Below are 72,089 nucleotides of genomic sequence, written 5' to 3' on the forward strand. Positions count from 1 at the left end.
ATGATCCACCCTCCAAAATTGAAGGATTTTTTTTTTTGCTTTAAATTTTTCCTTCCATTACTCTATTCCAGCTTTTAATCTCATCTTTCCTCTCTCCCTGTCCCCTTTATTGTCTGGGCAGAGCCTATTGGCCTTCGTGGTCCTCTAATGGCCTCAGGTCAGAATGCTCTGGACCTCTGCCTCCATCTCCTCCCACCTCCTTGTGTCCCAATCAAATGCTGCTGGTTCCCACATCTACAGTTAGGTGAGAGCAATAAAAGCATTTTGGGTTTCTTATTCCCCAGTAGTTTTCCCAGACGTGCCCTCTGGGCTTCCACCCTCCCCATTCAGAAAAAAAAAAGTGCTACACTTTTTAGGTGTCCCTGGAGAGTTTCTGATCAGAACACTGGCAGGTTATGACTTGTTTTCCTAAACTTTTTTCTAGTTTCCTTTGCAGAGGGATCTCACTGGTTTCTAGCTGTCTTTTTGCAGGACCTTTGGTTAGATGAAGGAGGGTACTGTTGTTTTTCTTTGCATTTCTGCATCATTTTGTGATCTGGTACTTCTTTTAGCTCTTTACTGGAGCCACATGAAAACTTGGCTCCTGACCTTTTGATTTTTCCTGTGTGAATAGCCAAACTTTTGAGTGATTAAAGGTCTCATTTTGGAAACTCTACAGTGTTACAGGCCAAATTTATAGATAGATAATAGATAGATAGATAGATAGATAGATAGATAGATAGATAGATAGATAGATAGATAGAGATTGAAATATATGGTAGATAGGTGGATAGATCTAGAGATAGAGATATAGGTATCTGCAGATATAGATGCCATCTGAAAACAAGGAAATCTATAAAATGCCTTTATCTGTATGGATTCCATCTTTGACTTGGATTCTGCTCTATACTCCTCCAAGATCAGATTTTTACTTGAGACTCCTCCAATAATTCAACTCCACATAAGTATAAGTAACATTGAATTTTGTTTCCAGAACCCAGGTCCATAGAAACTGGAAAACTACTTTTAACTACAGAGTAATAGAAATAGAGATGAGACTTTACTGGTCATGTGGTTGAGTCCTCTGCTTTCAAGTAAATATCAAAGTCAAAAAAACAATAATATCTCGCATTTCTATAGCGCTTTAGCATGTAATCTCATTTGATCCTCACAACAACCCTGGGAGATAGGTGCTATTATTATCCTCATTTTGAAGATGAAGAAACTGAGGATGAGGGCAGTTGAATGACTTGCCCAGATTCACAAACTAGTAAGTATCTGCGGCTGGATTTCAACTGAGGTCTTCCTGACCCCAAGTCCAATATTCTTAACCACTAGTCTACCTAAGTGCCTCAGAAGAGAATGTCTGTCTATTGGGGTTTAGATCTCTAGGGATAAACATTTTGTATCCTATCTTAGTATCTTATTTTAGGATTTTTTTACCCTAATTATCATTCATTCATGTATCTATTCCTTTAAAAATATTTATCAAACATATACTGTATATATAGTATTTTATTTAGTGCTGGGGGGAGACAAAGTATAAAGCATAATCCCTTACCTGAAGGAGCTTATACTCTAGCTGGGTCAGCTCGGTGCACCAAGGAAAAGTACAAATAGTAATCTAAGTTAGTATATAATCGTATATTAGGTTCAAATCTTGCCTCTAACACATTAGATGACCTTGGGAAAATTACTTAACCTATTTGGTACTCAGTTTCCTCATCTGTAAAATAAGGAGGGTGAACATTGAGGTCCCTTCCATTTCTAGCTCTAGGATACTATCATCCCAAATTAACTGGGGAGAAAGTAAACAGATAGTTATAATAGAAGGTGGAATAAGATAAACACAAAGGTTGTCCAGCCCTTGTGCTTTGAGATATTTGAAGGGAGAGTGTGGGTGTGGGATGCATCAGGGAAGGCTTTCAGGTAGAAATATTCTGTGCTGGAAAGAGCACAGGACTTTGAACTTGATTCAATTCTTCTGCTACTTACTGCCTATGTGACTTTGAACAAGTAACTCAATCTCTTTAACTGCAGTTTTCTCATCTGTAAAATGGGGTAGTTGGACTAGGTTATTTCTGTGGGCCCTTCCACTTTGACAGCTTATAAGGAGGCATCTGAATTGGGCTTTAAAGGAGAGACTTCAGCAAATGGAGATGGAAGGAGAAGGAGAAATTCATTTTATTCCACGTGTAAATAAAGATTGGAGGTGGCAGGGCAGGATGAGTGCAGTGTGGAGGATAATCCAATTTATCTGGAATATACAGTCTTTTTACATATTGCCTCTCTCCACACTGTCTTGAGGGCTGACTTACAGCTCTGCTTATTGCACATGCTACACTCCATTTCTCATCTCCATGCTTTGGTACTGACTGTTCCCCATGCCTGGAATGCATTCCCTCCTCACCTCTGCCTCTTAGAATACCTGATTTTCTTCAAGACTTACTTCAAATGCCACCTTCTATATGAAGCCTTTCCCTATTGTCCTCATGCCCTCCCTCTATCTGCCAGTGTACTTCTCCAAACTACTGTGTATTAATTTTGTCTACATTATATATGTACTCATATATGTCCATGTTGATATCCCCATTAAAATGTAAGCTCCTTAAGGGAGAGGACTATTGCATTTTTGTCTTCATAAGACTAGAGCTTAGCATAATGCCCAGCACATAGTACTTAAAAATGCTTTTTGGTTGACAGATTTATCCACTACCAACAGTCATGATTTGGACCCACTCCTTTAATCAAGGAAAATGTCACACTGACAGATAATGAAAGAAATCCCACTTTCTGTAATTTCCTAGCAAGTAGATATTGCAACAGGGTTTTATAAGACTTATAGGTAACTGTTGTTGCATATGTGGTCACTGGCATTTGATACTCATAATTCTTGTCTTTGCCTCTCACCTCAAAATCTGAGTTACACATTCCTTTTTCAACAGTCCCTGGAAATTTTCAGCAGGCAAATTTACTTACTCCCTTCTGTAATGAGGCAAGCAAGGCAGTGGGATGGAGATGACTTATTGTATTACATAAAATTTAAATGTTGCTTTTTGGGATTTGAAAAGAAAATGTTCATTGTAGAGATGATGGGCTATAAGCCAAACTTTTATAAAACTTTGATAATGCTTGTAACCATTAAAATGAGCTATTTCAAAACAAAAGAGCCGCACTTAGCAGGGTAGAAATGGCTAGAGTAACTGAATGAAACACAATTTTTTTTAATCTGCTAGAAGAAAGGAAGCTGTAAAACTGGGGAAATATTATTTCATTTGAGTCAGTACAATGCTTAAGAGAAGCGGGAGTTACTAGGAAACAATGAGAACTATTTTAAGAACAATGTATCCAATGGTAGAGAGCTCACCAAATGATCTGTTGGCTTCAAAAATGACGGGAAAGAAAGTGAAGGCATTGCAACCAAGTGTGATAAGAAAAGGGAGATGAGTCTAGTTTCATTATTTTATGTGAAAAGCGTGGGTTCTAAAATGACTTTTAGCCTGGTGATTGATAGTATCAGGGGAGGTGGAATTCTCTCTTGGACATTTACAGGATGACGGAAACTCAAGGGCCAGAAGGAAGGACTCTAGAAAACATGTAGGCTCTTCTGTACCTGAAAAAGAAACTCCTTAACAACAATTATCCCTGGCAAATGGTCATCCTGACTTTTCTGAAGACCTCTAATGAGGCAGGTATAGATAGATAAAGAGATTGATGGTAGGCAGATACAGATATATACATAGAGCTCTTGTTAAGGGTTTACTAAGTGCCAGACACTGTGCTAAGGACTGGGAATAAAAATACAAGCAAAATGGAAGAGAATCCTTGCTCTCAAGAAGTTTACATTCTACTGGGGGAAGACAATATATAAAAGGGAGTTGAAAAGCAGTGAACGCTGGGAGAAGTAATAGTCCAGGGACTCAGAGGCTAGATTGGAAATGAACATGGCTGGATGGGAACTTTATCAAATGGAGGTTCAGGGGAGGAGGAAGACACAAGGGTGTCCCAGAGTGAGAAGGCCACTGGGGCAGAGATAGATATACATAGTATACCAGCTGTGAGGTCAGATCCAACTTATTAGCTGAATGACCCTGGGCAAGCCATTTTACCTCTTTCAGACTCAATTTCTTTATCTGTAAAATGGTGATGAACATCATAGTACCTGCCTCACAGGGATGTTGTGAGGATCAAATGAGATCGTGTTTGTAAAGTATTTTGCAAATCTTAAAACACTACATAAACATCATTAATGATTGGGAATACCAAACTTTCTAAGGCATTTCATTCTACTTTTCTAGAATTCTAAATACTTTTTTTTCTTACTTTGAGCTGAAATCTGCTCCACTGCCTCCTACTTCTGCTTTTTTAGATTAAAAACAGTAAGTCTAATCCAATTTCTACACTATTCCTTCAAATATTGAAGACAGGTGTTCCCCTCCACCCCACCCCCTAGCCTCATCCTCTTTGTTCCCTGCTCTGCCCCTCCTTTCCCCTCCCATTATTCTCTTTCTCTGACTAAATGTTTCCAGTTCCTTTAAACCAATAACAATCAGGCATAAGCCTCAGTCCCTTTCATCATCCTGGTTGCCCCACTCTGGACACTTAGCCTAAAATGTGTCACTCAGAAAAAACATAATACTTGAGGTATGGTCTGATCAGGGCTGAGTACAGTAGATGGCACTAGGTGGCACAGTGGAAAGAGTACCAGAACAAGTCAGGAAGATCTGAGTTCAAATGTGGCCTCAGACACTTACTAGGTTTGTGACCCTGGGCAAGTCACTTAACTGACATTTTTCTCACTTTCTTCAACTCTTCCTAAGATACTGATTTTTATCTGATGGTGCCTTTGCTCAAAAACTTTTATTGATCTCCCAGTGTCTACAGTAGGGTAAAATGCAAGCACATTAAAATTTCCATGATCGGGACCCACATTATCTTTCCAACCTTATCCTTTTGTACTGTCTGGTATGAAGTCTACCTTCCAGCCAGCACAGTTGCCTAAACATTCCTAACTCCAAGAACTTTCCCCACATTGTTTTTCCAACAAAGGAGTTCTCAACCTTTTTTTTTTTTATCACAGACTTCCTTGTATGTCTGGTGTAGGATCCCTTCTCAGAAGAATGCTTTTGTTGTTCTTTTTCTTTATTTAAAAATTATTTAAACTTAAATATACAATAAGAAAAGAAAAAGAAACATGTAAAAATATTGGAACTTAAATTCAAAATAATAAAAGAAAAAAGCACGTCACATGCACTGTAGAATATGAGAGGATTCAAAATATATAGCAATAAATTTCCATTTCAAGAAAGCCTATATAATAAATACTACATGTGTTGAGAGTTGTTCATCTTTTCTTTGCTTCCTTGTTAGTTGTCTTTTGTTTTCTGATGTGCACTTTTTACTTTGTTCTATTTTCCCCCTCCCCTCACAAGGCTACAATTAAATACAGATATATTTATATTTAGATATAGATACACACATATATATGTACATATATAGCATATACTTTCTTTAACAAATTCTACTTCTCATCTGTTTTTATGTTTGTGCATATCTATTATTTCCTATCTCTCCTGACTCCTGTACTTTACTTTTACCCACTACCTTGCCCTCCTACTCTCCCTCCCTATCCCCTTAGTGTTTTATTTCTTTCTGAATTTAGTAGAGTTTTATACTCTTCCAGATATATGTATTGTTTTCTCTTGAACCCATTCCTGGTGAAAGTAGGTTTCCAGAACTAACAGCCCTCCTCCCCCTTCTAATTCCTCTGTGTCAGTCCTTTCTCTCACACCTCATTTGTATAAAATAATTACTCTTTTTAGCGGTTCCTAAAAGTTTTACTTTTTAAAGTCATATTGTTGAAGTCTGAGAGGTTGAGACACCTCAAAGACCAAAGTACAAGATGGGGTTGTCTGGAATGAATTCATAAACTCAAGCAATCTTTTAAGTCAAGTTGCAAAAAGTTTATTATTACACTTTTCAGTGGGCAAGGATCCTTTTTTTTTTTTTTTGCTAGGCAATGGGGTTAAGTGACTTGCCCAGGGTCACACAGCTAGTAAGTGGTATGTATCTGAGGCTGTATTTGAACTCAGGTCCTCCTGACTCTAGAGTGGGTGCTCTAATCCACTGAGCCACCTAGCTGCCCCCTGGGCAAGGATTCTTAAGGAACCTGGGAGAAACTGAGGATGGAGCTAGGGTTTATATGGAAAAGGGCATGGGAAAGGAATGCCAGGGACACTGATGAGGTAATCTAAAGGTCCAGGTATCTTTGGGAACTATGGATGGGAAAGTACAGGGAGTATACTGGACAGGGAGGGAGATGACAGAGGTACGGATCTTTGTAGTCTGGCAGGAGGAAGAGTCCTTAGGCTGGCCAAGGACAAAACTCTTTGGGCTAGGCAAGGCACCACTCTCCCTCTGTCTGGATGAGAGAATGCGCTGCAACAAGGGGAAGCTTTCTCACAAGACAAGAACTTACTAAGGAATTGGGAGGCTTCCAGAGACATGATCTGAGGGCTGGGGCCTGAGCAGCCTAGCACTCTCTCAGCCAGCTTTGTGTAGCTGGACCAGGAAGAGAGATAAGGGTCCTGCTGGGGCCCATGCATGAATAACTGCTAGGCATAGTGTCCTTGGGCTGGGGAGTGGTTGTCAGAGACAGTGTTTCTGAGATTAGGGAGAAATTGGAGTCCAAGTACAAGCACAAGCACCCAAACACCCCATCATTATCATACTCAGGTCTACCTCAATCTTTCTTAAGTACTACCCAATTACTAATAACAATCTTAGACATAATTTTTACATTTTACATACATAAAAAGTAAATAGTCTGTCCTTATTGAGTCACTTCTTATTAGTCTTTGGTGTATACCTTTTATTTCTCTTGGCTCTTGTGTGTCAAATCTTCTATTAAGTTCAGGATTTTGTGTGTGTGTGTGTGTGTGTGTGTGTGTGTGTGTGTGTGTGTTTCCCTAACAAACTCCTGAAAGTCTGACAGTTCATTATATGTCTATTTTTTCCATTCAGGATTATGCTTAGTTTTGCTGGGTATGATATTTTTGGCTGTAACTCCAGTTCTTTTGCTTTTCAATATATAGTGTTCCAAGACCTTGGTCTTTTGGTGTCACCACTGCTACATCTCGTGTGATTCTAATTGTGGCCCCACCTCATGTAAATTTTTGTTTTCTTGTTGCTCATATTATTTTATCCTTGAGCTGGAGGTTTTGATGTTTGACTATAATATTCCTATGGGTTTTCCTCATAGGATCTCTTTCAGGTAGTGATTGGTGGATTTTTTTTTCTATTTCTACTTTCTCCTCTTGTTCTAATGCTTCAGGACAATTTTCTTTAATTATTTCTTGTATTATTGTATCAAAATTCTTTTTTATTTTGTCATAGCTTTCAGGTAGTCTGATTATTCTTATGTTTTCTCTTCTTGATATGTTCTCCAGATCAGTTGTTTTTCTTATGAGATGTTTCACATTTTCTTCTATTTTTTCGTTCTTTATATTTTATTATTTCTTGATCTCTTATAATTTCACTGGTTTCCCCTTGCCCTGTTAGGGATCTGTAGGATGTTGAGGACCACAGGCTGTTCATGAGACTTCACTGATGGGCGAAGGCCCCTCTCGGGTGTTAGTACATGTGCAGAATATCCTGGCTTGGTTCTCCGTCCATGGACCTTGCATTCCCCAATCAGCAGAACTCTGATACTAGGCAAGCTCAAACTATAACACAATGTTGCTAGCTCAAGCACAGTCAGCTCTAGCACAAAGATGTATCAAGCATTGCTAACTTATGTATCAAGTATTGATAGTTCAAGTATCAAGTATTGGGAACATTCCAGGAAAGAAAAGTACTTGGTGTTTTACGGGAACAGCACAGGAGAAGGACACAGTCAGGATAATGTTGCGAAGAAATGTACTTGTGGATACTTTGGTTGTTATTCACATGGGAAAGATGCTCGGTGTTGCCTATTGGTAAAGATATGTAAACCTTGTTGCTTTATTCACTGTTACATTGGGGTATGTTCCCATGAGTAAAACATATAAAACGCTGAAGGCAGGTCCAGCGCGGGGGGTAGTAGTAGCGAGTAGGGTAGCTGCGTAGTTGATTACCCACTTGAGAGAATGGCTGAATAAACCTTTTGAAACTACATCTCTCTGTTGGCTCCACTCCTTCCTTTTCTGGGACACCCGAAGACTGCAGGTGCAGGTGAGTATGACCCAGGCAGCCCTCCTCAAGAAACAAGGACTGTTACATTGCCCAATTCTGATTTTCAAGGAGTTGTTTTCTTCCTTTAAGATTCTGGATCTCCTTTTGTAATTGGTTGACTTTCTTTTCATAATCTTCTTGTTTTCCTTAGATTGTTCTTTTTTTTTTTTTAGTTTTTCCTCAGTCTCTCTCATTTGATTTTTAAAATCTTTTTAAAGTTCTTCTATGAATTCTTTTTGAACAACTGACAATTGGGCATAACTCTTTGGGGTAGAAGAAGGTTTCTTTGCTTCAGTATCCTCCTCTGAAGCAGAATCCCTGTCTTCTCTATTCCTATAGTAACTCTGTATGGTTGAATTCTTTCTCTTTGCTTGTGTATTTAAAAATTTTGGTTTTTGTAGTAACTTAGTTTTTATAATCACCTCTAGTCCTGGGGCATAGGGGGTGGTGCCTCTGTCCTTAGGTCCTCCTTCAGTCCTGCCCTCTGACCTGGACCTGAAACCAAGATCTCTAGCCTCCGTAAGTTCCCATAGCCAGTGGCATCCCTGCCCCACTGCTTCTGCACTTACTGGGCATGTGGTAGTTCCTTCTCCCCCACACCAAGTCTCCTCAGCACAGCTGGGTCTGGCGATCTTTGTCAGCAAGCTTGTTGTTTAAGGGGACCTAGCCTGGAGGTGTTTACTCTTCACAGGAAACAAACTTCATCTGGAGATTTTTCTTCAGCTTCCCCCAGGAAGACCCTTGTTCTGTCCCTACCCTTATTTATTTTTACCACTCTGTGTTTGTCCTGGGGCACTATTGCATCTCTTTTGTGTGGAAAATCTTGAGCACTTGGAATTTTCTGACCTACTCCGTCATCTTCCCATATAAATAATTGTTATTATTTTCATCCTCTCCTAGAAGAATGCTTTAAATACATGAAATAAAATACATAGAGTGCAAAGGAAGCCAAATATGTTGAAATATAGAAAAATAAGATTTTTTTTAAAAAGTTCAAAGATCCTAGGTTAAGAAACCCCTTCTCCAACATAACAATGCTCTTCTCATTCCTTCACTGCTTATCCAAGTCCTTCCCATCCTTCAAAGCCTACATTAGGTGTTACCTACTTCCTGCAGAAAATCTTTTCTGGAGTGGTTTCACTCAAGTCTTCATATTGAAATCCTATAGAATTATGACCTGTACTACTCATTTGATACTTAAACTTAATTCCTATTACTTTGCTGTTAGATTTGTGTATATTATCATGTTCTGACTAGATTTTAAAGTCCTAGAGTCATATCATACATCTTTTGCATATCCCATTGTGCCCTTTATCTATTATTAGGACATGGCTGATGCTGATAAAAAGTTGTTGACTGATATAAAGAATAATGGATATAATTGTTGACCTGGTGTCTCTATTTCTTATGAGAACACCCAACTTTAGGTATATGACACTGCCATATTCAATTATTTTTAAGGGGAAGAGTGGAAGTTCCCAAACAAATTATTTTTTTCTTTTAAAAAAAAATATATTGTACATTAGGGCTACATATAGCCTCCAGGCTGCAGGTTCCCCACCCCTAGGTTAGGCTAATTAGGGAAAGATGCTTGGGGAGAGGCAGCCTACCTTAGTAGATAGAGATCTAGCTTTGGAATGAAAAAGACCTGGACACAAGTCTCATATCTTATACATAATTGCTATGTGATCCACAGCAAAGTCACTTGACTTCTTGGTACTATAGGCAATTCTCTAAGACAAAAAGTTTCAGAGAAGGTTCTGACCTGCATAGGTAGGGGATAGTTTCCTTAAGTGGCAGTTTCCTGTGTCAGTGAAATCCCAGGTTCATTCTCTATCCTTATTTTAAGAAAGGGAGTAATACAGTAAGGTAAAAAGGGGGGAAAAGATTGGTCTGTTACATTGGGAACATTTTTGCAAATGCTATGAGGCAAGAAAGAGAGTTGTAAGAAAGTTGACCTGGCCATAGCAGAGGGCATGGATTATAGGATATTTGAGTATAGATAGGGTACAATGGATGGAGTGTGAAAACAATACAATTTGACTTGGATGGTGAAATGGTTGAGGCAGCAAGGTGGAATGCATCGTACTGGTCTTGTAGTAAGAAAGAAAGTCTTAATCCCACCTCAGGCCCTTACTATCTGTGTGACCCTGGGCAAGTCACTTAATCACTCTCAGCCACAGTTTCCTGATCTGTAAAATGCCCCTTACCTCATAGGGGCAGAGGGTGAGGAACAAATAGGTTAATATATGTAAAATCCTTTGGAAACCTTTCAGCACTATACAAAGTTAACTTTTATTATTGTTGTTGAAGGAGTCATGGACAACTCATTTAATTATCTGAGAATGTTTTGTAATATTCAGAGGCTATAGGATGCAAAAATATAAAGGTGGCTACAGAAGCCCAGCTATGAATTAGCTAGGCCTAGAAAAAGGATTTAGTAGAGTGGTTAGGAAGGAATGGGTAGATGATTCCAGTGATTCTATGGAAAAATAAATGACTGCAGTTTGACATATTGAAGGGAAAGAGGTGAAAAAAAACCATCCCAATGTTTTGGTAGCAGGACACAATTTTGCCATGATGAAAGGAATTTGGAGGACTTAAGAAGAATGCAAAACATTCTATATGAGCCATGATAGGTTTGAGATGGAAACAGGACACCAAATTAGAAAGTCTTAAAGATAGATGAAATTTGTAGTTTTTGATTAATTTTCTACTAAACATTAGTAGTGTGATTCTTTTAAACAATCTACATCTGTTTATTTCTAGTCTCTGAGCCTTTGCCTAGGCTGTTTCCCATGCCTAGAATATATCCCTTCTTGTCTCTGCCTTTTAGCATCCCTAGTTTCCTTCAAAGCTCAGCTCAAACACCACCTCCTACACAAAGCTTTTCCTGATCACCATTTCCCAGCTGTGTGTCCTCTACCTCAAAACACCTTATATTTTTTCTTATATAGACTTATTTTAATATAGTTGTATATTACAGATCCTTAATGGTAGGCCCTCTTTCATAGTACCTGGCACATAGTAGGTAATTCATAAGTGCTTGGTGATTAATCTATACTACATCTATCATATCTTGTGCCTGTCCCTTCCTCTCCACCGACATTTGCTACAATCCCAGTTCAGGCTCTTATCACTTTCTATATGACTGCTGCAGCAGCCTTCTACCTTGTCTCCAGTCCTTTCCTTTCTTCCTTTCTTCACACAGCTGCCAAAATAATCTTCCTAATATACATATTAGGACATGTCACTCCCCTGTTCAAAAACTGTCCGTGGCTTCCTGTTTGACTCTTGGATAAAATACAAACTTCTTAGGCTGGCATTTAAATTTCTCCATGGCCTGCTTTCAATCTTCCTTTCTAGCTTTATTTCACATTAATCACCTTCATTGTGTTTGAAGAGGACCAGTGGCATCAGGAGGGTGATGTCTTCACTTGTCTGGGAATTGGATTTAAATGAGGCAGAGTTGCACAAAGTCATCAACTTCACTCTCTTCTCCAGAGTCATAGAAGTCCGGTGGGAAGATAAAAACCAAGATGACTGGTGATGAACTTTATGGCTCAGCCCAACTGGAGAAATCTAGACTTGCTGGCTTCTACCTCTATTTATCAATCTATGCTCTTCTCTGTGCCCAGAACTTCCTTCCCCTTCAGGACTCAGTTATGTCATTAAGCTTTCCTCAATTCCTTCCTTCCAAAATATTCTCTCATCTCAGATTGTAAAATTTTGAAATTTCAAATTTGAAAATATCTTTGTGCCCCAAGTATCCCTTCCCTCTTCCTGACTAAACTACAAGTTCAGTGAGGGTAGTATTATATTCTTTTTCACCTTGGTCTCTCCAGGGCCTACCTATAATGCTTTGCATAGTAGAGGTACTTAATTAATATTTATTGAATTAAATTGGATGCATCAGCACAACATTTACTCATTTGGGATCACAAATCCTTCATGTACTTTATATAGACTCGAAAGGCATGATACTTATATTGGTAGTGAGGGAGTATTCATCTACCAGGAAGCAGTGGCCAATGCTACTTTAAACAGCAACAGCAAACTTGGCTTTTCTAGTACAAACCCAAAAGGTGCTATATTGGATTCAGATGCTCTACTGAGCTTCATTGCTACCAACTGAAAAGAATGCAGAATACTCTACCTGAATACCAGACTGCTAATTCAAATGAAATTTGCATTAACCTTTGTACTGTTGGGTAACACAAAGATATAGCACAAGAGGTTTGTAGATAGACCAAACCATAAGATTATTTACCTATGAAAGCTGTTGAACTATTTATTTGATCCACATCATGTATTTTGGAAGCACTGAATAAAAAGCATAATAGACCCTAGGGTGTGTATGTATTTGAAAGAAAGGGACAGACTTGCATTCAAATGAATGGATTTTGTTTAATGTATGTTTTAAAATCATACTTGAAAAGTACTCTATGAAATTTCAATTTTATTTTGCTGGGTCATTTTCACTTAGAACTTAGTAAAAGCTAAACTGCCTAATGAATATTTAGTATACCTTAGACAGTTCTGCTTTTGGAAACCTGCATAAAATTGAAATATCAAAACAAGAAAAATATTATTTTTCAAATTCTCTTTGGTCTTTTCCCTTTGTGCCTCCCAAATAAAGACAGCCTAATAGCTGGAAGTACTGGTATAAAATGAAGAGGGTAATGACTAGAAAAAGATAGGTTATCACGCTGTAATCAATTGTGAGCGCCAATGTAATCATACCCCATAAGAGCTAAGCGCCATCTCTCCCTTTGCCCTTTCCTTGTAATAATGCACACAGATTTTTAAGTAATATAAACTTGAAATAAAAACTGCTAAGTTCAATTATCTCAGCAATGAAGCATTAGAAAGGAAAAATAGATGTTTTTGAATAAGTGATAAGTGAAAATATGACAATAGAATGATATTACAGTGGCAAAATTAATTTACCTCTGATGTGAAGGTAACTTTTTCGACACCAATTGTTAGTGATTTTTTTTGTTCAGTTTAGTGAATTATACATTTTCACTTTACCTGTCTAGTAAATTAAGAAAAACGACAGTCATATTTTTTTCAGTTTCTGAGAAGTTATAGATTTTCCATCATTTAAATCATTCCCTCCATGTTTCTTTGTTATAAATTTATTGTAAAAATATTTGCTAGTTTAAATCTAATGAAATTCTAATTTGACTAGCTAAGAAAATTAATTCCAAAATAATAATAAACTACAGTTGAATAGCACTTTAAGGTTTGCAAAACATTTTATATACATTATAGTCACATCAATCCTAGGAAAAAGATATTAATATCCCCAGTTTATAGATGAGGATACTGAGACTCAGAGACATTAAGGTACTTGGCCACAATCACATGCAGAGAGTAAGCTTCAGAAACATTTGAGACCAGATCTTCTGGACTCCAATTCTATCAGTCTATCCATTATCCTAGTCTGCTTCTCAATGTGTGTGTGTGTGTGTGTGTGTGTGTGTTTCTAAAATATGAGGTAGCCAAACTAGGACCAAAAGAATAATTTCCTAAGCAGCAGAATTGATATCAATCAGGTTTCTGCATAATACCTGTAGTGGCAGGATAATATGAATTGGTAAATAGAAGATAGTACAACGGGTTATTTCTACTGTCAAGATTTCTTTCCATAGGTCTACAAGGGTAGGGATCCACCCCAGCCCATTTAATGAAAGAAGGCGGACTTCTCAACTGAACCAATAATTATTTTTCTTTTTTTTTCAGCCAAAGACAAAGTTTATTAGAACATGGGGGTGGGTGAGATTTAAAGAATCTGCCATATTGGCAGATTCTTAAGGAATCTAAGCATTTGTATAGCTAATGCAAGTGGGCCAGATCTTAAGAATCTGAGCACCTTAATGGAGGCCAGATGGATCTTATATACATAAATACTGTGGGAAGGATCTAGCAGTGGTCAAATAGTCTAGGGGGACTGTGAGGTAATAGAACACCAGGGACCTAGACCACAAGGTCAAGGGAGAATAGAGCCTCGATAGGATTAAGGTGGGAAGTGGCCAGGGGCCATAGGGAGGTAAAAGAATGGAATGCTAGGCTTGGTTAAGGGTAACAGAATTGTGAGATTGAGGGTAGGTGATGATGAAAGGCAGTTGATAGGATTATAGCCTCAGGCAAACAGCAGAGATTTGGCCATGTAGGAAAGTGCAGAGCTTTTCCATTTTGGGTCCAGATCCCAAAGAATTGTCTTTTCTTTTTAGGGGTTCAGATCCCACCCCCATCATTCCCCCCTCAAACAAATGGGATCCAAATTCTTTTGGTGTGAGGGGCAAAGGTCTTGGCTTCTGGAACTGCTTCCTGCTGGCAAGGGGCATAGAGCTGTCCCAGCCTCAAGGGGGGTGGGGGGACATTGGCTGGTACCCACTGTTTGCTACCAACTGTGAATGGCCTGTAGTCTGGAAGGCACAAATCTGACATAAAAGACTGCAGGGCCCAGATATAGGGAGAAGTAAAAGTGTAAGAGCCACATTTAAAATAATTTACATTTGACCTGCAGGATTATCTGACCTTACTACTTTTTGGAAAGTTGAAGTAACACTTTTGCAGGTAGAAGTTTTCCCACCCCTGGGTTCAATAGTTACACAAATGAATTCACCAAGAGAATGACTTTCACTTCAATTATCACTGAAATTTTCCTCCCCAAACCAAACTGAAGATGTTTCTGACTTAATTTCAGTTGTTTGGGGCTATTGAATGATTACACATTCAGGTCAAAAGAGCAAGATCTCACACACTTGCATTGTGCTTATATCTTTTGCTGTCTACTTGCTCTCACTATAGAAATTTGCTATAAAAGAATAAAGCAGGGACAAGATTTAAGGTCTGCATATTTCAGGATAAAACATCCTTAGCTCTGCTTGAATTCAGATAATTCACAGTTTTCCAACATGCAGTATCAAATCACCTCATAGCCAGACTCAGAAAAAGCCAGGTGGGTAGCATTCCTTTTCAAAGGAACATAATGGGAAACTGAGCCAGGAGGATCCCATCTTAGACTGAGGCTAAAATTGTCTTCTCAGCTTTTCCCAATGGTGACTTCCCACCAGTATCACATTGTCTGAGTAGCTTGTGGCACTTCTCTCAGATGGTGAATTATTGATTATCAATGGATTATTATGATCCATCAGATAACTCAAATAAAATCATTTACAGTCCCATGAGCTTTTACCTCAAACAGCAAGTTTCATAAATCACAACTTAGGAAAAACTTTTCCTGGTTTACATCTCAAATTTAAATTTGTCCTGGTGTAAAAAGCCAATTGTTAGAGATAATTTCTATATGCTTGTAAATTCTCAGCAAGCCATAATCCAAACAAGTTTTTGGCAAGTTTACACATTAAAACAATAACCATCAATAGCCAAATTGTTTTAGCTGTAACCAAATTATGAAAAGTTGCTTGACATAATCGATACAAAAAGTTTACCAATTTGAAGCTTGAAACAAACCCATTACCAATCAGGTGACTTCAGTTTTGTTAAATGCATTTCCAAATTACTTTACACAGAGAATCAACACTCTAATTAACAGTTAAAACAACAACTTTAAAAGAGTGGGCTTACCCAAGTTCAGAGATTGGCTAGCTTCTTTACCTTGACTCATCCCCCTTCCCTCTCTCCCCACAGCTGCTGGGGGTTGAGTAGGGGTGATGGGGTGAGCAGGATGTGCCCAACCTGGGTGATGCTTCCAGGCAAAGGTTGCCCCTGGACCCAAGGCTATTGTAGCTGTTGCTGCTCCCCACTTCTTCCTTTTGCCAAATGGGGGAGGGCAAATTCGAAGGTGGGGGTTGGAGAGGGTGATACTCTCTTCTCCTATGAGAGGGGTTAACAAAGATACCCTCTTGATTCAAGGGAAGGGAGTGGGAAAAGGGAGTGACCAGGCTTGTAAGGAGGTGTTTCAAAACTTCTTAATGATCAATCACAAAACCTCCACAATCTGCTAAGATAGAGATGAGCACATTCAGTCAAGAGAGAGTGGGAGCCCTGAGGAACAGTATTGCTTTCAGTCAGAAGGGTTCAGGGACCTTGAGGAAAAGTATCACTTGTGACCCCTAGGGAACAGGGGCCCTTCCTGATTAAGGACCAGAGTGCAGACCGGGAGAGCAGTGGCCACATCTCTCCCCAAATCACACCACCTTGGAAGCACAGAAAACTTCCAACCCCTCAGTAGAATCTTGGAAAAGTTGGATATTATAGACCTCTGGAGAAAACTGAATGGGGATAAAAAGGAGTATACTTTTTTCTCAGCTATTAGTTACACCTTTGCAAAAATTAACCATACGTTCAGGCATAAACACCTGACAACCAAATGCAGACAAGCAGAAATATTAAAAGAATCATTTTTAGATGATAATGCAATAAAAATTACTTTCAACAAAGGGCTGTGTAAGTATAGATTAAAAATTAATTGGAGACTAAATAATCAAATCCTAAAGAATAAGTGGGTCAAATAATAAGTCATAGAAATAATCAATAATTTCATTAAAGAGAGTGACAAAAATGAGACAATATTCCGAAATTTGTCAGATGCAGTCAAAGCAGTACTTAGAGGAACATTTCTATTTCTAAACATGTACATCAATAAAAGAAAGAACAGATCTATTTCTTGGGCAGATCTAATAGCTAAAAAAAAGCTATTAAAAGGACAAATTAAAATTCCTAGTTAAACACCAAAATGGAAATCCTGAAAGTCAAAGGAGAGATTGATAAAACTGAAAGTTAAAAAAAAAACCCATTGAACTAATAAATAAAACTAGGAGCTGGTTTTATGGTGACAAACCCCAATATAATAGAGAAACCATTGGTTAATTTGATTAAATAAAAGAAAGAAGAAAACCAGATTATTGGTACCAAAAATGAAAAGGGTAAATACACCATCAAGGAAGATGAAATCAAAACAATTATTTGGAGTTATTTTGCCCAGTTACATGTCAGTAAAACTAAGTGAATTGGATGAATATTTACAAAAATATAAAGTGCCCAGTTTAACAGAAGAGGAAATAGAATACTTAAATAACCCCATCTTATAAAAAGAAGTTGAACAAGCCATCTATGAGCTCCTTAAGAAAAGAAATGCCCCAGGACCAGATGGATTTACAAGTGAAATCTACCAATTATTTAAAGAACACCTAATTCCAATATTATATAAACCATTTGAAAAAATAGGTAAAGAAGTAGTCTTATCAAATTCCTTTTATGACATAAATATGATTTTGATATGTAAACTGAGGAGAACAAAAAAAGAAAAAATTATAAACCAATTTCCTTAATTAATATTGATACAACAATTTTAAATAAAATACTAGCAAGGAGATTATAGCAATGTATCACAAAGTTCATATACTATGGCCAGCTGGGATTTAGACCAGGCATGCAGTGCTGGTTAAAAAATAGGAAAACTATTTCATAGCCAACCATATCAATAACAAAACCAGCAAAAATCATATGGTTATATGAATAGAAGCAGAAAAAGCCTTTGACAATATACAACACCATTCCTATCAAAAGTCCTAGAAAACATAGGAATCAAGGGAGCCTTTCATAAGAAAATAGGTAGTATCTCTATAAAACCAAGAGCAAACATTATCTGTAACAGATAAACTAGAAGCCTTCCCAATAACATCTTGGGTGAAGCAAGGATGTCCATTATCACTACTATTATTTGATATACTAGCAATGCTAGCTATAGTAATAAGATAAAAAAAAAATTAAAGGAATAAAAATAGGCAATGAGGAAACAAAAGTATACTCCTTGCAGATGACATGATGGTATGCTCAGAAAACACGAGAGAACCAACTAAAAAGCTAGTTGAGACAAATAACAACTTTAGCAAAGTTGCAGGATATAAAATAAACCCACATAAATCATCAGCATTTCTATAAACTACCAATGAAAACCAGCAGCAAGAGATAGAAAGAGAAATTCCATTTACAATAACTGCAGACAACTTAAATACTTGGGAGTCTACCTGCCATGACAAACTCAGGGCCTATATAAACACATGTACAAAACACTTTTTACACAAATAAAATTAGTTCTAAACAATTAGAGAAATTTTAATTGCTCACAAGTAGGCAAGCCAGTATAATGAAAATAAACAATTCTACCTAAATTAATTTACTTATTCAGTGCCATACCAATGAAATTACCAAAGAATTATTTTATAGGGTGAATTAAAAAAAAATAACAAAATTCATCTGGATAAATAAAAGGTCAAGAATATTAAGAGAATCAATGAAAAAAATGTAAAGAAAGGTGGCCTAGCAGTTGTAGCTGTCAAACTATATTACAAAGCAGTAATCATTGAAAACAATCTGGTACTGGCTAAGAAATAGAATCATGTGGGGCAGATATATGGTGCAGTGGATAGAGCACCAGCCCTGAAGTCAGGAGGACCTGAGTTCAAATCTGGCCTCAGACCAAACACTTGACACTTACTAGCTGTGTGACCCTAGGCAAATCACTTAATCGCCTAAAAATAAAAAAAAAGAAATAGAATCATGGATGAATAGATTAGCTACAAAGTAGTAAATAATTATAGCAATCTAGTGTTTGATAAACCAAAAGATCTAAGCTTTGGGGGTAAAACTCACCATTTGACAAAAAATGCTGGGAAAACTGGAAAGCAGTTTGGCAGAAACTAGGCATAGACCAACATCTCAGACTATATACCAATATAAGATCAAAATGGATAAATGATTTAGACATAAAAGGTGATATCCTAAGTGTTGAGGTTTAGGGGTTAAGGGTGCTGGGACCCCACAATCACAACATGTGGGTCCTTCCTGAAAGAATTCAACCCAAGCCTTCTTTCAGATAAAGACAAGATTTATTAGAACATTCATCATATTGGGCAGACTCTTAAGGAGTCTGAACATTAGTGAGCTATTGGCTAGGTTATAAGAATCTGAGTACCTTAATGGAGACAAGATGGACCTTATATACAGAAAGACTGTGGGAGGGATCTAGCAGTGATCAAGTAGTCTGGGGGGACTGTGAGGTAATAGAACACCAGGGACCTGGACCACATGGCCAAGGGAGAATGGAGCCTAGATAGGATTAAGAGTGGGAAGTGGCCATAGGGAGGTAAGACAATGGAGGGCTAGGCTAAGGTAAGGGTAACAGAGAATTGGGAGATTGGGCATAGCCACAATGTAAGGCCAATTGATGGGATTATAGCCCCAGGGGAAAGCCAGAGATTTGGCCTTGTGGGAAAGTCCAGGGTTTTTCCTTTTTGGGGTCTAGATCCCACCCAAGGGAGCATGGAAACATGTATTTTATGATCAAATGAGAGATAGAGAGGATCACTGGAAGTAAAATAGTTAATTTTGATTGCATGAAATTAAAAAGCTTTTGCACAAACAAAACTAAAAAGAATGAAAACAGGAAACTGGGGGACATTTTTCAGCAAGTTTCTCTTATAAAGGCCTCCTTTCTCAAATATATAGGAAACCAAGCCTTTTTTTTTTAAAGATCCATTCCCCAATTGTAAATGGTCAAAGGAGATGAACAGGCAGTTTTCAAAAGAAGAAATCAAAGCTATCAATAGTCACATTAAAAAATGCTTGAAATCACTACAGACTAAAGAAATGAAAATTAAAACAATTCTGAGGTACCAACTCATACCTATCAGATTGACTAATGTGACAGAAAAGGAAAATGACAAATGCTGGAGGTCAAAAAACAGGAAAGGATCACACTGTTGGTGAACTAGTCCAACCATCCCGGAGAACAGTTTGGAACTCTGCCCACAGGGCTATAAAACTGTGCCCTTTTAATTCGGCAATACCATTACTGACTCTATATCCCAAAGAGATCAAAAGGAAAAAAAGACCTATTTGTACACAAATATTTATAGTGGTGACAAAGAATTGGAAATCAAGGGGATGCCATCAATTGGGGAATGAGTGAACAAGTAATGGTATATGATTGTGATGAAATACTATTGTGCTATAAGACATGACAAGAAGTATAGTTTCAGAAACACCCAGGAAGACTTGTATGAATTCATGCAAAGTGAAGTAAGTAGAACCAGGAGAACATTCTACATAGTAATAGCAATATTGTAAGGGTGATCTACTGTGAAAGACTTAGTTACTTTGATCAATTCAAAAGGATCCATGATGAAAAACGCTATATATCTCCAGAGAGAAAACTAATGACCTCTTAATGCAGATTGAAGCATACTTTTTTTTAAACTATTTCTTTTTGTCTGAGTTTGCTTTTGCAACATGCAAAATATGGAAATATATTTTGCATGTCTTCATATGTACAATTAATAGCAAATTGCCTGTCTTCTCAAGGAGGGGCAAAGTGTGGGAAGTAAGGAGGGAAAGAATTTGGAACTCAAGATGTTAAAAAAATGAATGCTGGAAATTTTTACATGTAATTGGAAAATATTTAATGAAATAATAATAATGTGCTAAAATTTTAGAAATAAAATCTTAAAAAATAAAAATGTAACAACAGAGAGAATGAAACAGTGCCATTAATTTCTCTATCTCCTATTCATTGGGACAAAAGTATATTATTTTGGGGATGGAAGGAGGCTGCCTACAGGGTTTATGGCCTGGAGCGAATCATATTACTGTGCTTCAAGTATCTCACTCTACCTGTCCCAACCCCAACATTTTTTAAATCATTAGGGAAGGTTAGGAAGGATCAGTTTAAAATATAGAACTAGAATCAAGGACAGTGTAGGAAAAAGAAAGGAATTTAGTCACAAAGGCAGTCTAAGCCTGTGGGGCTAGATGGGGGGGGGAGGGAATGTGTCCTAGGCACAGTATGTAGAGCACTGGGCTTGCAATCAGGAAGATACATCTTCCTGAATTCAAATCTGACCTCAGATACTTGCTAGCTATGTGACCCCGAGCAAGTCACTTAACCCTGTTCATCTCAGTTTCCTTATCTCTAAAATGAATTGGAGAAGGAATGGCAAACCACTCCAGTATCTTTGTCAAGAAAATCCCCATGAGGGTAACAGAGTCAGAACACACTGAAAAATACAAACAACAACCTTTCCTACTGCCTCTCTCTGTCACTGAGGCAAAGATCTGTGTCACTACTGTTCATTCATTCACCAACTTAATTCATTACCTATTTTATTAAAAAGACATCAATTAATATTCTCCTACATACAAGGGATTGATAGTTGTGTTGCTAAAAATTATGAATGTATTGGATTTTTGTAAATTGGATTGTTCTAATGGCACTGAAAAAGCTCACAATTCCATTCCATTAAAATAGCCATTAACGAGTCCCTAAAATCAAGTTCTAATAAACCTAGCATAAGCCTAATAGTGAAATACCTTCAAGAATTCAATTCAATTCAGCAAGCATTTATTGAGCTCCTACTTTATACCAGGTACTATGCTAGGTTCTGGGATTACAAGAGCAAAAATAAAAATTGAAAGCTTTTGACTAATAAAATTACTGGGCAAAAGAATAGAGCTGGAAGGCATCTTAGTGTATCATTGAGGGAGAGAGATTGATCTTATATTAAGAGTGAGGGAAGGGCAACCTTAGTGCATATTAGTAACTGTGAAATGTAAAAAAGACCCAGAGGAAGGCTGCACTATGTTGGGCAGATAATCCAAGGAAGATCTATGGGAGATCTTATTCAAGTGTCCAAGGATTATACTACTCTAGGAGATATGGAGATTATAGCTACATCAGTGAAAGCCTAAATCCATTGAAGTGGCATTAAATCCTCGTTTAGGGATGATGTTTTCTGATATCATCCCTAAATAAGCATTTAATGCATCGAGCTTCTGAATATTATAAAGCCTTCTAAATATGATTCATAATCACTCAAAATTATTCTGCCTATTACAAAGAAAAATAAAACACAAATGAATGAAGACATCTTAAATTCAATATATCCAAAATGGAACTCATTGTCTTTCCCCCTAAACAACCTCCCCCCTCCTAATTTCCCTATTACTATAGAAGACAACATCATCCTCTCAGTCCCTCAGGCTCATAACCTAGGAGTCATCTTGGATTCCTGGATTCTCTCTTTCACTTCTCCCCCCATCTCCAAGATGTTGCCAAGGCCTGTGAAATTCACCTTTACAGCATTTCTCCTATATGCCTCTTTCTCCCTTCTGACACTGCTACCACTCTAGTTCAGGCCCTCATTAACACATACCTTAATTATTGTAACAGCCTGGTGGTGGGTCACCCAGACTCATGTCTCATTCCATTCCAATTCATCCTCCTAAATGCAGGTCCAATCATGTCACACCCTCCCCCCCTTGGCCACCCTCAGTAAACTCCAATAGCTTCATATCCTGGATCAAATACAAATTGCTCTGTTTGGCTTTCAAAGTCTTTTATAAACTAGCCCTCTCCTGTCTTTTCTGTCTTATTACATCTTCCCTGACTAGTCCTATTCAATCCATGAAAACACACTCCATCTCTTACCTCTGGGCATTATCTCTGGCTGCCCTCCATGCCTGGAATTCTCTCCCTCCTTGGCTCCTACTATTGACCCTGGTTTCCTTTAAGTCTCAACTAAAATCCCACTTTCAACAGGAAGTCTTCCCCATCCTTCTTAATTCCAGTGACTTCCTTCTGTTATTTTCTATTTATCCAGTATATAGCTTGCTTTGTATGTTCGTTTGCAATGTTATCATCCCCAATAGCTTATAAATTCCTTGAAGGCAGAGATTATCTTTGGCCTCTTTTTGTATTCTTAGTTCTTAGTATAGTCCTGGCACATAGTAGGTGCTTAATAACTGTTGATTGGTGAAGAATACTTATAGTTTATATTATTATATGCAACTGAATGTACAACCCTTGAAACTGATCCATTAGTATGCATGTGTATGTGTGTTTACATAAATACAAATACATTTATATTATATATATGCATGTATCTATCTAATCTCTCTATATATATTCTTGAACAGATATTAGGAGTGATGGATAGTAAATGAGTCACCTGGAGTTGAAGAAAAGAAAAAGAGGAGCTGGAATGCCTTAGGGAAATTATATAATACTTTCAGTGACTTTATTTTAATGACTTCTCCCCAAAACAAAGGCCTATCTTTTCACCATCAATATTCTCCTGGTAATGTAGTTTGGATGAAAGTTATGGAATGCCATCATCTTTGAAGAATAAAAGTTTATAGTCACCCAGAGGACAATGAAAAGATAGATGGAGGGCATCAGCAGGCTGCCACATGTTACAAATGAGGAGTCACAAAAGAGCAGTGATATAAGGTGCCATCAGAGAAATGTGAAGGTATCTACAGCAAGTAGGCAATATATGCAGTGGAAAGTCCCCAGAAAGTTGGGTGGAGACCCTATGTAAAATTTCTGTGAGGATCTGGATATTAATTGCATAAGATGAGGGGGCAGAGATGGGTCACAATCTGTGCCATTGAAGAGAATACCCAAACTGATGAAATCTCAACCATTTAAGTACTATGTGCACTGTTGAGTATGAGGAAAATACTTTTGCAGTGCTTTAAGATGTGTGGGACTCACAATGGGGCAGTTAAGGTATCTAGTCATTCCCATCCCTAGGCATTTCTGCTGTTTAATGATTTCTTATAGCTAGCTGTATCATGAAGTAACTTTTCTTATTCTTTGCCACCTGGTTACTCTCATAAGCTTACAAGTAAGTCTGAGCATCTCTTCAACTAGAAAGATAAGTTTGGCCATTGCTGTTAAACCCTCCATGCTGCATAAATTTTCTCCTAGAGTCCTTCATCCTGGCCTTTAAAGGTTTATTTTTTTTTACTTTAATTTTGGTGATTAGTAGACTATATCAAGATACTAACTGTGATATTTCAATTAGCTAATTATTCTTCACTTAAAAAAGTTGACACTAGCTGGACATGTGTCTTTTGTCTAAATATTAGACATTATTCAGTCTTTAGTTGGAGCACTTAGGTATCCCCATTATATTTGCTTGAGAAAATTCACATTTGCAAATGCAAATAATTTAGCATGGTATTACCCAATTTACTTTATGAGAGACTAGCCGAACATTTCTTTGCAAGTGTTAAATTATCCTCTGCTTTTTGGATATTTATCTTCCCATTCCCTGCCTCCCCCCCTTCCCCCAAACTTCCCCCAAACATTTGGGGGGCGGAGAGAGAGAGAAAGAGACAGAGACAGAGACAGAGAGACAAAAAGAGATAGACAGAGAGAGAAAAAAGCTCTGGAGCACAAATGTTGACTAAGGAAATCTATACTCAGAGCTGTCAGGTGTCTTTGTGTTTTTGTTTTTTATGATGCAGGTGCAAAAACAAAGAAGCCAACATAACCCAAAGAGCCATGTTAATTTCAATTCATTTAAAAAGGGAAGGAGATTTAAGTTGTGTGATGTTTATTCATACTTAGTTCACAGTCTATATTAATAACCTAGGACACTGCTATTTGTACATAATGTACAATTTTTGTTGTTTTTTTTTTGAATCATGTAAAATGAAAGTTATTTCACAAGTCTTTTATAATCTAGAAAACAATATACTCTTTAATTAAAGGGTTATTCATTGGTAAAGTTACCCTTTAGTTATTCTTGGGGCAAGAAAAGGAAGGATTCAGTTTTTGTCACTTATGAAGGTGAATTGGAATGCATTTCCCAAATCAAAAAATTCAAAATTGTTTTGAGATGATTTTTTAAAAATAACAAACAAATGGTCAAATAAATCAATAAAATAATGTGCAAAATTCTTGCCACCTATTATTTCTTCAAGCCATTGCCAAAAAGATCATGAAAAATAAAATATTTGAAGCCATGTATCTGTGATTTAAGATTTTTTAAAAAATTTCCTTGCAGATATACTAGCTTTCTTCCCCATTTTTACCATTTCAACTAATTCCAATTATTTTAAGAGCACATTTACAAACACATACATGCATAGTCCCAGACCCTCACATATGTATGCATATATAAAACACAAAGCATATATGTCTTTGTATATGTATATACAAAGACATATATGCATTATACATGTATATACATATTTTATATAGACACATATAGTTTTAAATTTTTTATTCTGAACTTCAACATCAAAAAGACAATTCCAAATACAAGTAGAACACATGAATACAAATATTGTATATGTAACCATGAACCTTTACTTTATACTGCTTGGTTTTTTAAATGGTATATAATGAATTGCACATGCTATTCTCAAAACTGTCCTGCTTACTTATGCTTCTTTCTGAATTTCCTTCTGTTTTCTGCTGTGCATTTTAAAAAAATATTCATTGGTTTGGCATTTCTATTGTTAACTTCACCTCTCATTTGCAACCCTTCCTATACAAAAATTGAGAGAAAAAATTTCTTATGTGACAGGACTGCAATCTACCCGAGGTGTTCACCTCTCTTTCTCCCTTCCTCATATACAAGTTAAGCTAGTTTTCCCCTAAAAGGTAACAAAACTGTTCCTCATATTTGAATGGTTCAAGGAGCCAGGGTTCAAGCTACACCTCCATTCAGGCAACTTCCTGGTAGCTTTGGGATAAATTGACATGGCTTCCTAGTCATCTAAGGACATAACAAGGCTAAAACACATGAAAATGGTATTCTTCAGACTCGGCAGATATCCTATGTCATATGAATCACTACATCCTGACATTCTGACTAGATATTTTTCCATGTAGAAACAACTGGGACCATGTCTATCCAAACTAAATGCTAGCAGGGTTGGGAACCTTGACGCCACATGTGGTCTTCTAGGTCCTCAAGTGTGGCCCTTTGACTGAATCCAAAGTTCACAGGACAAAGCCCCTTAATAAAAGGATTTGTCCTTTAAAACTTGGAGTCAGTCAAAAGGCTACACTCAAGGACCTAGAAGTCTGCAGATTCCCCACTCCTGTCAGCAATCAGAGCATCTTTGCTAAAAACCTCTATGCTGCAACTAAGTAAATCTCCTTTGTTAAAACTGGTGAATGACCCCATTTCATCTACTCATTGAACCTGAACTATCAGGTTCCTAGCCTAATCAGGCCTACTCCTGACACATTGTAAGACATAAACTTAGTTAAGGCAAACAAATCTACATTAAGATTATGTCCAACAATGTGTGTTTCTTTCTTCATCTTCAGTTCATCATTTCACTGTTAGGAGGTGGGAACATGCTTCATCTTTGGTCATCTGGAGATGTGGCTGGTGAGGGCATTGATCAGAAATCTTTAGTCTTTCAAAGTTGTTTCTTTTTACAATGCTGTTGTCCTTGTTTAAATTGTTCTCCTGGGTCTGCTCACTTCATTCTGTATCAATTCACACTATACAAGATTCTCGAAAACCATCTCTTTTTTTAATGGTGCAATAATATTCCATTATATTTGTATATCACAATTTGTTCAGTCCTCCCCAATTGATGGTGACTACTTTAAATTCTAGTTCATTCTGTTTTGGTTTTTGTTCCTTTTAATCTGTCCTTCAGGATCAAGGAGTTTGTTTTGCTTGCAACTCTTTTCTTCTCTGGTATTATTCTCCCTTTTAACACTGCCCCTCATTCTGTGCACCACCCCACATACCAGCTTGTTTCCCTGATGTATTTCTATGCCAGAACGTATACAGATATACTTTGTTTTATTATGCTTTGCTTTATTGTACTTCACAGATATTTCTTTTTTTATTATTATTATTACAAATTGGAGGTTTGTGACAACCCTGCATCAAGCAAATCTTGTTTCATTTTTCCAAAATTATGTGCTCACATCATGTCTCTGTGACACATTTTGGTAATTCTCACAATATTTCAGACTTCTTCATTATTATTATATCTGTTATCATGATCTGTGGTCAGTGATCTTTGATGTTACTATTGTAGTTATTTTGGGATACCACTAACCTAACTCACATAAGATGACAAATTTAATTGAGAAACATTGTATGAGTTTTTACGCCTTCATCAACAGGCCCTCCTATTTCCTGAGACACAATAATATTGAAATTAGGCCAATTAGTAACCCTACAATGGCTTCTAAGAGTTTGAGTGAAAGGAAGATTTAATCACTGTGGCAAACTTCATTGTTGTCTCATTTTAAGAAATTGCTATGGCCACCCCAACCTTCAGCAGTCATCAATGTCTAGGCAAGATCCTCCAAAAGCAAAAAGATTATGACTGACTGAAGGCTCCGATGATGGTTAGAATTTTTTAGCAATAAAGTTTTTTTTAGTTAGAGTATGTACATTTTTTTAGACAATACTATTGCACACTTAATGGACTACAGTATAGTATAAACATAACTTTTATATATACTGGGAAACCAAAATATTCATGTAACTCACTTTGTTGTGATATTGATTTATTCCATGGTCTGGAACCTACATTGTCCATTTCAGATAAGAGTGAAATTCATCTGGTGCCTAGGCTCCCTTCTCCTTGTTTGTGTAGTAATCTTCTCACATAGTCTAATTAAATAAAATAACTAATTCCACCCCTCTTTCCTCCTTTCCATATGAGTGCGTTCCTTTTACTCTCTTTTTTCTCTCCTCTTTTAAAATCCTCTGAAGAGTTCCAGGTGCCAAGATTGTGATGTAAAAAGTAAATTGCCAAAACTCTCCCATATTTACCTCCAAACCACCATAAAATAATGCCCCAGAACAAATCCTGGAATAGCAGAATCAGTAAAAAGACAGGGTGAAAAAATCTTTGAGCCCAAGAAACTTGGAAGGCAGGCAGGAAAGGTTTGTCTCACTTGGGTGAAAGGGGAGGGCAGTCCAGGACAGAACGCATCCCAGCAAGCCAGCAGCAAGCCCCACTTCAGCAAACCAGCAGGTGATCCTGAGTGCAGTGGAGCAGGCTAAGGACACCATTAGGACCCCCCACTTGCCTTAGCATAGCTAGAGGAATGGCAGACTCCATCTCTGAGGACCTCCATATGCTTCAGTATAGCCCTGGGCAAACAGGTAGCTGCCAATGGCCAAATTACAGTGTGACTTAGTGCAGCCCCAGGGAAATGCAGAAAAAACACAGTAGCCTCAGCACACACCAGACACCAACACTAGGACCCCAGCTCAACACCAGATAAGCTGTCAGACCTCTATGGCCTCCTGCACTGCCAGTCACCCACCACCCCACCCCCTGAATATAGCACTAGACAAGAGGGTCCCTGTGGACCTCAGGGCAACATCAGTGCAGCATCAGATAAATAGCCAGAGACTGCAGCCACAGGTGCAAGAAGCCTGAGACAGAGCCCCTTCTACCCTGGGAGCACAGATCAAATTTAAAAGAAAGGAAAATGGTCAAAAAAGATAAGCAAAAACCAAACCAAAACAAAAATGAGTCTAACCATAGAAAGTTAATATGGTGACAAGGAAAACAAAGACAAAACTCAGAAGAGGACAACAGTATCAAAACACCTATGGGCAAAAACCCAAAGAAAAGTGGGAAGTAGTCTGAAGCCCAGAAGGAACTTACAGAAGAGCTCAAAAAAGGAGTTTAAAAATCACATAAGAGAGGTAGAAGAAAAATTGGGAAAAGAAAAGAGAGTAATGCAAGAGAATTATGAAAAAAGAATCAACAGCTTGGAAAACTGCTTAAAAAGTAGAATTGGCCAAATGTAAAAGGAGATACAAAAATTCACTGAAGAAAATAACTCCTTAAACAATACAATTGGCCAAATGGAAAAGAGAGTACAAAAGCTAATCGAGGAAAACAACACCTTACAAGTTAGAATTTGGCAAGCGGAACCTAATGACTCTTTGAGATATCAAGAATCAATCAATCAAAATCAAAAGGATGTAGAAATGGAAGAAAATACCTCATGAGAAAAACAACTGACCTGGAAAATGGATCCATGAAAGACAATATCAGAATCATTAGACTACCTGAAGCCATAATCAAAAGGAGGACCTGTACAGCATCTTTCAAGAAATTATCAAGGAAAACTGCACTGATATTCTAGAACCAGAGGGCAAAATAGGTATTGAAAGAATCCACCTATCACTCCAGGAAAGAAATCCCAAAATAAAAACTGCAAGGAACATTATAGCTAAATTTCAGAACTATCAGGTCAAGGAAAAAGTACTGCAAATGGCCAGAAAGAAACAATTCAAATATCAGAGAGTCACAATAAAGGATTACACAGGATTTGGCAGAAGAGTACTGGTGAGGAGGGAAAGAGTGAAGGGAGAGAGAGGACAAAAAGGAGGAAGCATAGGATGGAAAGAAATACACATTTAGTAATCATAACTGTGAATATGAATGGGATGAACTCTCCCATAAAATGGAAGCAGATAGTAGAGTGGATCAAAACTGGAATCCTACAATATGTTGTTTATAAGAAACACACTAGAAGCAGAGAGACACGCAAAGAGTAAAAGTAAGGGGCTGGAGCAGAATCTATTATACTTCAGCTCAAACAAACAAACAAACAAACAGGGGCAGCAATGCTGATCTCAAAGTAAAAGCAAAGATAGACGTAATTAAAAGAGATAAGGGGGGCAGCTAGGTGGTGCAGTGGATAGAGCACTGGCCCTGGATTCAGGAGCACCTGAGTTCAAATCCAGCCTCACTCACACAACACTTACTAGCTGTGTGACCCTAGGCAAGTCATTTAACCCCATTGCCTAGCCAAAAAAAAAATTAAAATTAAAATTAAAAAAAGAGATAAGGAAGGAAAAGGTACCATAGACAATGAAACAATATCAATAGTAAACATATACCCAGTGGTATAGCATCAAAATTCTTAAAGGAGAAGTTAAGTGGGTAACACGAAAAAATAAACAGCAAAACTATACCAGTGGGGTACTTCAATAATTCTCTCTCAGAGCTTGATAAATCCAACTAAAAAGTAAATAAGAATGAAATTGAGGAGGTACGTAGAATATCAGAAAAAGTGAGATATGACAGACCTTTGGAGAAAACTGAATGGGAACAGAAAGAAATATACATTTTTATTTAATTTTTTATTAGCTTATTTTGATTTATCAACAATCACTTCCATATGTTTTTGAGTTTAAAATTTTTCTTCCCCTTCCTCCCCACTACCCTTCCCAAAATGGCGCACAATCTGATACAGGCTATACATATACATTGCTATTAAACATATTTTCACATTAGTGATGTTGTAAGTAAAAATTAAAACCAATAGTAGGAACCACCAGAAAGAGGAAACAAAACTCAACAGAAGAGAAAAAAAATAGCAATTCAACTTCCATAATTCTTTCTTTGGATATGGCTAGCATTTTCCATCACGAGGCCTTTGGAGATGTCTTAGATCCTTGTATTGCTGGGAAGGATTAAGTTTATCAATATTAGTCACTTCACAATGTGGCTGTTATTGTGTACAACATTCTCTTGGTTCTGCTCACTTCACTCGCGTCAGACCATACAAGTCTTTCCAGATTTTTCTGAAGTCAGCCTGTTCATCATTTCTTATAGCACAATAGTATTCCATTACATTCATAAACCACAACTTGCTCAGCCATTCCCCAATTGATGGGCATCCTCTCAATTTCTAATTCTTTGCCACCACAAAAAGAGCTGCTATGACTATTTTTGTACATGTGGGTCCTTTTCCCATTTGTATGATCTCTTTGGGATATAGCCCTAGAAGTGCTATTGCTGGGTCAAAGAGTATGCACATTTTTATAGTCGTTTGGGCATAGTTCCAAATTGCTCTCCAAAATGGTTGGATAATTTCACAACTCCACCAACAATACATTAGTGTTCCATTTTTCTAACATCTTCTCCAATATTTATAATTTTCCTGTTTTGTCATGTTGGCCAATCTGATAGGTGTGATGTGGTACCTCAGAGTTGTTTTGATTTGCATTTCTCTAAACAATAGTGATTTAGAGCATTTTTTCATATGACTATAGATGGCTTTGATTTCTTCATCTGAGAACTGCCTGTTCATATCCTTTGACCATCCTATCAATTGGGGAATGACTTGTATTCTTATAGATTTGACTTAATTCTCTACATAGTTTAGAAATGAGCCCTTATCAGAGAGACTGGCTGTAAAAATTCTTTCCCAATTTTCTACCTACCTTCTGATCTTAGTTGCATTGGCTTTGTTTGTGCAAAACCTTTTCAATTTAATGTAATCAAAGTTAGCCATTTTGCTTTTCATAATGTTCTCTATCTCCTGTTTGGTCATGAATTCTTCTGTTCTCTATAGATCTGATAGATAAACTATTCCTTGCTCTCCCAGTTTGCTTATAGTATCAGCCTTTATTATATCTAAATCATGAACCCATTTTGACTTTATTTTGGGATGTGATATGAGATTTTGGTCTATGCCTAGTTTCTGCCATGCTCTCTTCCAGTTTTCCCAGCAGTTTTTTTCAAAGAGTGGGTTCTTATCCCAGAAGCTGGGGTCTTAGGGTTTATCAAATAATAGATTACTATAGTAATTGACTACTGTGTCTTGCATATTTAACCTATTCCACTGATCTACCACTCTATTTCTTAGCCAGTACCAAGCAGTTTTGATGATTGCTGCTGTATAATACAATTTAAGATCTGCAATAGCTAGGCCACCTCCCCCTGTATTTCTTTTCATTAGTTCCCTTGATATTCTGGACCTTTTGTTCTTCCAGAAATATGCATTTTTCTAAGCAGCACATGACACCTATACAGAAATCGACAATGTAATAAGACCTTGAAAACCTCACAATGAAATGTAAAGAGGCAAAAATAGTAAATGTATTCTTTTCAGAACACAATGCAACAAAAATTACATCTGACAAAGGGCAGTGCAAATATAGGTTAATTGAAATAATTTTTTAAAAAGTAATTAATTTTTTTTTGGCAGTTGGGGTTTAGTGACTTGCCCAGGGTCACACAGCCAGTGTCAAGTGTTTGGTCTGAGGCTGGATTTGAACTCAGGTCTTCCTGACTTCAGGGCCAGTGCTCTATCCACTGCGCCACCTAGCTGCCTCTGATTGGAATAATTGGAAACTAAGTAATATAATCCTAAAGAATAAGTGGGTCAAAGAACAAATCGTAGAAACAACAGTAATTTCATTAAAGAGAATGACAACAATGATACAACATACCAAAATTATTCGATGCAGCCAAAGCAGTGGTTTTAGGGGAAAATTTATTTCTCTAAATTCTTTCTTAACAAAATAATAAGAAAAAAAGAACAGATCAATGAATTGGACATGCAACTAAAAAAAAATTAGATAAAGAACAAATTTAAAAAATCCCCAATTGAGCATCAGATTGGAAATCCTGAAAAGCAAAGGTAAGATTAGTAAGACTGAAAGTAAAAACAAACAAACAAAAACTATTGAGCAAATAAATCTAGGAGCTGCTTTTATGAAAAAAAAAACAATAAGATAGAAAAGCCATTGGTTAATTTAATTTAAAAAAAGAAAGAAGAATACCAAATATCCAGGATCAAATGAATAGGGTGGTGAAAAGGGTGAAATCACCACCGATGATGAAGAAATTAAAGAAATCATTAGGAAATATTTTGCCCAATTCTATGCCAATAAATGTGACAATCTGAGTGAAATGGATGAATACTTACAAAAATATAAATTACCGCTCTCTTTCCCTTCTCTCAAGATGGTGGATAAAAGAACAAAACAAACAAACAAACAAAAAACCAAAGGAACCAAAGGAAAAGAAAGTCAGAAAGGAAAAAAAGGAGAACAAAAGCAAGATGTGGCTGAAAAGTTGGTGAAAAAGCCCTGAAACCATTGCAGTCAGAACCCTGTCCTGGCTGAGGAATCAGTAGATACTTGAAGTCTGCAATGCATTCCTGATGAGCCATGTACAAATGGAAACAGAATGCCTAAATAACCCCACCTTAGAAAAAGAAATTGAACAAACCATTAATGAACTCCTTAGGAAAAAATCCCCAGGGCTAGATGGGTCCAAGAGTAAATTCTACCAAACATTTAAAGAACAGTTAATTCCAATACTACATAAACTATTTGGAAAAATAGGCAAAGAAGGAGTCTTATCAAACTCCTTTTATGACACAGATATGGTACTGATACCTAAACCAGGAAGAACTAAAACAGAAAAGAATATTATAGACTGATTTCCCTAATGAATATCGATGCAAAAATTTTGAACAAAATACTGGCAAAGTGGTTATAGCAATGTATCACCAGGATTATACACTATGACCAGGTGGGATATATATCAGGAATGCAGGGTTTGTTCAATATTAGGAAAATTATCAATATAATTGACCATATCAATAACAAAACCAACAGAAATCATATGAATATCTCAATAGATGCTGAAAAAGCTTTTGACAAAATATAGCACCCATTCCTATTAAAAACACTAGAGAGCATAGGAATAAAGGGAGCATACCTAAAAATGATAAGCAGTATCTATCTAAAACCATCAGCAAACATTATATGTAATGGGGATAAGCTAAGATCAGCTGTGAATCAAGGTTGCCCGTTATCACCATTATTATTCAATATCGTACTAGAAGTGTTAGCTTTAGCAATAAGAAAAGAAAAAAAATTGAAGGAATTAAAATAGGCAATGAGGAAACAAAACAATCATGTGTTACAAATGATATGGTGGTATACATAGAGAACCCTAGAACATCAGCTAAAAAACTACTAATATCTATTCAGTGCCATCCCAAGCAAACTACCAAAATTATTTTATAGAGCTAGAAAAAAATAACTATAAAATTCATCTGGAAGAACAAAATGTCAAGACTACCAAGGGAATTAATGAAAATAACACAAAGGAAGATGGCCTAGCAATACCAGATCTCAAACTATATTATAAAGCAGTAATCATCAAAACTATCTGATATTGGCTAAGAAACAGAGTGGTGAATCAATGGGATAGATTAAATATACAATACACAGTAGTTAGTGACCTTAGTGTTTGCTGAACTCAAAGACCCCAGCTTTGGGGTTAAGAACTTACTATTTGACAAAAACTACTGGGAAAACTGGAAAACAATAGGACACAAACTAGGAACAGACCAAGATCTCACACCATATACCAAGATAAGGTCAAAATGGGTGCATGATTTAGATTTAGTAGAGCAAGAAATAGCCTACCTGTAAGATATACAGAGAGGGGAAAAATTCATGACAAAACAAGAGATAGAAAGCATTACAAAATGTAAAATAGATAATTTCAATTATATTAAATTAAAAAGCTTTTGTACAAACAAACCAGTGCAATCAAGATTAGAAGGAAAGAAGAAAGCTGGGAAATAATCTTTACAGCAAATGTCTCGATAAAGGCCTCATTTCTCAAATACATAGAGAACTGAGTCAAATTTATAAGAACACAAGCCATTCCCCAATTGATAAATGGTCAAAGGATATAAACATGCAGTTTTCAGATGAAGAAATCAAAGGTAGCACATGGAGAAATGCTGTAAATCACTTTTGATTAGAGAAATGCAAATTAAAACAACTCTGAGATACCACTTCACCACTATCAGATTGACTAACATGACAAAAAAGGAAAATGTTAAATTCTGGAGAGGGCGTGGGAAAATAGGGACACTAATGCACTGTTGCTAGAGTTGTGAACTGATCCAACCATTCTAGAGAGCAATTTGGAACTATGCCCAAAGGGCTATAAAACTGTGCATACCCTTTGATTCCACAATACCGCTACTAGGTGTGTATCCCAAAGAGATCATAAAAAATGAAAAGGACCCACAAGTACAAAACGATTTATAGCAGCTCTTTTTGTAGTAGCAAAGATTTTGAAATTGAGGGGATGCCTATCAATTGGGGAATGGCTGAACAAGCTGTGCTATATGAGTGTAATGGAATACTATTATTCAATAAGAAATGATGAACAGTCAGATTTCAAAAAATCCTGGAAAGACTTGTATGAACTGATGCAAAGTGAAATGAGCAAAACCAGGAAAACATTGTACACAGTATCAGCAACATTGTGTGATGATCAACTATGAATGACTCAGCTCTTCTCAGCAACACAATGATCCAAGACAAGTACAAAGAATTCATGAAGGAAAATGCTATCCACATCCAGATAAAGAATTGATGGACTTTGAATGTAGATTGAAGCATATTTTTTTCACTTACTTTTCATTTTTTTTCATTTTGATTTGTTTCTTCTTTCACAACTGTGACTAATGTGGAAATATTTTTTCTACATGATAGCACTTGTATAAACTATATCAAACTGCCTACCATTTTCAGAAGAGGGAAGGGGAAGGAGGGAGAGAAAAATTTAGAATTCAAAATTGTGTAAAAAATTAATGCTAAATTTTTTCTTGACATGTAACTGGGGAAAATACTAATTTTTTTTAAAAGAAAGAGTCAGGAGGGGCAAGTCATGGTTAGTACCAAATACCATCAAGTACACACAAACTGGTTACGTCCTAACAGGCAGGCTACAAGTGGTTACCAATATTAAATTCTCCAGATCTCTTTATTTACTACTTGTACTTTGTGTATTTATAAATAGACATCTAAGGCTGTTTCTAACACTAACTCCATACTCATGTACTGTCTCTTGTAAATTACATGTCCTCTCTATTGATAATCCTTTCCAGTGCTACACCTTCCATTTTTATCTGTATCTGGTTTGGCTAGATATATGTCTACAGTTTTCTCCTTCCCTATTCATTTTCAGTTTAAAGACCTTTACATCAGATTTTCAAGTCTTCAGGCAAATATATTTTTATTCTCTCATACTAATGCATTCCTGCCAGGAATACATTATTCCCATATTTTAGACCATGATTGAGAAATCTAAATCACTTTTTTAGATACCATTTCCTAAATCCAGGTATTTACTTCCTAAATTTGCCTCTTTGCTCTAGATACATGCTCCAGTAAGCTTTCCCTCTTCAATACCAGTCCCAGCTTTTCTTGCCTTGATATTTTCATTCCAAAGTGGAATATCCTCTCCCTATCTTCCATCCCAATTGTTTGTAGTCTTCCCTAGAGAGCTAGGTGATATAGTGAATATAGTGCTAGACATAGTGTCAGGAAGATGAAGGACTGAGTTCAGATTCTGCCTTAGATATTTAGTAGTTGTGTAGCCTTGGGGAAATCATTTAACTTCTCTCAGCCTCAGTTTCTTCATCTGTAAAACAAACAATAATAGCACCTATATTACAGGATTGTTGCGAGGCTCAAATTGTATACTGCATGTATGTAAAGCACTTTGCCAACATTAAAACAATATAAATGCTAGCTATTAATCTTGTTCTTTCAAGGTACAGCTCACATGCCACCTGTTTCACAAAGCCTTCTACAATGTCCCCAGGTAAAGTTATCCCTCCTTTCCCTGATTTTTCATAGACTGCTATCTGGAATTTACCTTTGTTCTTATTTCACTCTTCCTTATAGAAAATGTATTTATGCCCTTGTCCCTCCTCAGGTTAGAGTGTAAGCCCCTTGAGAGAAGCATCTGAGATGTAATTGTTTTTGTAATATCAGCAGTGCCACCTACTACAATGCTTCATACATAAGAACTACCTAATAAGTGTTGAATTTGTTGAAAAATAAAATTAATACTATTTTTAGTAGTTAACAGGCTCCTGAGAATATTTCTTTAGATATGATACAAGCTTGTTTAGTATTGAAGCTGCCAACTTTAAGTATACAGAAGCCAAAAATGTAAGTGAGACCTAATGATATTCTACTGAAACTGAATCGTACCCTCCACTACTGGAAGAGTTAGAGAAAAAGTCACTGACTTACTAGGAAGGTATCTACTGAGAGCCAAACATTTTGTCAAAATACCAGCCCGTTATCTGGATATCTTGGTTTACAAAATAAATTTGCAGAATTTTAGATGGTCTTATAAAAAATCCTATATATAACAAGTCCAAAATTCTATCATTGCTGAATTGTCAGTCAAAAATTCATTGTTATACATGGATATGATGTAATATCAATGCATAATAAACCTTCCTGTCAATCAAAAGTGTTGTTATGTATAGATTTTATGTCATATATTTTAGGCTTTGGATTGAGACATGAGTTATATAGAATTTGCTCTTAAAAAAATTAAAATATGGTTTGGCTAAGGGCAATATTTTTTAATAGAATTGGTCTTTTCCAAAGTATTGAAATGAGAAAAAGAACCAAATATAAGCTAATAAAAACAACTTTCTAAACTAAGAGATCTATGTTTGGAGGAAGAAAAAGTTTAGAACTTTTATTATGTGGATATATTTTTTTTCATAAAAATTTCTATATGAAATCATTTTACTAGAATTATATAATTTGGTAAAAAACAAGAAATTATATTTAAAATGGATACAGAAGAGAACATCATGCTCTATTTTCCACACTTTTGAATAAAATAATGGAGAGATTACAAAGTAATGTATGCAAAATTTATTTGGAAAAATTAACAAATAACTAGCCCATGAAACTCACTGCTTCAAGCATTAAAAAGCATTATTTGAAAAATACAAGGCCCTTGAGTAGATTCTCCTTTTTCCACATAAATACAACTGCTTGCTCCAGGAGGGGTTTTCTTTCCCATCAAGCAAAAGACCTCCGCACAGGCAGAGCAGCATCCAGAGTTCTCCAAACTCTATATCCAATATCCAACCCCTGACAAAGGATATTTCCACTATGATTGCTGGAAGCTATTTGGAAATCAGTATGACTTTTTTTTTTAAGACAGTAGGACTAACAGTGGCAACTTCATCCTTCAATGAAACACTGGTCACGTATACTTGACCAGTCCCAAGTGCAGACTGGCATAAACTTGGCATTGTAATATTGAGCAAGTACTTTACTCTTGGTTTTGCTTTCCTTTTCTGTAAAATGAATATAACAATATTTTCCCTATCTACCTCATAGGACTTGTAGGGGGAATTATATATAAGAAAGCACTTTATATTTTCCAAAGCAAGTAGGCTACAGTACATCACTATTAGAATTATGCAACAAGAGTATAAAAAATCTTTGAAAAAAATGATGTGCAAATGAGTTCAAATCTGGCCTCAGACACTTAGTGGTTGTGTTACCCGAGGAAGTCACTTAATCTCTGTCTGCCTCAGTTTTCTCAATAGTAGCACCTAATTCCCAGGGTTGTTGTGAGGATCAAATGAAATAATATTTATAAAGTGCTTATAGTAGAGTTCCTGGTACATAGTCAGCACTTAATAAATTCTTGTTGTTGTTGTTATTTAATGATTAGGAAAAAAAATGGGCTGGTCATGTGGCAAGAATTTGGGATGACTATTGGGCAGCCAGAGAGTCTCACCCTTTTTATGTCATGGAATCCTTTGGCAATTTGGTCATCTATGGATCTCTTCTCATAATAATGCATTTAACAAAGGCAGGATTACAAAGGAAATCAATTGTGTTATAATACAATTAGCAATATATTAAAAAGAAAAACAAGAAGTACAGATACCCCAGCTTAAGAATCTACTGCTCTACTGGTATCCATACAATGTCAAGAGATCTAGAGAAAAGCTAATATGGAATACACACAGAAACACACACACACACACACCCCTATCAGAAGACACAGACAAGAACTACAGAAAAGAGAGGAGGAATGGGTTGCAATCTTGTACTATCAAGAGGAGCCCTCACATCAGTGAGATCCCAGACCTGTTCAAGTACTGAAGCATTCCTGTTTTTTACTGTCATGGTAGTGCTATCGGATCATTACCTAGCTCAATGTAGATACATAACAGACATTCAATCAAATCCCTGGGGATGGAAGGATCAGATGAGGATTTTTTTTTTTGAGAATGAGGGAGAGTTGGGCATGTTTGTTGACAGTAGGGAAACAGCCAGTAGACAGGGAGTGATTGAAAGTGAGAGTTGGGATGAAAGAAGGGGCAGACTGTTGGAGGAGATGGGATGAGATGTGATTGCTTGAGTAGGTAGGGAGTTAGCCTTGGTAAGGAGTAAGATTGCTTCAGCATGTGAGTCAAGGATAAAGGAGGAGACAGTGGCAGGAGGCATTTGAGTGATAGGAGATGAAGATGAGGGGAGAAGAGGGAGCTTTTCTTTCTGTAAACTAGAAAGATATCTATAAGCACCCCCAAAAAGCTTGGCTTGATTATCCATGTGAGAAAAATAAAGTAGAAGAATTACTTATTGCCCAGATTATGCTGTGCATTTGGATGGATCATATAGTAAGTTTGTCCAGTCTATATGCTGAAACAAACAGTATAGCTGGATAAAAAACTGGGTTCCACAACTGAACGAAAAGGGAGAAGGGGGGTATATTGCATTTAGGAAACTGCAAAGCTCCTTTATCACCTCAAGCTTCATCCAGAAACAAAAACTCATCTTTTTAATAACAAGATAGTTTTATATGGCTATAAGACACAGAACACTACAGGCTCCAAGGAATCAAAAATGAGCCTCACACAGAGGGCAATGGAGAAGTGCACAGTGGTCAGGAGTAGGATGCAACCTGAAGAACTTCAAAGAACAAGAATGAAGGAAATAAACAGGTCCTAAAGGATGACTGTTGAATAGTTCAAGTGCTCCATTGTTACAATAATAATAGCTCACTTTTATATAGTGCTTACTGTGTGACAGGCATGTGTTAAGCACTTCACAATTATTATCTCATGTGATCTTCACAACCTAGGGGACAGGTGCTATTATTATCCTGATTTTACAGATGAGGAAACTGAGGCAAAGAGAGGTTAAGTGACTCACCCAGGGTCATACAGCTAGTAAGCGTCTGAGTCCAGATTTGAACTCAAATCTTATTGACTCCAGGCCTAGCATTCTATCCACTGAACCTGCCCTGTTATATTTGTGATGTCAAGAGAAAATAAAGAAAGTGTCCAGTACACTAGGCAATCCCTTATGGTAATCTTATAGGAGGACATGCAAAAGAGTTGTGCAGGATAGATGACCTAGGCATGAACAGATTGCGATTTGTGTTGTTGAAAAGTATCTCTAGTTTGATGAGACCATTAATATATTTAAATATTTGAATATACTCTCTCAATAGACATATCCATGATTTACTCCTATACTTACCCAGAGAAATAAAAGGTTTTAAGAAGGTGAAAGGGTCAGAATAGCTACATAGTTAACCTTGATATATGAAACGTCTACCTTCATGTGAAATGGTCTGTAGAGTGAAATTGTCTACTTCAGGAAAATAAAATTTATTCACTACCTCTTATGTTGTGCAGCGAGCATGAGTTTCTGTTGTTGGAAACTACATCTCCCATGGCCTAGCCCTCAGCTCCCAGATCCACAAACACAGGTGTGATTCATGTGGCTGAGACTTCATATTCCTGTAAGCTACTGAGTAAATGGCATAGAAGATGAGAGAGAGAGAGAGAGAGAGAGAGAGAGAGAGAGAGAGAGAGAGAGAGAGAGAGAGAGAGAGAGAGAGAGAGACGGACAGACAGATAGACAGAGACAGAGAGAGACAGACAGAGGCAGAGAGAAAGACACAAAGAGATACAGACAGATAGAGACACACAGAGAGAGACAGAGAGAGAGACAGAGAGACAGAGAGAGATAGACATACATACATACAGACACAGAGAGACAGAAATAGAGACACAGAGACAGAGATACAGAGACAAAGACAGAGATTGGCACAGAAAGGGAGATATATAAAGAGACAGAGATAGAAACAGAGTGGGAGACAGAAACATAAAGAGGGATACAGACAGGGATAGAGAGAAATGGAGAAAGACAGAAAAAGAGACAGAGAGAGAGACAGAGAGACAGAAGCAGAGGCAGAGACAGACATCCTTCTAGGATGATGGTGGAAGAACCATATGAAAAAGAGACTGCCATATTGGCATGTTTCTAAGACATCAGAATGAGGAAAGTGGCATTCCAAGGCTCAGAGAGGAGATGAGGCTAGTTGTCCCTTTGAGCAGATATTCTGGTATTGTATGGGTAAAGTTAATCATTTGTTATTTGGCAATGACAGATACTTTACTGGGCCTTCTTCACACTGCAGCATGAAATTTTTTTCTGAGGATTTCCCCCCCAGGTTTTACCCACTATTTGCTGAAGGATATATGTGATTGACCCTAATAACCAGAGAGGACAGCTAGGTAGTATAGGGGATATAGCTCTGGGCCTGGAGCCAGGAGAAACTGAATTCAAGTCCAGCCTGCTGTGTGACCCTGGAAAAGTCACTTAACCCTCTTTTCCTCAGTTTCTCATCTGTAAAATGAGCTGGAGAAAGAAATGGCAAACCCCTCAAGTATCTTTGTCAAGAAAACCCCAAATAAGTTCGCAGAGTCAGAAACCGCTGAAAACAATTCCACAACAATTCCCAGAGAGTGTGTATAAAGATTGTCTTCCCTTTTGCTCTGCTAACTTTTAGTCCTAGTTAAGAATTGTTTTTCTTTTAAAATGCACATTTCTTACCTTCCTTGTCTTGCTAAAGAGGTGGAACCTACAGAAGCAGTACACAGCATACACCGTAAGAAATTGCTGTGTTGGTTGGCTTTGCTGAAATGTTGTTGTTGTTACCCAAAATGGTTGCATGGGATGAAGAGAAAATGAGAACAGTATGAAGAACAAATGGCAACAATAAAGCAATTTCAATTAGTGAATTTAAACCACCTTTCATTCTAGATTACCTTTACTCTTCTAAAACTTGTAAAGATAGGGTTATATCTTCTTTTAAAACAACATAACTTGTAGCATCTGTGCACAATATCTATAATGTGGTAGAAAAATAAAAAGTAACAAAGCATATTGAATAAAAGTCCAGAGTACAATAATGATAATAATAAAAACACATTCTCTCCTAGGTTCAGAGAACTTACATTACATGTGGAGTCTTGGGTAATTGGTACCCAGAAGGGAATATATGTGCTGGCTGAATTGTTCTGAAAATATCACCACCCTGCTGACCAATTCACAGAATGGCATTGATAGCACACTCAGAGGAGGTCACTAAGCTCTACCGTGTAGCTAGAGGAAAGAGGTTCCAGGAAGAGGGCTAGAGAAATGTGGTGATTTTAAAAGGGCAGAAAGGTAATCAAGAAGGAAAGGTGGACTGTACTCTATGTAGACACCCCTGAGGCCACCCACCACCCAAACTAAACAGCAAGAACAGACTCATCAGGCAAGGGATGGGATTTAGACAATTTAAAACCAGTTCACAGATGAGTGCCTCCACAGGAGACACTGTTTAATCCTAAAGATGGGCACTTGTACTATCCTATGGAAGTATGCAACACTATACATCCTCGCAGCTCTCAGTCAAAAAATGAAACGTGCTTTTAAAATAGGTCAGAGCTGAATGACAGCTCTCAAGAACTTAACAGTACATGATACATATGACCAAAAATAAGGCTGCTCACAGAAAATTCCAAATACTCTGATTTCTTTGAAAAAGAATTCCATAGCTGAAATCACACTGTAAAATAAAAGGGAATTATACATAATTATTTTTAAGTGAAAAAAAATGTCAGCACATTTTTTTAATCTTGGTCACTTTATTTACTTATCCACTCATTCAAGTCACTTTGTGCAAAGAACTGTTAGGCACGATTAGAAATAAGAATGACTCTTAGAATCATAGGATTGAGAATCTAGATCTGAAAGGGATCTCAAAGGCCAAGTAGTCCAACTCTGTCATTTAACCAATGAGGAAACTGAGGGCGAAGGAGATTAAGCAACTTGCCTAGGCTTATGATTATTAATAGTAAATATCAGAGGTAGGATGTGTTTGTGTTGGTGACATCCCAACCAGTCTGATCCAAGAAGCATTGATTAAACATTTGCTGTATGCAAGATGCTCTGTTAGGTGCTAGTGACACCCATGGGAAATCCAAACTCTCTCTGCCACAGTACATTCTACTGGATATTCATTATGTTAGCATGTTATAAAAGTGCTCACATAGAAAAACTTTATCACCAAGAAAAAATTGTTACTAAGAAAATAGATAACTTAAGAGAGTAAGTTACTAATGGCTGATAGACTTCTTTAAAATTGATTTGTAGGTTGATATTTTCCCTTATTTTATTTGGCACATTATTTGATGCAGCTACTTTTATTGGTTCACCAAAATGACACTTGGGAAGGATGGAAGGAGAGGAGGAAATGACTGAAATTGTGTCACACCTGAGCTTATCAAGGCTGCTTTTATAGATGTTCATGCTTCTGCACCAATTGATCCAATCTGGATATAATCCTGGGAAATTATCTACAGAGTAAAATGTTTTGTGGTGGTGTTTACTATTTCCTAAGAAGTTTTTTTACTCACCATGTCTAACTCTATGCTACCAGTAGCAACTGTTGAATCACAATGGAATTTGATCTTACATTGTTTATTGGGAAAATATTAGAATGTGTTAAATGAAGCATTGCTAAGCTTATTATTTTCCCAAATATAATTGAAATGATAAAGACCTTTATCTGAATGGCCACGTTGGTACTGTCCCTGTAAATACACAGATACTTAAAATATATTTTAGTATTATAGTATATTCCATGAAGAAAAGAAAAAGTAATATATAATTTGTATGTTTCCAAAAAGAAACAGTTAAGTAGGTTGAAAATAGCAATGCTCTATGTGGAAGAGATATAGGAAATCTGTCATTGGAGGTCTGAAGGATTATAAGAAAATATTATTTTTCATAAATTATATCCTTTGAAGGGAAGCATTGAGAAATAAGAAAACCTGACCTCCTTTCATATGGAAAGCCACTAATTGATTTCTTTTAGGGCTTTCCTTCCTATCCCAGGAATTATAAGGCCCTTAGTATTACTGCTTTATATTTAACCCAATGCTGTTTAGGGGATTTGCATTACATGCATTTTTGATGTTAAGTAATGTTAATATTCAGTAATTAGTAGAAATTTGCCCAAAGTTATCTTTTAAAATTCCTTTATTATGACAAGCTCACAAGACTAAATGTTCGCATTTAATTTTATGGTTTAAAAATACTATAATATACTTTTCACCATTATGGAACTTTATTATTTAGCTCCATATTGTGGAAGGCTCTTCATGTAGAAAGTAGAGAAACTAAACATCCACCTTCAAAGAACTTTCAGTGTAAGGCTGAACAATTGCTATGCTTGTGTATCTTCTCAAGTAAATTTCTACGAATAGGACTAAGATTAACTTCTAAAACTGGTCAATGCATCATCAGCCACCAACTTACTTGTAGAAGAAGTCAAGATGCGTTCTTTTGAAAAATCTTTTATAAGCCTCTGAAATGGTAGAGTATGAAATATAGAATTTTTTTTCCCTATAGAACTGCCTATTCAGTTGAAGTACATTTTCTGACTATATGTATATGCATGTTCATATAGTAAAGTCACTAGTTTATTTAAAGAAGAAATAATGGTTTTTTAAATCATAGAAACAACAAGAATAATTAGATTTTAAAATTTAACTACATTTTAGGATTTATTTTATTTTTTCCAAGGTTTTAAAAAAAGTGAATGGGACAGTAGGGGTTCGGAAAATGTTCATTTGGCTGCTCAGAGCTGTGGCTGGGTGCTGGGACCCTTCAAACACAGCAGCAGCTGAGCCAGTCTATGACTTCTGTATTCATTCCAAAAAGTGGCTGGCTGGGAAAGGACATTCGTGCTCCCAGAATACCTGAGCCAAGAGCAGAAAGGAAGAGGAATTACTGAGACCCTGCAATTCTTCTTCTCTGTTTTGTTATATATGTTGTGGATACAGTTTTCAATAGAATAAAAAAGAATGAAATTGTTGGGAGAATTTTATCTTTTATAATCTGAATTGTATTTTTTGCATCATTTCAGGAAGCTACAGAATGTCTAGGTTTTCCATTTTTTAAGTCCCAGGAACTGGGAAAATTTGTCTTTGCCTAAGCTTTTTCAGAGGATAGGAGTAAGAAATTGTGTTTTCTAAAAACCTAACATGCTTTGCAAATATGAGGTATGTAAGAAGTTGTGGGGTTAGGGGTTTTTTTTTGGGGGGAAGGGGAAGAATGTTGGGATTTAGCTCTCTTCTTTTTTTTTTTTTAACAGAACTGCTTTAGAAAGAAAAAACTCCATAAATTAAAGAAGCTATGTAGATAATAAGTACATGACCACAGACCTCCAAGTCTAAAAGAAATCTTGTAGGAGGGTTAAAATTAGGGACCAGGACCATGATAGCTTTAAACTAAAGTAAAATTATCCATTGCTATTGAGGTGTAGTCACTTAATTCTGTTTGCCTCAGTTTCCTCATCTGTAAAAATAAACTGGAGAAGGAAATAGCAAACCACTTCAGTATTTTTTCCAAGAAAACCCTAAATGGGGTCATGAAGAATTGGACATGACTGAACAAAAATAACGAAATTGATGTATCATTTGATAGTCATTGCAAAGGACACTAAAACAGATATAACCACTTATCTATTACACTGCTACTTTTTTTTGCGTCTCCAGATCCTTTAAAAAAGTGTAGTGCCCCAGGGAAAGACAACACATTTTCAATCCTTTATATTCCTGTTAAGAATTAGTTCACTTTCCTATGTGACAAGCAGCTGAAATCACTAAGGAAATGGATGTTTTGAAGGGAAGGTAAAATTTTGAGCATGAAAAGGCAAGCTTGATAGCAGTGTCACAGTTCTCTAGGCAGTCAGAATGTTTAGCCTGGTCAATGGGTGGTTGTGGCCTATATACTGCTCTAAGCAATGAAGAGGATAAGGAAAAGAATGTGGGAGTGTGGGACTACTTCGCCATTTTTCTTAGAGCTGGCTCCAAATAATGAATACATAGGCAGACATTTGAAAGTGTTATTATTGAAACCAACCTCTAATGAGCAGGTCACCAAGATATCCTAGAAGTCAGAAAGACAATAGAACCAGTAAGACCTCTATAATTTCATGAAGAAGTACATTTGTTGTATCCTAATCTGAAAAAAATACCTCCCAAACAAATCAACGTATGTTGATAGTGAGAACTATTACATAAAAAATAGAATCATAAATCCTGAATATTTTCTTTCATCTCTGGTTCAGATTTCTGGGGTATTCATATCTGAGAACATTTTCTAGAAATTGATGGCTTGATTTTTTTAAGTGTGTAATGAAGAAGGTAAAAAGAGAAGAGGGAAAAATTTTGATGAAGAAGTTGAATAGTGCCTTGGTCAAGTAAAAACTGATGGATTTGATTGATGAATATTTATATTCTCTCATCTGGACATTTGTGAGAGAAGGCTGTCTGTGGTTAGAGCCTTTCCTCTATGTTTAGTCAGCTACTTCTATAGGAATCATAATCAAATGTACAACCTAAGCCTTACTTTAGCCATCTTAGCTAAGTGGCCAGATGCAAATTGAAAAATATCCAACTTGGTTATATAGAATATCTTACCCTTTGGAAGAATCTAGTTTAACAAGAAGCCAGACACATACTTTCCTGAACAATTTAAAAATTCAACACAACATAGAACTTCATATCTTTTATAATTTCTAATATTCAATACAAAGTTTAGTTTATATTAAATTATGCACTTCTTAATAGGGTAGATGAAAAACACATATTACCCAGATTATGCCATAAAACTGAATGGTCATCCCATCAAATCAATCCATCAACTTGTATATTTTAGGATTATATACTGGGAACAGAAATATATAGGAGAAAGTGATTGGGCTATATCATCTTTGAAAAAAAAACACCACATAGTTCTTTCAATGAGAATAAATTTCCTGGCCCTGCATAAACTTATCACTCTAACAGAAATATTCTCCCAGTGATACCTGGGAATCATGAAGTAGCTCCATCTCAAGAGAATTAATATGAAAAAGAAGTAATGGAAAGACACATAGTGGGGACAAGTAGACCATGTCATGTTTCTATTGACAACTTGAGCACCTGAAAAGTCATATAAAAAGGATAGATGTGACTAGAAAGTGAGATGAGGAAGTTAAAAAAAACAAGAACAAGAACCAACAGATGAATAGCCCAATAGGTATTCTGTACTCCTAAGGTACTTTTTAAAAGAAGCAAATTGGCTTCAGTTCATTGGGTAGATGTTCTATTGAAGATTTATGGGAAAATATGAAGAATTATACCATAGGAGGAATGCAGGGGGGTTCCATGTACATCACTAGAAGTATTAACGAATGAAACCACAGATCCATCAAAGCAATAAAAACATAATCATTAGAGAGGTTTGAAAAAGGTACAAAGTACAATATCTATCTCTTCAGAACCATTAAACCTTAAGCTATGAAGCTCCTGCTATGGATTCATCACTTGTATAATATTGAAGGCAAATGAAAAAAAATTGGGATCATTTTTAAAAATTCACAAAAAGAGACTAGGGATGGGAAGGAAACTCCCTCAGTCAATGAAGGTTGGCACCCTCTCTGCAAGTTATAGTCCTAGAGGGTTTCTCCTGTACCTTTATCTTGCTTATAATGTGGTATTTAGGAGAGAAAAAACATACAAATCAATACTATTAATTGTAATTGAAAGCTACATTTTTTCCTGAGGTGCTGAGAGGTAAGGGAGGAGAAAAGACAGCAGTATGAAAAGGAGGACCTAGAAATTTCAGCTTTTCATTAATGTGGGTGGCTTCAATCATGGAAGATTTCATAAAGAAAGTTAATTTTAAGGTCGACTTTGATAAAAAGCATGATAAAAGAATTAGTTTTGGCTAAGGGAAAAAAGAATTTTCAGCTATGGAGAGCAGTAGGATTATAGATTTTGTGTATTATAGATTGTAAATTCCTTGAGGCTATGTATGGTATATAAAAGATTAAATCATTTTTCAGTGGTACATTTGGCTTCCTCCAGCTGTAGGAATTCTGGAGAATGTATGCTCATTCTATCATAGAGTTGGTAGGGACTTTAAATGTCGCCTAGTCTTGCCCTCTCATTTTACAGATGAAGAAACTGAGGTTCAAAGACATTACAAAGACTTGCTTAAGGTAACAAAGGAAGATTCAAAGGCTGACTCTCTGACTTCAAGGCCAGCAACACTGCCTCCTAACTTAGTTATGGATTAGGTTGTGAATATTTATTCACACCTAATGATTTAATGCATACACAAATACATTGTACATAAATATGTGTCTCTCTACATATTTATATTTGTGTGTGTGCAATATATATTGACTTAAAAAGTCCAAGTTAAGAGTAATAACTGTTCACAGTTTAGTTATTTAGAATATCTTAATGACTGGATTAGACAGGCACCAATTTGAAGAATCTGCAGCTGACCTAATATGCAACCTAACCTAACCGTTTAGCCAATTGTTATATAAATGTGAAGTTTATTTAACTTGATCTGTAAAATGCTCTACTCAGTAATAGACACAAGTAGAGCAGCATGTATACATGCATATATATATATACATATATATGCATGTATACATGCATATATATATATATATATATGCACATAGATGTGAAATAAATGGCGATGATGATAAAAAATAAAAGTTTAAGTGTAAGGTTTTGATGACTTCCAATACTCCTTCCTGATTTTGAAAAAATGAATGGTTGTTTGGTGCCATCAACATAGTGGTTATCAATAGAAATAAGGTGTGCATGTAGAGAAGTTTTTTTTTAAATTAGGCCACAACCCCAGAATTTTTCTGCCATGTATTAACCTGAACTTTGTCATAAATCCTTCCAGAAGAGGATTTACAAGGATACCTGCATTAATCATAGTGGTGGTCCTTGAAACCTGGTAAGCAAACCAAGCCAAACCAGGATAAGTAAGTGGAGAATTGTGCAGGAACCTCCTCATTCACATAGGGGCTTTTAAAATTTTTCTTCAGAGTTTCTAAATGAAAAATACTCTCCCCAGGTCAAAATAAAACATTTACACCACCATCTCACAGGTTGTGGCATTTACCAGCCAGGTTCGGGTTGCCAATACTAGCAGGAGCTTTCCCTTAATTCGGTGCTGGTTGAGATATTTTTAATAGCTAAGTCTTGTTTTTCCCTACAAGACTGGGAAAACTGAAGGAGACGAATGGCACAAATATGTTTAATCTTTTTAGATAGGCAGGTTTTATTTTGTGGCCTCGCTGGGCGTGCGGGTGCCCCTCGGGCGGGTTGCCATCAGTAGGGTTGGGGGCTTTCGAAAGAAAGGCAGAACTTTGCCCCTTCCGCGAGTCCGAAGGTGGAGGCGGCCGCGGCAACTGTGAACTTGGCCGCCAAACAGACTAGCAGCACCTTGGGAAAGGGATTGAGGGGCTGGAACCGCATTTTCCGGGGAGTTTCTCTCCTCGCCACGAAGGAGACTGTAATGAAGTGGGAAAGGGTAAAAAAAAAAAAAAGGAAAAAATCCTCCTCCTCCTCCTCCTCTTCCAGTCACTGCACCTCAGTCTGAGATTTGGGTGTTATTTTACCTGTATTTATCAAAACCACCACCACCGCCCTCGCCCACCACCCACCAGCCTGTGTGCCCATGCAAAGCAGCTGCCAACACTCCAGAAAGAGGGAAAGAGAGAGCAAAAGAGAGAAAAACAAACAAATAAATAAATAAAAGAGAGAGAGAAAAGAGGGAGAGGGAGAGAGGGAGAGACTGAAACAGAGACAGCTGCAGGTTCAATTAGCTAAACAAAGAAATCATGGCGGATTGTTTACATTTCGCAGACCCAAGGCAGAGTGGATTTCGGAGTCCAAAGATGCCGCGGTCCCCAAAGGAGTTTGCGGACCTGGCCCCCTCGCCCTGGCCTGGGTAAGTGATTCCAGAAGAGAGCGGGGTGAGCAGAGCTGCGAAAGCCAGCCTCCCCTCCCCTCCTCTCCTTTCCCCTCCTCCCTTCCCCTGCGCTCCGCTCTCCCCCCGCCCCCCCTTCACCACCTCCCTGGCCCTCGCCACCCCCTCTCAAGTGACTCCCCCCGCCCCCTCCCCCCTGCCCTCGGCGCAGCTGGGCTCCTTTTGGATTGGGGAGCAGCTCTGGCTCGGAGTCTTTTGAAGCAGCTATGGGGGGAGGGGAGTGGGGGGGAAGAGGGTGGTTAGGGGCGGCGCAGGGCAGGGGCAGCGACAAGAGGAAGATGGGGGTGCCTTCCCTCCAGTTTGTCTGGCCCTCCCACCCTGCCCGCGCCCTGAGGTTAAGCTCCCTTCCAGGCACTTGGAGGCCCCTATTTGCGTTCTCTGCCTGCTTCTCCTGCTCTGCATCGTCATATGGAGAGAGCAGGCGAGCCTTAGGTGGGGACATGGTGGCATCCTGGGGAGGAGTGGCAGAACAGTGCAACGCGAGGAAGCTGGGCTGGGAAGAATGAAGGATGAGGGCGGGGGTGGAGGTGGGCACAGGGGCATGGGAGACTGCTCCCAGCTTCAGGGTCAAAAGGCCTTGTTCTGATTGGTTGTGTTGTTTCCTCCTGCCCACACTTCCCTCCCCCACAATTCCCCTGAGTACATCTCCTTCTTTCTGGTCAGCAGTGGGGAGGAGGAGACAGTGAAGAAGAGGCTCTATCCAAGAGTGGCCTTGCCCACCTTTTTGTTCTGGCAGTCTACTCTCCCACTTTCCCTGGTGGCACTTCCTTAGCTTAGGACAGAGAGGTTGGGGATAGGGACAACCCCCTAATGACCAGCCACAGGCAAGTTTTTGATTCTTGTCGATTTGTGTTAGGTGTGACTCAAAGTCACTGATAGCGAGGTAGGCAGCTGAGGAGGCTGACAGCAGTACTACACCGGGGATGGTGTGTCTAATATAACAAAGGAGACCATCTATTTTCCCCAAAGTAGCTGTTCTCTTTGCAGGAAACATACACCCTTTATATACCCTAGGGATACAGGAGTTTCATTTGTAGAAGAGAAAACAAAACCTACCCGAATCTATTCACCTCCAAATAAATGTCTTCTCTCCCTCCTTCTGGCCCCCTTCAGGTGCACATCAGATGTCCCACCAGAAAAGCTTCTATGAACTGGATCCATTCGGTGGTCTGGCCATTACCCCTTTTTCTCCTCTTTCCCTTCCCCTTTTCTGGTCCAATCTGTTTGATAAGCTTATTAATACCTTGTCTCTTACATCTGAGCCTTGTCTTTCAAATCCACTACTGTTAAGCTTGGAAAGGGGGACATGGCATCTAGGTAGCTGACTATTCCCAGTATTGGTTAATACAGGATAAGACAGGACCGGTTTGTAGATATGCACCTCCTGTACTGGCCTGGTGAAGGACCGAGCAAGGGAAAAAGAATTCCCTCCCTTGCTACTCCCCCTTGAATCACTGACCTCAGAAGGTTACATTTAACTTATTGATTGACACCAGAGTCCTTACTACAGTGAATTGCTTTATGAAGTATGTAGAAAAATACTGCTATTAAAAGAATTCTCTCCTGCATCATAATTGCTATTGTAATTATTGTATCATCATTATTAAATAAGGGTTATTTAAATGAGTTATTTTGTGCCATCTAATTCTTATCAGCCACTGTGAAGAAAGGCGCACCCAGAATATTGTGTGTTCAGCTGTTCTACTCTGTAGCCCTTGCCTTCAAAGCAACCAATCCTGGCAAGTCCCATTACTTCTCCAGGCATCAATATCTTCATTTATAAAATAAGGAGATAGGACTAAATCAAAGGTTTTTATCCTTTTTTTTTGCCATGGACTCTTTTGAAAGTCTGGTGAAGCCTATGGATTCCTAAGAATAATGTTTTAAAATGTATAAAATAAAATATGTAGCATTACAAAGGAAACCAATTATATTGAAATAGTTATGCGCATACACACACACACACACACATACACACACACACACACACACACACACACACACACACACACACACTTCATGGCCTCTAGGTGAAGAATCCTGGACTATTATTGGAAGTGTCAAACTCCAGGCCAGGAGGCCAGAGTGAAGCCCAAACCTGATTAAAATGTAATTAGGAAATATTTAACAAAATAAATAAAAATACAGTATAAACTAGATAATGCTAATTTGTATTTTTTTAATTCAATGTGTGGCCTGCAGGGGTCTGTTTCTATTTGAGTTTGACATTACTGGATTGGATGATATACAACTCTCTCTCTTCCATCTCTAATTCTCTGTGATTTCTGTGAAGTCAAAGTGCCTAAACGAAAATCAAATATCTCTTTACTTTTAGGGTAATTTCATTGTTCTTATTTCTCTGGGCCTCAGTTTTCTTGACTCTAAAATGAGACAGTTGGAATATGTTATCTCTAAGGTCCCTTCCAACTCTTAAGCTATTTCCTAATCACTCAACTCATAACTATTGGCTCATGGAAGATGGAGCTGGAAGGTTCCTTAAAGATCATATTATCCAAACTACTAATTTTACAGATGAGGAAACAAAGCCAGAATGGTTTGGTGACTGTTCCAAGGTCACACAGTAGCAAAGCTTTAATTCAAGTCCAGGTCTTCTGGGTACAAATGCAGTATGCTTTTCACTTCACTACAAGGTCTCTTTCATAGAGAAAGATTTATTGTGTGTCATTTCTACAGATATGGCACTGCAGTATATATACACACTTCTAAATGATCCATTCGCTCTAAGGAGGAAGGTTTACTGCAGTGCTAATCTATCTTTGGGTCCCAGCCCTAGATTATCTCCAGTTAAAGATCTGAGGGAAGGAGAGTTGACATGTTTCTCACTGCTGATGTGATTAGCATGGGTACCCAGACATTTGAATTTTTCAGTTCATACCTATGATTTCTTCACTGTGAGTATCTCCCATTGGGGAAATCTCTCTCTAAAGTAGATTGACAACTCCTTTATAATTGATGGTCTTAGAGAATTGCCTGAGGCTCTAAGATTTACAATCCCTCAGCTAGTCTGTCAGAGTCAAGATTTGAATCCAGACCTTCTTAATTCTAAAACTAGCCTCTATCACTATGTCACATTTCCTCAACCTTGGACACTTAACTTCACCATTTTCACCAGCTTGAAATGTTATTATTGAATAGCCCAATAATCCAAGCCATATTCTCTCTCCAAGTTTTTATGTTGACCCTTTTCCCTATCAGATCAGAGATCATGATCTTATAAAGATAATGGTAATAGTATCTGACATTTATATAACACTTTGAGGTTTGCAAAATGCTTTGTGTACATGACCTTATTTGAACCCCTTTCCAAACAACCCTGTGAAGTTCATTTTAGGTATCACGGTTTTAGTGACTCAGTGTCTAAAAGTGCCTTAAACAGAAGCAGAAAATTCTGCCTTTGGATAATAAATTTCAAAGGTAAAACCCATCAACTGGCTAACCCATTAAAGATAAGCAAATTAGTGATTTCTACCTGTGTTGACACTTCTGAACTCAACCTAATAGTTTGATAAAAGGATTTCTGTTAACTTCTTTATACCCATAAGATCATTTTAAAGCCTGACTGAAAAGTGACAAATCATGTTTATATTTACTCTTTTGTTCCTAAGGTTTATTGCTGTCTTTTAAAACATCCCTTTTAATGTGCTAAGAGCCCTAATGAGAACAATTAAATAAACAAACTATTACCTTGGGAAAAGAAAGGCCAGCTCAGATACAGTCTACTAATGTACTAATCATTGATGAATTTTACATGGTCAGTGAACTCAAGCTGGGACATACAAAAAATGTCCCAAAAGAAGTACAATCACAGAACAAAGACAACTAATATGCACAACCCTTGGATTCATAATCATGTTATTTATATTATTAGATATTGCCAATGACACTGTCATCACATGCACACTTATAAAGTTGTCCCAACTAATATAATTTCATAATAATGATATTAATAAGTTAAATCTGAGCCCCACCCTAAGGTTAGTAAGGTCAGTATTCTCTGCCAAATGTCTTTTAACAAATTCCTGGAGACCAGTCCAGGTTAATCCTGGATCCCATCTGCAGTCTTTATTCTTCACTTGGACTGTTAAATTTCACAGAAATGAACAGTTCAATTATAAGGGCCACTGCCCTTATCAGGCTCAGCCTTTGTCTCAATAAGAGACATCAAGTTAATTGTTCCATCTAGCTGCTTCTGGAAAACAATGGTAAAGAAAATAGAAAAAAATGAGGTTAAAAAAACCTCTTAGTTTATAAAAAAGAAAATTAAAACAACTCTCCCAATCCTGCAGCTCACAATTCTCAAAAAGAACCTGTTAGTCCAACCTCAGCAAGTTCAAAGCTATTGACCCTTTGGTTGTCCAGTTCTTTCAATATTTTGATTTTGATTGAGCAAACATTTATTAAGTATCTATTATGTGCATGAGGTTTTACTAAACACTGTTGACACAAAGATAAAAATTACATAATCCATCGTCTTGGTCAGGTGTTTTGGTGCAATAATATGGGTGTACAAGTTAATTTTGTCCAAGGTAAGGAGTGATATGGAGCAAAGAAGAGATCCAAATAAAATTCTCTAACAGTATTTGAAGAGGGAAAGAAAACTCTTTCTGCCAGGTAATGGGAAGACTACAGAAAGTTGGTGACTCCTTAGCTGAGCCTGGAAGGAAGCTAAGGATGCTAAAGATGATGATGGGAGGGGGAAGAAGGCACAGTGAGTGACTTGGTCTACATTTTATTTCTGTTTCTTCCTATTTCTTTTGAAGACACCAGTATTCCAGTTGCCCATGTTTGCAGCCTCAGAATCATTCTTAACTCTTCTCTCTCCCTCATCATTCACATATAGTTAATAAGTATTAAGGATCAAATGATATAATATTTGTAAAGTGCTTAGCATAGTACCTAGCTGTGAAATGGTTATTCTGCACCCACTGCCCCAACACACACATATACACATCTCTCGTATCTGTTCTCTTTTAGTCCTTACACAACCTGAACTGTAGATAATTGCAATAGCCCCCCAAATGTGTTCCCTTCTCCCAGTCTCTTACCTCTTCAATCTGTTCTCCATAGAGCTACCAAACTGATATTCCTAAACAGAGATCTGATCATGTCATTTCTATATTGAAAAATCTTTAGTGGTTTCATTTTGCATCGAGGATAAAATATAAAAATTCCTGTTTGTCATTGACAGCCCTCCTCAATAAGCTTCCACCTATGTTTTCAATTTTTTTATCTTTTTTTTTTGTATTATTCCTCCCAACTCATTACTTGTAACACTCTTACTGGCTAGGTATTTTCCATACACAAAATTTTTATTTTGCCTCTGTGAATTTGAGTAAGTGATCTCCCATGTCTGGAACACCACCCCACCCCTCAGCTCTACCTCGTAGAATCCACGCTATCTACTAAGGTACAATTCAAGTGTGACCTGCATGAGACCTTTCCTGATTCTCTTATTTGTTAGCATCCCACCTTTCAATTATTTTGTATTTACTTACTTGTGTACATGTTGTATTTATCCTCCAACAAGGAGACTATTTCATTTTTGTCTTTGTATGTTCAGTGCCTGGGACATAGCAGAAGCTTAAAAAATGTTTGTTGAATTACATTGTTCAATACATTTGAAGTATAGGGAATGACCTGAAAATGAATACACATGCACATGTGGGAGATGGCATGTCATGTCTGGGGAACAACTGGTAATCACTTTGTCTGGAAGTAGCGTGTATGAAGGGCAATAGTATTAAATAAGACTGGAAAGATAGATTAAGCCATGTTGTAGGGGGAGGAGTCAAACTCAAGAGTGTATTTTATCCTAGAGGTAAGAAGGAACCACTGAATGTTTTCTGAGCAGGGTTGTGCCATGATTAGACCTATGAATTAGGCTGTTTTGAAAGTTTCTGTGAAGGATGTGTTGGAGAAGGGGAGAGTCTGGAAGCATGGAGACCAATTAGGAGGTCATTAAGATAGTTCAGACAAGAGATGGTAAAAAGCCTGAATTAGGATGTTGATTACATAAATAGAGAGGAGGAGATGAATCAGGAGATGTTGAGGAACCAGGTAAGATCAAGCAACTGATTTGATATAGGGAGTTTCAAAACTGGGAATGGGGGGCAGGTAGGTGGTGCTGTGTGACCCTGGGAAACTCTTAACCCCATTGCTTAGCCCCCCTCCCCCCAAAAAAAAACAAAAAGAAAACTGTGAATGGAAAGATTGTGACATTATTAGCAAAACAGACTTTTGGAGGGAGGGATGAGTTTAGGGGGAAATTAAAATTCCCATATCAGCCCATTCCAAAACTCAACATTTTGAGCATGTTGAGTTTGAAGTACTGTTGAGATATCCAGATGATGTCCAAAAGGAAGTTGGAGATGCAGGGTTAGAATTCAAGGGAAAATTAAGCCTGGATGTAAAGAGTTGAGAATTATCATACATTGATGAAATCACCAAAGTAGAAGGATGCTGAAGATAGTGATGAGGAGGAAGAGCCAAGCATAGCGAGGGACTTGGCCTATATTCTATTTCCTTCCTTCTCTATTTGTTTTGAATGTACCAATATGTATTCTTCACTTCACTCTCACTCATTACCCACATCCAGTTGGTGGGGTCTGCAGTCAGAAGGCAAAGTGTCTGTGGGAGCTGAGGAGGTATATGAACAGGCGTAAAACTGATATTGCTTATGAATCCCTAGGTTCTACTCTAGGACTAGTACCCGAGGACTCAGCATTTTTTGATCTCTTCCACTGGATGGGTAGACTATATCTTCCCCAGGTATGGATACTTTTTTTTTTAGGCAATTGGGGTTAAGTGACTTGCCCAGGGTCACATAGCAAGTAAGTGTCAAGTGTTTGGTCAGAGGCCACATTTGAACTCAGGTCCTCCTGACTTCAGATCTGGTGTGCTATCCACTGTGCCACCTAGCTGATCCAATAACATACTTTCTATCTGAGAACTAGTATCCCAGTTCATCAGAGAATTATAATCTGTAGTTATATCTTCAACTGGAGATTGGGGAGGTGTTTGGCTGCAATTTGGCTGCCTAGAAATGCATCTTCCACTTAAAATTGATGTTAAAGAACTAACTCCCCCCTTGCAACATTGTTTTGCCTAAAGTTGCAATTTTCATAGAACCAATTAATAATCTTGGATGGAATATGTATATTTGAGTGATTGTAGAATCTGAGATATGATCAATAGAGTCTCCCATGGATGTATGTGGGGGGGGTAGTTCTGTATTCTGCTTAGTTGATTAGATAGTGTTTATAGGGCTGTATTCTTCTTTGTAGCTCTGCCTCCTTGCTTATGGGAAAGTGATTATGCTTTTCCTCAAAATGGACTAACTGATCCTTCAGCTGCACGTTTCTGAATCGTTCAATGATCTCTATTTGTAGATCTTCAATTAAGTTTAGTAACATCTCTTTCTTACGCTTCCTGTAGTCTCTACAGCACTTTACAGTGGCAGCAGCACTGATGACTTGGATGTTCACCATGACAGCATTATCAATTACTTAGGATAGGTTGATAACTGCTCAAGAAGGTGTTAAATCCATTATTCCCAGTCATAATATCAGATCATAGTCTTTTAGATTTGCACTGGACCTTAGAGATCAGCTGGTCCCTGGGAGTACTTAGATGTGACCATACAGTTTGACAGTGAAAGGGAAGAGAAAGATGGGACAGTAGTTTAAGAGGGTAAGAAGATTGAGGGAATACTTTTTTTTTTTTGGTCCAGGAATCACTTATTTGTGGGCAGATGGCAGGGAGACAGTGGAGAGGGAAAGAACAAAGAAGAAAGTGAAATAGTAGTAATCATTGGTGAAGGAGGAGGTAAGAGACAATTAAATGAAAAGCACAAGCTGAAAAATTAGGTCTCACAAAAAGAGCCACCTCTTTCTCCAACAGACTTTAAAAATAAATCCATGGTCAGGCCTCTTGAGATCTCTTTACAAGCCCTGAGCTAGAGTCAGGTCTTCAAAAGCTTTTAGAGGATGTATGGAAGGACATGGACAAGTGTCCCAAGGATAAGAAAGTATGGATATATTTTGACATTCAAGGTTGGACAGAATACCTTCATTGATGTGAACTAGATGCTAGGGGCAGGGTGGGGAGAGACAATAATTGAGGTACTAATATAAGTTAGAAAGGTGAGGCAATATCTTGAAGGTCAATAGGTAGCCCCACAAAGGATAAGCGGGTAATGGTCGAATAAAAAGGCATGAAGTTTGAAGGAAGGGTCCTAACTCAGTGTGACCTGGAAGCAACAGTGAGGCAGGAAAGTCAATGGAAATAATTTTGCCTTGTCCTTGTAGAGGCAAGTGGGTAAAAGATCAGTTTTCTGCTGGAAAGGGTTTTTAGGGGTTATTGTTGAAGAAATAGTGGTTAAAAAAGGGGGTCAGAGACTTCAGAAAAACCTGGAAAGACTTAGATGGTCTGATGCTGAGTGAAGTGAGCAGAACCAAGAGGACTTTGTACACAATAACAGCCACGTTATGCAATGACTAATTGTTAAACTGAACCCTTCTCAGCATTACAAGGATCTAAGACATCTCCAAAGGCCTTGGGATGGAAAATGCTGTCCACATCCAGAGAAAGAGCTATGGAAGTTGAATCGCTATCACTTATTTTTACCTTCTGTTGAGTTTTGTTTCATCTTTCTGATGGTTCCTCCTATTGGTTTTAATTTTTACTTACAACTTCATTAATGTGAAAATATGTTTAATGGGTATATAAATGTAAAGCCTATATCAGATTGTGCGCAGTCTTGGGGAGGGTGGCAGGGAGGAAGGGGGAGAAAAATTTTCAACTCAGAAGCATATGGAAGTGATTGTTGATAAATCAAAATAAATTAATAAAATTTTTAAAAAAGAGGGGGCCAGAGGTAAGACCAAGGACTGATGATCAGAACCTCATAAGAAGAACCGGGATTATATAATATTTCTAAATCCAAAGCTAGAAAAGGGGTTAACAGTAATAAGACTTTATATCTATATCCTGCTTTAGAAATTTCAAAGTAGTTTCACACATGCGATCATACATTGGTTAGGGGACTGGACTAGTTGACCTCTAATAAGAAAATTAAGGCTTACAGAGGTTAAATCTCTTGTCCTTTAACAAGATTATAGATTTTCCAATTCTCTGTTCTGTGCTTTTCTTGTCACTACACAGTAGTTTTTACAATCAAAACCAAGAAAAGAGAGGCCATTGGGATTAGTTAGTGGAAAGTCATTGTCAGTGCTTTTGGGGGTATTAGCCTGGCTTGGTTTACTATTGACAATTCTTGAAGTACCACTGACCATCTATATCACCCATACAGATGATGGAGATTAAGTTATACTGAGTCCAGTACCTATCCCATCCATGATATAGTCATGAGGAGTTGTTTTCTATAGATCTTAGTATAATTTTTCTTCTTCCTCACCAATTTTCATACTGGCATTTACTGATGATGGTGGTAAAATATTATTGTTTAAAGGGAGGACAGAAGGTCAGTCATCCAAAGAACACATATCTCTAAGAAGACTGAAGGACTATTCTTTTTGATGAAAAATTCAGCATGAAAGCCCTCCTTCTCAAAATGGAGAAAGCTCTCCAGAGGACAACACAGTTGGTACCTAGGTCAGTGGTATGCCTCTGTCTGAAAGATGAGCTTTCCTTAGGAGTAATGTCAGTCCATAAATCTGGATAGTTTTAACTTGCCATCTACCTCCTTCTAGCAAACTGTTGTTATTCTTAATATGTTGACTTTCCATGGACAATTTTCAGCTTTTTTTGTTTCTTGATTTTCTTTAGAGTGTGTGTGAGTGTGTGTGTGTGTGTGTGTGTGTGTGTGTGTGTGTGTGTGTATGTGTGTGTGTTCCAGAAAGGGTTGTAACCTAACAAAGCTAAATTATCCATTAAGAGATTTGGAACAGTGAGGCAGGCAGTGAGTTATATAATTATTTTAAATTCTTAGACTTTCAAGTATCTGCACTGACAAGTTCAAATGGAAGGCACATTACCAGAGTTTAACTTTTCAAGTAAGAAATATAAAGTTACTTTTGCTTGATCTGAGTTGGTATTTCAAAAGTTCTCTGTTGAGCAACTGCATTCCCACAATTCAAGGCAATGCCCAAATTTAAAGAATATATGCATACAAACACATTTGTCAGGAAGCTGTTCCTTCCAGATGAAAGACTCTGAATGTGTTCTAGGTGAAACTGAGCAGTTGAAAGAAATGGAGTTAGTTTGATACAGGCAGTTTATCTTTCAATTGGTATAATTTCTCCACACCAATGTATTTATTTTTTACACTAAATTTATCCTTGAAGACTTTACATGAGTTAACTAAACTGATTAAATCACAATAACATTTTTACTTAAAAATCTGTACCCTCTTCCCACCTCCACACACCAAATAATCTAATAAGAATCTCACCCTTTCCTATATGCCTATAACCAGATTCAGTTCTTTTTTTCTAAAAGGAGAAATCTTCCTTCTTTTCTGTGGTATAATGGTTGAAGGGCTGGATTTGGCATTGGGGAGGCATGGGTTCAAGTCTTATATCCAACGATTACTAAACCACAAAAAATTACAGAACTTCTTGGAGACACAGCTCACTTATAAGATGAGATATTAACACCTGTAATATCTAACTCATAGGAACAAATGGGATAATGCATATAAAGTAAGTTATTATCAAATTACTCCCCTATCTGTTACTCTTTCATTATTAAACTTCTTGTAAAAGCAGGCTACTTTTGATGTCTTCATTTCTCCACCTATAATTGATTCTAGTCTAGAGTCCTTTTTTATTACTGTAAGGCATGTTACCCCATGGAGTCCACTTTACCAATACCCTACAACTTTATAGTGTAGCCACCATTGCCTAATCTCTCATCTGACCTGAGGCCCTAGAAACTCTAGAAACTCTGCTGGCTCCATTACAAATTGACTCAAGAACAATATGACTCTCCTATAGGAATCTTTCACTCCAATTAAACTAGCCTACTCATAGTTCCCTGGACAAGCTTAGCACTATTCTCCCTTTGTGCTTTTTGTGGTTTCATCCCTTCCCTTCTTGCTAACCATCCTCCTTCTATATACCTATAGAATCCCTACTCATCTTTCAAGGGCTAGTGTAAACCTTCCTTCTTCCATGAATCATGTTCAGCCCACCACAGCCAAAAGTGATCCATTAGACTCCTATAACATTTATTGCCTATGCCATTCATTTGACATTTATTATTTACTGCCTGGTATTGTTAGTACTTTTTCATGTATATAGATCTAATCTCCCCAAATAGAACAGTGTCCTTGGAGGTAGCTCGGAATTTCATTTTAAAATTCCTGGGTACCTAGTCCATACTTCCTCTTCAATGAATATTTGTTTATTATAAATGTTGCCAGGAGACTTGAAAAAACCCCCAATAATACAAGAGTCTGCACTGATATATTGCCTATGTCAAGAGGATGCAAGGAGAGCCTCTAACACATTTGGTGGAACCTTTCCCTTCTCCTATCCCCTAGCAAATTTATGGGAGGACACCAAACAATAGAGGATGGCTAGGCATGATTGGATTATTATCTGTATCACTGCGGGGAACAGCCAAATCACTAGGATCACAGATTCATTGGAGTAATTCATAATATAAACAAAGTAAAAATGACTAAGGGGAAAAGTTACTAATTTTACCAATATGTGCAGCTGTTGTACTGCAAAGTAGAGGAAGAAACTATTCATTAGATGAAATGAGTGATAAAAAGAATGTAATTCCCTTTTCTTCTTTACTTCATCATAGCCAATTAAGAGAGAAGTGAGGGAAACCAACAGATTTAGGACAAAGATCTCTCAAAAGCACATGAAGCCTCAGAAGGCAGAATCTTGCCCTCTATTCTTAACCTATCCATAAGATATGTGATGAGGAGTGCAAAGAACCTTTTCCTGGGGGTTTTGAACAGCTTATTCCTTTGAAAATCATGATCTTGATCACAGTTAAAAAGTATAGGAGATATTTTTATTACAATTTTTTTAAATTTCTCAAACTATTAGAAACTAGGAGATTGATTCTACTTATTAGTCTCAGAAGGACTCATAATTTCATAAATGTTCTTGAAATGTATAAAAATCAGCATAAATTTCACAAGTGGTAAAATTTACCTTCAGGAAGAATGTCATGGTTTCTACTGGATGAAATTCATTTAATTATTTTAGTCATTCTAAATGTCCTGTGGCTGAATACTGCTTATTTTGAAAAGCAAATGTATCCAGCTACTGATTTGTCTAGTTTCCATTGGCTGGTTACTGGTTTTCTTAGTAAATTCATAATATTTCTATAGTTCTGTATACAAATAGGGTTACAGAACTTACTTTATCATCAGGTTAATAATATATAATCATCACATATGCAACACAGAATCATTAAGGTGATCACTTTTGTTTTGTCTCGTTTTCAAAGGGTAGGAATAGATTCAAGTGGGTCCATTCATCTCCCATCTCCAGTCCTCTCAATAGCAACATACATTTGCAGGACAGCTGATTAGGGTTATTAAAGTAGCCAGTGACCAGGGGAATAGAGCAAAGCCAAGTAACCCGGGAGAGGATCAAATTCTTGCCCCTAATTTCATTAGAATTTTTGAATGAGCTAATACTCTGCAGTAATTGTTACTGGAACTTATGTACAGTTTTTTTTTTATTTGAAGACTCGTAGAGCATAACTGAGCATCATAGAATGTTTGAGCTGGAAGGAACATCTAATGAGGTCAGAAGCTATCTAATCTAACTTCCTCATTCCACAGATGAGGACATGGTGTGCCAGAGAAGGCCCAAGTGCAAAGACTAGTTGATGGCAGAGCCAATATGAGAATGAAAATCTTCTGTCTACTAGTCCAATTTACTTGGCATGATATTATAAATATTTATATATTTTTAAAAATAGACTTCAGTGAGACTTTTATCATGTGTTTCAAATAATTCAATCAGTTATTCATTTATTAAGTGCTTTTTAAGCACATCAAGAACTGTTCTAAGTACTGTATAAAAGGTCAAAAAGTAAAACAATCCCTTTTCACACTCAGCTTACATTCAAATCAAAAGAAAATTGTAGCAATCAGCAATACTCAGTATATACTGTGGGAGCAGCAGATAGTCCAAACAACAGATAATTCAAAAATTGATAGTTGGTTTATTAAGACAATCCTTAAAGCTGGATATGTTTTCTCAGGCTAATGTAAAGGTTAGTTTGCATGACTTGAATACACTGCAGTTGACTGTGTGATGTGAATTTTTTTTTAAAAAATTCTTTTATTCAGTTTTATTATGGCATTCTTTCTGGAACATTTTGGCTAACTGAAACCTGTTTCCTGTTAATATTAACACCACCTGGCTAAAGCCTGACTCATAGAATGATAATATAAAGGGAAGACTTTTTGACATTCCTCAGGTAAGAAGCCAAAGGGGAATTTTGTGCCTCCCAAGGCCTTTTGATTCTTTTTATGACATAAAAATCTCCTTCTCTCAATCTGCCCATTGTGAGTCCTCTAAATGTAGTTTAATCTGTAACCTGATTTAGTTTACTTATAAGGTCTATTTAACTAGGTTGCTTTCCTTAGGGAACGTATGAGATTGCGATTCTGTTTAACTAAGTTTGTGCAACTTTTATGGCTTAGGAGGATGTATTAGATTTTTGCATGTAAAAAAAGTATTTCTCTCTTTTTTATGTAATTTTGTCTCTAAAAAGCCTCATTAGAATTCTAATTTTGGTTCAGGATTATTTTTCTGGATCTTAAATCTGCTTTTAAGCATAATAAAACCTAGGGTTTTACCTCTGTAATTTCTGCATTGTGGTAGATTTATTCAGCAGCAGTAACCTACTACATGGACTCAAAGAGGAGGTATTTCTCTCATCATAACTATGAGATATAATGTCATTCTGGTGCCAGAAAAGTCAGCTGAGGGATTAATATTTCACATGAATAATCCAGAGTTGACAGTATTTCAGTATCTAAATTGTCAAAAGGGCCTGCAAACTGAAGCTAAGTCAATATTGTAGGAAGGCAAGTGTTGAAGCTAGTGGTGATTCAGACTTTTGGCCTAAGAGTATTTTCTTCCTTTCTCTGCTGACTTTCATGTCTACTTTACTTTGAAAATAGGAACCTATGATTAGACTTCCAGAAAAAGGGAAAAAGATTTGGTGAAATGGGAGGTAGAGGAAAGAATCTTTAATAGGGAGAGGGAAGCAATGTAGTGTAGGGGAAAAGGTCCTAGAGCAGGAGCCTTACTTTCTAGTCCTGCCTTTCTCAATAATAAGCTTTATAAGACCAAGCAATTCGGTTAACCTCAGTACATCTCAGTTTCGTTATCTAAGAAATAATGCAGTTGGACCAATTTTCCTCTGATTTTCCTTCTAACTCAAATATTCCATAATTCAATTCTGAAGTACTGATTTTGAATAAACCAAAAGAATAGGCTAACCATTCAGTTTTTGGATATTGTGCAACATTTCATCTCAGTCTATATTTCTTTAGCACCCTGAGATTCATAGCCATGAGCAAACTCAATGGATGGCTGTATCTTCAATGGACCAGTCATTGACATTACTTTTCCAGTTATAGCCTAGGTGAAGATGTTCTTCTTTTCACATTAAGATGGTCTTGGTATAAAAGCATTTCCACTGGAAGGACCTAGATCTACCCACATCATCTTGGAAAATTCTGCCTGTGGCTCTGAATAACCAGGTGTGTGTGTGCACACGTGCAAATACGCACAACATTGAGCCAGGCTTCTGTAGCTGTCCAGGTTGCCAATGGAGACACAGATTTTCAGCAGGTTAGACTGAATTGGTTACAAAAATAAATCAATAACAGTGAGAAAATTAAAAAAAATCCTCCATAGACTAAATAGCTACATCTTCCTTTTTAGTGTATTCCTTAGAAATCAGTGCTGTTGTTTTTCTTACTCAGTGTCATGCATACTTCATGACTTGTCCAAATCTTTCACCCCAAAGCTTGAGTAAAATGCTATGTCAAGTATCCCCTCTCTGATCTCTCCATGTTTGACATACAATAGGTGGGAAGAGAGCTTTGGGTTATATTCTCACTTCAGTGCAGATGTGAAGGTTCCAGTTATGAGAGCATTGTGCATTTGTTTGTGTTGAGGGAAGGCTAGGCCCTTGAATCTGCCTTAAAGCTTTCGATATTCTTCACAGGGAATAAAGTGACATGTTCAAATTAGCTGTGGCCAGACGGATCTCATGATATGAATATCAATGTTAAAGCCTTGCTGAAAACCAGGATCCCAGCATAGTTAGGTGCTGTTTCTCAGTAACCAAGCAGTGGAGATAACCTCTAGAGTAGCCAAGTAGGATATACCATTAAGAGAAACTGGTGGGTGGAGCCATGTGGTGAATGTGATGAGCTGCCTTCAGAAGAGCCTTCATTATTTCAAAGAGTCTTGATATTTTTTTTGATGAGGGTAACCCAGATCTCAAAGTTACTATAAGAATTTCTATAGCTGGAAAACTCATCATCTTATAACCAGCTTGGCAATGACTTTTCCTAAACTTAGCTGGAGTGAAGGGGGAAGGAAACAAGCATTTATTATCTACTATGGGCCAGGCACTGTGCTAAGCACTTTACAGATATCATCTGTTTTCTAATAGTCATGCCATATAATAATGGATATATATGTGTGTATATATATATATACATATATATAAACCTCAGAGCAAATCCTATTTTATAGTCCTTGACCATATAAATTCCTTTTCTTTAGGTCCCTATTTCTACCAGAAGTTATCATAGGATCATCGATTTAGAGCTAGAAGCAAATTTATAGGGCCTTTAGTCCAACCTCCTCATTTTACAGATGAGGAAACTGAGGCCCAGAGAATAACTTGCCCTAGGGCAGAAATGTAGTATATGGATTCAAAACCAGGTCTTCTGGCTCCAAATATAGCACCTTTTCTAATTAGACACACTGCTCTTGAACACTAGAGTGTTTTTCTGTGTTGTTACTCCTCCTAAAACCACTTTTGCTTCCAACAGCTTTTTATTACCCTCCTTTTTTAATCATGGGTCCCCAGATCTGGCTTCCTCTCTTGATTGCCTTGTCTTTTGGCTAGGCCAAAGTGCAAACCACTTGTTGAATCAAAACTTTCTCTGTTGTTGGAGAAGCCCATCACCAGAAGCTTGGCTACTAAGTGTAGTCTGGTTTTTACTGTCTGTTGGAGATACCATTTTTTCTGCCTCACAGTTCTGGTGATGCTTGGGATGGACCAGGGAGTTTCTTCCAATGGTCTTTCAAGATAAAGGGAAAAGGACTTTAGAACAGGATCTCCAAAGTACTGGAAAAGCAACCCTTAATATTCTTTTTAACTCTTAGGGCACCATTTGTATCCACATCATTTTTATCCCTTTTTGTCATCATTACTGCTAACTTCTGTCTACATTAACACTTGCTCAGAGAATAGTATTCTTATCAATCTTCCAGCTTCATGAAAGCCCTTGTCCCCAATTTTCTGGTCTCAAGCCCAGGTTGGAAGCTCCATTCTTGATGTTTCCTGGACATAGTGTTTTAGAAGGAATACTCTTCATTTATTCAAAATGAGAAAAAGTATCCCAATTTCTTTTTAATTATTTCTCTTAAGTATTAAATAATCTTGCTGAAGCTACTAAGTAGGGGAATTAAAAACCACCTAATGCTGGCAACTATTTCTGCTATACCTAAAGTCTGGGGTTGAGGAGAAAGAAGAAACCTCTTATCAAATACCACTCATACTTGGGAGAAGAAGAAATTATTCTATTGCTGATTATATTAAGCATCTTTTTTTAAAAGCAGATCAAGAATTGATAAAATTGGTAGTCTCTAATTTTAAATGCTGCTGAATAGATCAACTTTTTCTTCCTGATTTCTCAAAATAGAAGCAATCTCCTTCACCTCCCTCCCCATCACAATAAAGTTTACAAATAAGCTGAATGTAGAACTTCTCATTCACACACACACACACACACACACACACACACACACACACACACACACTGCATACCCCTACATAATTTTGAAACGGTCTGATTTCTGATTTCAGGACTTCCAAACAAAGCAAGCAGCAAACTATTTTCCCTTTACATTTCCATCCATCAAATTCACCACATTTTTTCAGGGGGAAATCAGGCATCTCCATACTGTAGGAACAACTGACAGAACCCACTTCAATCTTTTTCATTAAGTTCACACAAAATGAGGATTTAACGCATGGGCAACAAAGCCAGTCCCTCGAGGTGCTGCTGCCCATAATCCTACCTTGAAAATGGCTCCATATTAATTGTTGCAGCACAGTGGACACGGAGTTTTAAGGCTTGGCACTCATACTTCACAGATAACTAACTGCAATCATAGAAACCTTTGTTTTACATTTTGTAGTAGGTCCGTGTACAAGCAAATACTTAAACTTTGTCTCAAAAGAAGAGAAAATCTTTTTATATCGAACTGAAAACTAATATGCTTTTTAAAATGCTGCATTTCCATCACAATCATGAAGCCTTACAGATTCATTTGAAATATTTATGATTTGATTTTTTTTTCTTGTCACCTCAACCTCCCATCCTCTACTATCCTGCCCCATCCTTTGGGGGATACACAGCTATTCTGATATAATAGTAGTGCCCTGCTTTAAGAAAGACTGCTATTAGTAAGCTCTAACTTACTAACCAGATAAATTTTTAGTAGTTCTCACTTCCCATAATTGTTGTTTAATAAGTATTTGTTGAATTGAATTTATTACTTTTACAAAGGGATTAATCAAAGTATCCTCTATGTAGCTAGTTGCTCAGCATATTTGAAATACGAATACACCTTTTTTTTCCTTTTCTTTGGCCTGGGGGTTCTTAACCTTTTTTGTGTCATGGACCTCTTTGGCAGTCTGGTGAAGCCCATGAACCTATTCTTATAATAATGGTTCATGGCCTACATTCATAATTGAAGGAAATGAAAAAATTTAGTTAGAAGTTAGGGAAAAGAAAGATGTTTTCTTTCCTTATCCAAGTTCACAAACACCCTGAAATCTAACCACAGACTCTATCTCAGGTTAAAAGCTCCTGTTCTACTTTTAAGAGGATGAGGTAGCTTTCCTCCTACCTAGGCTAATACTTCCAGTTTGTCTCTTGATCCCATTATCTCTCTCAAGATGACAATGTGGTGCATTCAAAAGACTACTGGATTTGGAGAGAGAGGATGTGGGTCCATATCTGAGCTCTGTTACTGTGTGACCTTGGGCAAATCACTTAACTCCTCCATATCTGTTTCCTCCATGCATAAAATGAGAGGGTTGGATTAAATAACCATAAGCTCTTTTCCATTTTTCCAACTAGGATCCTGTTCTATGACTTTGATCCACTGAATGTTCCCTTTCTCGCTCGGCATCTCCTCTACTGACTCCCCTCTGTCTATAAACAAGTGGGTTTCCTCTATCATTTTTTTAAAAAATCTTCACTTTGTAATTCCCTTAAACTGTTATCCAGTGTCTCTCTTCTCCTTCATGGCTATACTAGACAGAGTAGTTTGAATTCCACTTTCTCACCATCCATGTTCACTATTCTACTAAAATTATTCTCTTCTAATCCAGTGGCCACCATATCCAGGGATTTCCTATCAGTTCTCAAATTCCTTTATGTTACTGATGCATTTGAAACCACTGAGGACTCCTTGTTTGGTCATCTTTCCTCCTTTTCTCCCCCTCATCCCTAGCATTCAGCATTGTGCTTGGCATACACTAAGAGCTTAATAAATGCTTGTTTTCCTTCCACCTGCCTGAGTACTCTACAGTCTCCTTCAATGGTTTGCCTCCTTTTTTGAATTGGTATAACTGCTCCTACTAGATCAAATCAAGCTTTCTGTTAGGCAGAGGGTACAAAGCAGGATCGCAGGTAGCATACAGTCCCACTTATCCTTCTTTCTAGGATCTCTGAAGTCTTTGGGGAAAAGTAGGTGCCCTGATACCATTGGAATCTTCCCAAACCAGAAGGTTGCCAGTACAATTGAGGATGGACTGTTTAAGCTAAGGTAATCTAAATGGTGTCTGCAGGTATAGGTTTTTTAATATGGTTTAAATCAGCCTGAGTCAGCAAAATTGCAAATCTTGCACCAATCAGTTTACAAGATTTGGGAATAGTTCAATGGGTATTAAGCAGTACATTACCAATCATAGGCAAGTTTTGATGCCTCTGTAACTTAAGGTAACTAGGTCCACATAGCTACTACAGTCTCCTGTCCTCTAAGTGTGGGTAACTCCCACAGTTCTGTCCATGGTTCTGTCATTTCTCTCTATACATTGTATCTCAACCAGCTCACCTTCTGTCAAGCTTCCATTATTACATCTTTATAAATGACCATTGTACACTTACTGGCTCTGTAAGAATGGGCAAGTCATCTAACTTTTCTCAGTCCTTAGTTGCCTCATTAATAAAATGAGGAGGTTAGACTCAGTGGCCTCTAAAGTCCTTTTCAGCACCATGTCTTTGATCCTATGATATCTAGCCCCATTCCATCACCAGTCATTTTGACCTACCCAGTGACTCTGGAGAAGAGCCTGAGGCTGGTCACTTGGCACAGCTCTCTCTCAATTAAATCCAGTTCACTTGCAAGTCAAGACATCACCCTCCTGATGTCATTGGACATCTTTCAGAACAAAGGATGAACAACACCACCTAACCCCACTATTTCTTCTTAATTTTTGTCCCACTTGTCAAACTGCCTCTTATACCTATCAGTCCTTCTGCTGCCTCTAATTTAACATATCCAAAACTAAGCTCACAACCACCCTAAAGCCTACTACTTCTTCCAAATTCCCTATTCTTTTGATGGCCTATCATTCTCCCAATCAGCCAGGCCTGAAACTTCAGAGTGTACATTGACTCTTCCCCTTTCTTCTCACATCCAGTCAGTTTCTGAGTCTTGCTTATTCTGTATCCACAATATTTCCACTATCTGTCTCTTCCTCTCCATTTATACTACCACCACCCTAGTTCAGATCAACTCTATGATCTCCTGTACTGGCTGCTGTAATATCCTCCTAATTGAGCCCTTGTTTCCAGTTTCTCCTGTCTCTAAATTATCTTTAATATGATGGCCAACATATTCTGTCTAATGCACAGATATGGTCATGTCATGCTCCTCCTCCCCCATAAAAAGAAAAACAAACAAAAACTTCTGTAGCTCTCCATTGCCAATGGGATAAAATGCACATAGATTTATCTGGCATTTAAAGTCCACCACTGTGTGGCTTTATCTTTTCTTTCCAGCTTTATCACTTACTAGTCTGGTCCTTTGTGTATTGTCCCACTCTTGTGCTTCTATCCATAGCATCTAAAACAGTGCCCAGCAAATGCTTTTTTTGGTTGACCGTTAGATTATCTGTGCACTATGTGTTCCAACCAATCTGTTCTACTTGCCATTACTCAATTTCAACCTAGCTTCTCCCATCTCTGTGCGTTTATACATGGTTTTACTTACCTTGAATGTACTTCATCCATACCTCTGCATATTGAAATTCTATTTTTTTTAAATCCAAGGCCCAACTTAAGCCACCACCATAATGAATCCTCTCTTCTTTCCGCTAAAGGTAGTTATTCTCTCAGTATATTTCTCCTTATATCGTCTAAATCAATTTCATTCTTATTTGTATGTGTGTCTTATTCCACTTATTAATTATAAGCTTACTGAAAGTAATAATTATCTTGACTTCATCTTTGCATATCTTAGTGTCTGAAATATTCTCTGAGTTGTCTTGTGATCTCACTGTGATGTAGATAATAACTCATCTATACCTATCCAACTTGACCTACCCCTGTTTATGTCCTACCATTCACTATGGGGGCCATCCAAAATGCCAGAGACCTTCCTCATGTTATTTCGACATCATGAAGTCCTCAAAGGAACATGTTGGGTACCTATTGGTTATTACTTGCTCTTGCTTCATGACTAACCCCCATTGTTTTCAGTTATATATTCCTTTAATGACATCTTTCACGCTTTGCCTTGGACATAGTATGAAGAAAGCAATTAGGACTTGTTAAATCAAAAGATTTCGTTTGTAGACATATTTTCAATTGACTCTATTATGAACCCTGAGGCATACGTCTTAAGTGTGGCCTCATCTTTCTCATTTCTCTGTACCTGAGTTTAGGAACTTGACATCTTGCCTTGTCTAGAGTTATGAAGTTTTAGCCATCTTTACTGTGACTTCCCCAAATCATCTGTAAGACTTAGGTAGGATATTCACTCTCCCATGGCCCCAAATCCCCAAACAAAGCAAAAATAAACCATCAAAGAGAAAGAAAGAAATGGGATTTCATACCCCACCACCCATAATTCCACCTTTCATAGGAGAAGAGCTCAGTTGTTTCAGAATATACTGTATACTGTTTTTCATTCTGGCCTACTATAAAACCCTGGCACACAAATAGCCAGCAGGAACAGCACGCCAATATTGAATTTTTCACTGTTTTTATTACAGGTTCTAGGTTTCAGATGAACAGGAGCCTCCTATTGCTTTTATAGCAGGATATTAAATTGCAGCCTCTGGCAGGCGGCACCTGCCCTCTTTCTGGCATGCTCTAGTCAGTAGTTGGCTATGCGAGACTTTTAATGTAATGTATATTTTGTGTTTCATCTCTATGTGGGATTTAAACATTGAGAAACACAATCTCTCCCCAAAGGGATTCTACCAATGATATCAGGTCTTGATAATGGCTTAACATGGCTACATTCAATCCTCGACACTCCTGTTTGCGTGAAAGGCTCTTGTTTTTCATATAACCTGCTTCATGATGTAGCAGAGTGCAACCTGGTGATCACCTTTGTTAAACCTGCATGGAGTAGCTATGGTTTGTGGTATAATGTCCAGGTCACTTTGGACTGAAAATTACTCAGAGGTTCCATTACTGTGCTACTTTTTATGTTGAGTACACAGGAGGATATGGTTTACTTAGACATGCAGAAGGCTAATCATAATGCCTCCTTCCCACCCCACACCACCTAGAGGCTTTCCAAATCTTGCTATTCTACTGACTACCCAGTGTTTTCTTTTTTTTCTTCTGTGTTCATATCTCCAATCAGATTGCTGCCACCCTAATTCAGTTCCTTGTTACCTCTCGCCTCCATGAATTCAGTATCCTATCTGATTACTCTATGTAGCCACCAAATTGTAATTCCCAAAACACAGCCTGATCTTGCTCAAAATGCTTTAGCGACTCTCTCTTGGATATAGGCCAAACTACAAACTCCTCTATTTGGCATTTAAAGTCTTGCTTAGTTTATCTTTTCACATTATTCC

At 37.4% G+C, this 72,089-nt stretch overlaps 1 long non-coding RNA gene across 1 annotated transcript; it reads left to right on the forward strand.

Moving 5' to 3' along the window:
• The first annotated feature begins 8,074 nt into the window (after window positions 1–8,074).
• LOC144455596 (uncharacterized) lies at window positions 8,075–51,824 on the forward strand. The gene is made up of 3 exons (XR_013484315.1): window positions 8,075–8,190; window positions 49,643–49,727; window positions 50,880–51,824. It is a non-coding gene; the product is annotated as an uncharacterized LOC144455596 (long non-coding RNA).
• Window positions 51,825–72,089: the final 20,265 nt, after the last annotated feature.

The sequence above is a fragment of the Phascolarctos cinereus genome, unplaced genomic scaffold, assembly GCF_003287225.1.
Source record: "Phascolarctos cinereus isolate Bilbo 61053 unplaced genomic scaffold, phaCin_HiC Scaffold_2;HRSCAF=192, whole genome shotgun sequence".
Taxonomy (NCBI): Eukaryota; Metazoa; Chordata; class Mammalia; order Diprotodontia; family Phascolarctidae; genus Phascolarctos; species Phascolarctos cinereus.